Source organism: Nelumbo lutea, chromosome 3 (assembly GCF_056320005.1).
Source record: "Nelumbo lutea isolate HS-2025 chromosome 3, American lotus-T2T, whole genome shotgun sequence".
Taxonomy (NCBI): Eukaryota; Viridiplantae; Streptophyta; class Magnoliopsida; order Proteales; family Nelumbonaceae; genus Nelumbo; species Nelumbo lutea.
The window spans coordinates 55,356,015-55,428,103 of record NC_142686.1 but is presented as its reverse complement, the minus strand read 5'-3'; the positions used below and the strand labels follow the sequence as shown (position 1 = coordinate 55,428,103).

The following is a 72,089-nucleotide window of genomic DNA, read 5'->3' as shown; positions in this document are numbered from 1 at the left end:
GGGAATTCATTTGAATAGAGAGGAGATGGAGTCTATAGCAGCTTTGTTAGAATGCACTTGCTCTCAGTGGCCTCTATCCTACCTAGGACTTCCATTAGGTGCAAATTCAAAGGAAAGTAGGTTCTGGAACCCGGTGGTGGAAAAATTCGAAAAAAGATTGGCAGCTTGGAAGAGAAACTATATTTCCGTGGGGGGTAGAATTACTTTGATTAAAGCAACTTTAGCCAACTTGCCTTCATACTTCCTGTTAGTCTTTCAAATTCCTAAAAGGGAGGAAAATAGGTTGGAAAAACTGATGAGGGACTTCTTATGGGAACTTGGAGAAGAGAAAAAAGATCACTTGATTAGGTGGGAGGTGGTGAGTCGGAGCCAAAAAGGAGTCATAGGCATAGGGAATGTGGTGAGTAAGAATGAGGCTCTTTTAGGTAAAGTGGCTTTGGAGGTGGCCCCTGGAGAGGTAGAGGTTGTGGCATGAAGTAGTGAAAAGTATCTGGCATGAGGTAGAGGTTGGGATGTGGGGGTATCCCGAAGGGCTTTGCTCACAACACCTTGGAAGGCTATCTTTGGCATTCTCCCTAAATTCCTCAGTTTTGTAAGGTATGATGCTTGTTCTGGAAACTCCATTCTTTTTTGGGAAGATACTTGGGTGAGCACTCAACCCCTAAAAGACCGTTTCCCTTCTCTCTATTCCATCTCCCTCTTTAAAAGAAACCCATTTCATGGTTCCTTTCCCCCCTGGTTTGCCCTTTGGCTTTAAACTGAGATTTTGGGTTTCGAAGAGGGTTAAGAGATGAAGAATTCTTTAATGTTGCTTCTAGACTCGGTGTGTTTGGACCCCCCTAACTTGGATAAAAGAGTTTGGTCCCTAACCCTGGTTGGCTCCTTCACTTGTGCACCTTTCTTTAAAGTCCTTTGCTTCAACCCCTCCTCTCAGGTCTTCCCTGTTAAAGAGGTTTGGTCAAGGCTAATAGCCCCCAAAATAACAGTGTTCTGTTGGGAAGCCTATTATGGTAAGATCAATACTATGAAAAACTTGCAAAAGAAGAAACCTTTTATGTGTTTGTCCGCAAATTGGTGCTTTTTACTACTGTAACCATTTGCTGATATCGTGCTCCTTTGCTGGCAATATTTGGAATTGGGTTGTTTCCTTGTTTGGGTGCAGGTGGAACTTGCCCTCTGAAGTAAAGCTGCTTTTCACTCCGGCTGCTTTTGGGAGATTGAAGTCTTGCTGAAATCAAGGAATGCATATTGACAAGGACAATCTCATGGTTAAAATCTTCACATTTGTTGGCAGATTACACCTTTGATGACTTAAGGAGAAACTGGGCAGCAGTGGCTTCTACAGTCTCCACCAAGAACAAATCACAAGTTGAATGGAAACCCCCACCGGATGGAGTGGTAAAATTGAATTTTGATGGCAGCTGCCAAGGTAACCCAGGGCCATCCGGAATTGGTGGGATTCTGAGAGACAAAGACAGCAATATGTTGTGTTTATTTTCAGGACCAGTGGATGAAGGTGATTCTGCAAGGGCAGAGTTACTAGCAGCGGTACAAGGTATACAGATGGCTAGTCAAATTGGAGTGAACAATTTGTTAGTAGAAGGGGATTCCAAGGTACTAGTGGGCTGGCTGATAAGCCCAGAAACAGCTTGTTGGGGCTACAAGGATCTGTTAAAGAAAGTTAAATGGATGACAAGAAATATGACTGTCAGGTTTCAGTGCGTCAGCAGATCAGCAAATGCAATGGCTGATTCTCTGGCCAAGCAAGGGGTGTCAAGGGGAGATTTGTTTTGGGCTACTTTGTAATTGTGTTTCAGGCTTGGGCATGTTTAGTGTATATGGTTCAGTCCTTGAGGGAGGTAACATCTCGTGCCTCCTCCTAGGCTGATTGTATTTTCGTTATTTGAATTAATAAAACTTCTTTCATTTATAAAAAAAAAAGTTTCTTTCTATGAAGCAGCTCCTTGAGTGCTGATATGCTGAAGTTGTTAAACTAACTAGCCTTCCGAAAAAGAAATAATAGATAAATGTGGTGACTAGTGATCGATAATTACAATGCTTGTACTTTGGAAATTTCTCTATCATTATGTAAATAAAAAAATTGATTTTATAACTTAGTTCTAGATGAAGTGGTTTTCTTATTGGTTTCTCACTCTCTATTCCTTGAATGTTAAATTTAAAGTTGAGATGGTTAGTGGCTCTTGCTTAATTGATCAAAATAAAAAACAATTGATTTTACCAACCTTTAACACTACAATAAGATCAATTTGCGAATCCTTCAAGGTTAAATAAAGCTCGAGGACTGGAGTTTGATGTAGATTGGGTCAACATTGAACAACAGGAAATAGGAGACTCAACAAAAAGCTTGAGTATTGGAAATGTGGAAAGAAATTACAGAGATGACTTACTGCTTGACGAGGAGTTTGGAATACTTATAGGTGTACATGGGTTGGACATTGGTTCATAGTAGGTCCTTACAAAGGATATAAATGATGGCGTCCCATTAAAATTCATCCAAGGGTGAAGTGAAGCTAACGAGAATGCTTCTAGTAATAGCCCATTTCTTGGCACAGGACAATCTTTACTAGGCAATATAGAAAAACAAAGCACTCAAAACCAAGTTACACCTACCACTGTGTTGGATTTTGCAACTAATCTTGTCTATGGTCCTGTTGTCTTTTTGCCTATAGGTGAGACTAATTCCTAGTAGGTTTCCACCAATTCATCTACATTCATGGAACATATAAAGGTGGTGGAGATTAATGATAAGGAAAATGGGGAAGAACTGGAGGGAGAGAGGATTTGAGGGCTAGTAATGGATTTGTTTAGAGGACTAGTGGAGGTAAAGATGCAAATTAGCTTACTTGAGAACTTGGAGGGAGACATTCTAAACTTAGGTGGGGTAAGGATGGACGAAAGAAATCTCGATGTGGAGTAAGAAGAAAAAAGAGACCATAGACCCACATTTGACCATTGCCCTATTAGGCTTGCCCAGGAAAGGACTAGAGGTGGACCTTCCCCTTTTAGGTTTGAAAACATGTGGCTCCTTGGGCTTTGTTAAAAAAACGCAAGAATGGTGGCTTGAGGATGAAGTTGAGTATGGGTGGAAGGGTTACTAATTTTATAAAAAATGCAACTATTGAGAGCTAGAATTAAAGAATGGAACAACTAGGACTTTGGTAAGATGGAGGAGAGGAAAAATTGGATTGCCCATAGGAATTGGATGAAGCTGAGTCGAAGGGGAGGCTGGAGAGGGAAGGGAGAGAGGAAAGATGGAATTTAAAACTTGAGCTTGAAGAAAAAACTAAGAGAAGAAATTAGTTGGAGATAAAAATCAAGATATAGATGACTTAAGGAGGAGATGGAAATACCAGATTTTCTACACATTGGCAAATGGGAGGAAAAGGAAGAATTATGTTTCTAGGTTGGATTGGAATGAATCTACCCTAACGAGAGAGGAAGACATAACAAAGGTCTTCATGGATCATCTTAAATCCATATATGACAAACCTGATAGAGTGAGAGAAAGCTTACCTAGATTGGAGTGGCAAGAAGGAAACAAGGAGATGGTGATGGAATTGGAGAGACAATTTTAGATGCAAGAAGTGAACAAAGAAATCTTGTCCATGGAAAGATCAAAAGCTCTAGGTCCAAATGGTTTCTTGATTGCTTTCTATCAGGATTTTTTGGACATTTTAGGAAATGATCTAATGGAGGTATTTGAGGAATTTTATGGGAGAGGTAAAATCAATTCTGGTGCTAATGCCACTTTCTTGGCTCTGATCCCAAAAGGTGGATGCCTCTCACCCAAGAGATTTTAGACTTATTAGCCTGGTATGTAGCATGTATAAAATCATATCTAAGGTTTTGAAAAAAAGATTTATTATGTAAAATTGACTTGGAAAAGGCCTATGACATGGTGGATTGGAAGTTCTTATTGGAAGTATTGAGGATTCAAGGTTTTGGTGAGATGGTGGAAATGGGTAAAGGGTTATATTTTCTCTTGCACTACTGTATCTTGGTTAATGGTGTGGCCGGAGACTTTTTTATTTTATTTTTTCTAACTAAGAGAGGTCTTAGACAAGGAAATCCACTCTCCCCCTTGTTTACCTTGATTGTTGATGTTTTGTGATTTTTTTATCTTGGGGCTGATACAAGGAAATTAAAAGATGGAGAGTAGGGAGGTAGGAGGTGATCATCACACATCAACAATTTGCAAATAGTATACCGTTGTTCTGTGAAAAGGAGTTGGAGGAATTAAGAAACCTTAAGAATCTTGTTAATTGATAGAATTCAGGTCTTCCTTAGAGTTCGGCCTGACTGAGTTCAGTTATGTAGAAGAAGAAAAGGTGATAAAGAGAGAGAGAGAGAGAGAGAGAGAGAGAGAGAGAGAATTCTGGTTCGAACTGAAAGAGTCAACTCGACTTCTCCCAGTCGGCCAGTAAGTATTTATATTATTATTAAAACATGACTGAAAAGACCTATGGGCCCTTACTTAAGAGCACATGTTCCAACACAACATTACAGATCAGCAACATTAATCAAGGTATAAAGACAGAAATACCCCTACGCTAACACTCCCCCTCAAGCTGGTGAGTATATATCATATACTCCCAGCTTGTTACATATGTAGTCCACTCTTCCCCGACTCAAGCCTTTTGTAAATAAGTCAGCCCACTGATTTCCTGTATTAACATATGTAGTGTCTAGCTCTCCATTCAGCACCTTCTCCCTCACAAAGTGATAGTCAACCTCGATGTGCTTGGTTCTTTCATGAAACACTGGATTAGAGGAGATATGAAATGCAACCTGATTATCACAATAGAGCTTCATTGGAGTGTTAATGTTGTACCCTACTTCCTGTAGAAGGTTCCTTAGCCACACTAATTCACAAGCAGTGTGTGCCATAGCCCTATATTCTGCTTCTGCACCGCTTCTTGCCACAATCGTCTGCTTCTTACTTTTCCATGTCACCAGGTTACCTCCCAGAAACGTGCGATAGCCTGTAGTAGACCGCCTATCAGACATAGAACCGGCCCAATCAGCATCAGAATACCCTTCTATTTCAGGTTTTCCCCCACTCTTGTATATCAGACCGCAACCCGGAGCCCCTTTTAGATACTTAACAATTCTCAGAACTGCATTCCAATGAGGAATCAAAGGTTTTTGCATGAACTGGCTTAACACACTAACTGCAAATGAGATGTTTAGTCTGGTAATTGTTAGGTAGTTCAGTTTGCCCACAAGTTGTCGGTATCTGCCGGGGTCTTCAAACACTTCACCCATATCACTGCGTAGCTTGATATTTGTGTCCATGGGTGTTTCAGCTGGTTTGGCACCCAACAGGCCTGTTTCTTCCAGCAAATCAAGCACATGCTTCCTCTGGCATAGGTTAATCCCATACTTGGATCTCGCTACCTCTATCCCCAAGAAGTATTTCAGTTTACCTAGATCCTTTGTCTAAAAGTGATCCTGCAGATAAGTCTCTTCAGCCTGTCAATACCAATGTTATCATTCCCAGTAATAATAATATCATCTACATGCACCACCAACAGTATTTTTCCTCCTGGAGAGTCATGACTAAATACAGAATGGTCAACTTTGCACTGTTTCATACCAAACTTCTTTACCACCTCACTGAACCTACCAAACCATGCTCGAGGAGACTGTTTAAGCCTGTATATAGCCTTCCTTAGTCTGCACACCTTACCATCCTCCCCCTGAGCAACAAACCCTGGAGGTTGCTCCATGTAGACCTCCTCGAGTAAGTCACCATGCAAAAAGGCATTCTTGATATCAAGCTGATATAGTGGCCACTCTTACATGGCTGCAAGAGAGATCACAACACGAACTGACCCTATCTTAGCAACCGGTGAGAAGGTCTTTGTGTAGTCAATACCATATGTTTGGGAGTACCCTTTTGCAACTAATCGCGCTTTCGGGCGTTCAACACTACCATCAGGCAGATACTTAACCGTATAAACCCATTTACAACTAATAGTTTGCTTCCCAGGAGGAAGAGCAGTGAGGTCCCAAGTATGATTATGATGAAGGGCTGAGAGTTATTCTTCCAGGCACGACACCACCCTGGAGAGGCAAGGGCTTCCTGGACATCTTTAGGAACAATAACTGATGATAACAAGGTAACAAACTGGCGATGGGAAGCGGAAAGGTGAGTAAGAGAAACATAATTAGAAATGGGATGAAGGGTGCAAGTACCTTTACCTTTCCGTAAAGCAATGGGTAGATCAATCTCAGATGCTACGTGCGGGTCTGGTGCCGGATCCGTAGACGGAGATGTAGCCGGAGGAGTAGTAGTTGGTGCACGTGGGTGATGTGTATACACATGACGGATAGGTGGGCGTTCAGCAGGTGGTGGCACCAGAAGCAAGGATTTGGTCACGACTGGAACAAAGGGAGGAGGATTGACAACGGGAAGTGGAAGAGGAGGAGGTGATGAGGAGGAAGAAGCATCACCAGACCCCAAAAAGAATGGAGTAGACTCAAAGAAACTGACATCAGCACACACAAAGGACCGTCGAGAACCAGGATGGTAACACCTATACCCTTTCTGGGTCTGAGAATAGCCAAGGAAGATGCACTTGAGAGAACGGGCATCGAACTTGTCGTTCCCAGGACCCAGATTATGGACGAAGCAGACACACCCAAAAACTCTCGACATAAGAGGGAACGGAGACAAAGTGGGAAACAAGACCTGAAATGGAGAATGACCATCAAGGATGAACGTGGGCATCCGATTAATCAGAAAACAAGAGGTAAGCACTGCATCACTCCAAAAAGGTTTGGGAACATGCATGTGATGCATTAGGGATCTTGCTATTTCAAGGAGATGGTGATTCTTTCTCTCAACCACCCCGTTTTGTTGTAGGGTGTAGGTACACGAGGTCTGATGTATAATGCCGTATTGGTCCAGATATTCCTGAAATGATGAGGATAAATATTCGTGGTCATTATCAGAACGAAAAACTTTGATATGGGTACCAAATTGGTTATGAATCTCAGCATAAATTTTTTGAAAAATGGTAAACAATTCACTTATTTCTTTCATTAAATAGAGCCACGTCATCCTTGAAAAATCGTCCACAAAATTGACAAAATATCTATATCCATTATATGACATCACTTTATAAGGACCCCAAACATCTGAATGAACTAAAGAAAAAGGACTCGACACACGGTTATCAACCCTAGAACTAAAGGGAACACGATGGTGTTTCCCAAACTGACACGACTCACAATCCAAAACAGAAAGCTGACTCAAGGACGGAACCAAGGACTTCAAGACTTTTAACGACGGATGACCAAATCGACAGTGCCACTAGAGAGGAGAAAGAGATGACTGGAGAGATGTTGAAGTTCTACCACCACCACCGTTAAGATAATACAATCCACCTGCTTCATGCCCTCACCAATCTTCATCCCCGTCTTGAGATCCTGAAAGACACACATAGAAGGATAAAAGGTAATGGAGCAGTTAAGCGATATGGTCAGCTTACTAATAGATATAAGGTTAAAAGGCAATTTAGGAACATACAAAACTGATGAGAGGGATACAAGATCTAGGTCAACATTACCAACACCACAAATTGAGGATGTGGAACCATTAGCAAGGGTGACAGATTGTGATGTTGAGCAATGAGATAAGGAGGAAAACACACCTGGAGTTCCAGTCATGTGATCGGAGGCTCCAGAGTCAATGATCCAGGGATTGGGTGTAGATGCCAAACAAGCCATACCTGAGTGAGCAAAAGTCGCTGTGTTCTGCTGTGATTGGATAAACCTCTCATATTCACCACGGGAACACTCACCATCTCCTTCATGGGACCATCTGTGGATGTAGGAGGCATCTGGTCAGATGAATAATTCTCCTGTCTAAAGCTGGAACTTGAGTCACCGGTCGCAGCATGATTGGCCCAGGTTGAGGGAGGACCATGTAGACCATAACAATAGTTGATGGTATGTCCATCCTCTACCACGGGCTCCCCCTGAATCTCTGCTCCCAGTACGACCCCCATCACGATTATGAGTAGGCCCACCATTGCCACTTCGGCCATATGCAGAACCACTACCACCACCACGGGCAGACTAAGCTCCCCGAGCTCCACCTTTAACACCACGACCTCTCGATGTAGCAAAGGCAGATCTATCTGAGATATTAGAGTTCTCAGTAGATCCAATAGAAATCCTCCGAAGTCGAGCAAATACCTCTTATAGGGATAGAAGAGCTGATCCCCCTAATATCTGAGCCCGTACTGGTTCATATTCAGACTTTAGTCCCACCAAAAATCTAGTCACATCAAGCTGGTCTCTCTGTTGTTGCTGAATCTTGACATCAGAAGTGAGAGGATGATAGACATTCAACTCATTATGTATGTTCTTCATGTTGGCATAGTACTCCTCAAGACTCTGATTTCCCTGTTACAGGTTAAAGTACTCTTGATAAAGCTGATAAACTCTGGTTGTATTGTCCTGCCCCGAATACAATTTCTTCGCATGGTCCCACACATCTTTGGTAGTATCAAGGAACATGAAGTTCACACTAATCCTGGGTTCCATACTGTTCCACAACCATGTGATGATCTGAGCATCCTCTTGCTCCTAGTCTTCATACTCGTGAGAGTCAGAGGAGGGTTAGTCCTCTCTGATGTGTTTTACCTTCTTCTTTTCCTTCAAAAATACTTCAACGGATTTAGCCCAAGGCACATAATTCTCTCCATTTAACCTAGTGGAGGTCATCTAAACATTCAAGTAGTCTGTAGGCACCATCACACTAGGTTTATAATCATTATTGTCTCCCATTATGTTATCACCGATTCTGCACACTTGCTGAATTCTATTATCACTAAGATCTGCACACTACACACCACTAGGTCACACCTGTCACACTGATTGCAGCACTAATTGTTGCTGGAATGTGTGCTCTTTACACCACAAACCCTAGATCACACCTATCACATTGATTTCAGCACTTGTTGTTGCTGAAAAGTGTGCTCACACCACAAACCCTACTCCTACAACTACCTGAAATCTCACCACTATATGATCATATCTCTTCCTTCAAAATGCACAAAGAAACCAGCATAAACCCTAGCACTTACTGGCCGAAACCCTAGCATATGATCTGAAACACACCTCCTATTTAATCCATAACAGATATCATGCACTGAAATCTCTTTCCTTATCTCTGAAGTAACACCCATATAAGCAGGAGAGCAGTCCACACACAACAGCCACTGCACACACAACAGCCACTGCCCACACAGTTTGGCCCTCTATTCTTCCTCTACTAGGAGAGGGCGATCTCAGAAATCACAGCAATCGACCACATACGACCTGACTGGAGGCATAGAGATCTCCAAGGGAAGAGGGCGATCACTCCTTTTCAACTCTTTCCCTTATCTCCAATCGAACACAGAAAAAAAAAGAGGAAAACCCTAGATAGGGTGCACAGAGAATGAACCCTAGGCAAGCAGAAATCTAGGCAGATTTAACCTCGCTCTGATACCATGATAGAATTCAGGTCTGCCTTAGAGTTCGGCCTGACTGAGTTCAGTTATGTAGAAGAAGAAAAGGTGATAAAGAGAGAGAGAGAGAGAGAGAGAGAGAGAATTCTGGTTCGAATTGAAAGAGTCAACTCGACTTCTCCCAGTCGGCCAGTAAGTATTTATATTATTATTAAAAGATGACTGAAAAGACCTATGTGCCCTTACTTAAGTTAAGAGCACATGTTCCAACACAACATTACAGATCAGCAACATTAATCGAGGTATAAAGACAGAAATACCCCTATGCTAACATTAATCAATTTGAAAGGGTTTCCAATATGAAAGTGAATTAGGGAAAGAGCCATGTGGCAGGGATAAATAGGGAAGAGGAAGGAGTCACAAGACTAGCTAACATTTTGGGTTGTGGGCAAGTGATTGGCCTATGAGTTATTTGGGTCTACTTTTGGAAGGAAACCTGAATTCAAGACTTTTTGGTACCAGTCTTGAAGAGGTTCTCAAAAAAAGCTAATAGGTTGGAAAATTATTTCCTCTTTACTTTTCGTATCGCTGTTGCTAACAAATTAGAGAAAATCATGAAAGACTTTTTGTGGCAACCTAGTGAAACAAAAAATGATCACTTGGTGAAGTGGGAGGTGGTCTCCAAGAGTAAGGAGCAAGGGGAATTAGGGATTAGAAACATTAGGCAAAGAAGTTTAGCACTCTTAGGGAAGTGGCTTTGGAGATTGCCCCTTGAGCAAGATAGGTTGTGGCACAAGGTAATAGTCAGCATCCATGGATTTGTGGCAAATGGTTGGGACACGGGACTTGACCCAACCTAGAGTTATGCATTATTCCCCATGGAAATCTATTCTTGTAGGTCTACCCTCTTTCCTCCCCTCAGTGTTTCCAATCTGTCGTTGACTTGGAGGGTTGAATCATCTGAACCGTCACTTGGCCATGATTTTGGGTCCAATTTGGCTAAAACCCATTTACTTAGTCAAAAACCATCCAACCCAAGCGGTTAAACCGTTGACTTGTTTGACCGGGTCACTAGATTATGGGTTGCACACTCAATGTATGTGCAAACTTCTGGAGGCCATAACTTTGCACTCAAATGTCCAAGTAGGGTGATTTTTTGTTTTTATTTTAGGCAACTTCTTGAGATTATGCATCCTGAGGCGTTGTTGGCCCTCTATTTTTGCCAAAAAAACCTTTTTTGGCCTCAAATTGCAATTTTTAGCATTTTTTTACAAATAAAAAATAAAAAATATAAATTAAATATAAAATAATGCATATATTACATGTAGAATATAATTATATATTATTAATTGATAAAATGTGTTTATACTATCTATCTATCTATCTATCTATATATATATACATGTATGTATGTGTATATGTGTATATATATTTGCTAATGTGGCACGATCTGACTCATTCGACTCAAATAGTCAAACTGCTGTCCCATGACCCAGAGGCAAAAACGGTTCGGCCTTCGGGTCGGTTTTTAAAACATTGCCTCCCCTTCATGGGGTACGATGCTTGCTGTGGCGATAAAGTGCTTTGTGGGAAAAATATTTGGCTTGGGGACACCTCCATCATGGTTAAATTTCCTTTGCTTTAATCTTTTTCTTTGCATAAACAAAAACCTATCTTCAATTCATGGTAATGGGGACTCCTAGGATTTGGATCGCAAAAGAGGACTTAGGGAAGCTGAAATAGGGGCTATTGATGAAATTCTTTCTCTATTGAACTCTGTTTTCTTGAAATAGTCTTGCTAGGATAGCCAATTTTGGACGACCTCTCCTTCTGGAATGCTTTCTTACAACTCTTTCTTCACTTCCCTTCTCCAGTCACTCAAGCAGACTTCATCTTTTTGAGCCAAATAAATATGGTGTAAACCTGTGCCTCCAAAAAGTAGGGTTTTTGTTGGGAAGTAGTTCTTAATAAGCTTAACACTTGTGATGTCCTTCAGAAAAGAAGGTCTAATCGATGCCTTTCCTCTCATGTTTGTATCCTTCATCTGCACACCTATTAATCTCTTGTCCTTTTATTTCATATATTTGGGATTGGTTTTCCTCTCTCTTTGGTTGTAGTTGGTTGCCTCCACTTTCTATTAGAAGCCTTGTTTGATGTAGGCTTCCTTATACAACCAAAGGATGAGGGCATAGTTTTCAAGGCATCTGGGCAATTCTGGGCGACACTGGGGCGCCTGGTTTCCTAGGTGTCACCTAGGAAATAAAAATTTTATAATATAAAAACTAACTTTGGGCTGCTTCCCTAGTTTTATATACAAAATCTTTTATATATATTAATTTCATTATTTTCAAAAATAATACCACTGTAATAAGTATTTAATAGAGCAATTTCATATCAATTAGCGGCTAAAGAAGGTTATTAACTTTATATGATAAATATTCAAGATGGAAAGTAAGATGACTGTTTTATTTAATTAGAGTGAGAGACTAGAAAAAAAAGAAACTCTTTATAATTCTATTCTTTCTTTCTTTTTCTCTCCTCAAAATCCTTTCTTTTAAATTTCAATAATAAAACATTAAAACAAAGTATAATTGATATATATATATATAGCGAGAGAGAGAGAGAGAGAGAGAGAGAGAGAGAGAGAGAACCCTGAAACCTTTCCAAAAGGGTGTATTAGGGGGTCACTGATACGGTATGTGTCGACTGAGACGGGCTGATATGTTGCAATATTTTTTTTTTTTGATAAATGATATGCTGCAAAATTTCCACCCTTGCTTCTTGGGGTGGTTTGGGAAGAAAGGAGGAATCACATCTCCCAAGGATCAACTAAGTCAAAGGAGGAACTGATTTAAAGCATTACCATAATAGTTGTGCATTGGGTAAAAACAAGTGAACTATTCAAGGAGTTTTCAGTGTAGGATATAATTAGGGGGGGTGAAATGCAGTAGTAAATATTCTCTACCATCAAGGCTGTGCTGTTTTGGTCTAGGAGAGTTGGGTTCCCTCAGCACTCCAAAGAATTAAGCTTAATTTGACGTAATTTTGATGGGAGTTCGTTTGGCAACCCAGGACCTTTAGAAATGGGGAAGGAAAGGTAGTGGCTTTATATTTCGGTCCAATAGGGGTGGAAGATTCACTTAGAGCAGAACTATTGGCCCTCTTCCAAGGTCTGAAATTGGCTAAACAGTTAAGGTTCCAGCAGATAGAAGTGGAAGGTGATTCCAAGTTAGTGATAGGGTGGATGCAGAAAAGAAATCTGGGGGTGTAGACCCACAGGCAGATCATAAAGGAGATATCTTGCCTAGCAAGAGAGGTTGATGCCAGTTTCAGATGGATTAGAAGATCAGCTAATGAGATGGCTGATAGTTTAGCTAAACAAGGGACAAATAGGGGGGAGCCTTTTTGGGCCATGTTGTAATTCTGTTTAAGGAAGTTCTGGATGTTCAGACTGTTGTAATACTTTTAAATATTAATTGAAAGTAACCATTTCCAATAAAAAATAACCTTTCAAGGTTAAATCCTTCCTTTTTTTCTCGTTATAGAATCAGATTTGTTGTCATAACCTATTTATACATATTCCATATAGAAAAAAAGAACTTAGACCATGCATATTTAATGGCATGTCTGTGAATGTATTAAATTAGTTTGCATGCACATTTCAGCGTATTAGATTCGTCAGCAGAAATTTGTGTGACACCATTTATTTGTGTCTGGAACATTAGTTAAATGGTTATATCAGAGATAAAAGCAGCAAATTTGAAAAACCTAGCATTGATGAGTAACATAATCTCCTTGAGGTGTACTTAGCAAGCAAACCTTTTTTTTTTTTTTCATTACTCAACTAAATTGTTTCACAGGGCATTAACATTGTGAAGAAGTTAGGTTGTATTTTTCTGTTAAAACGATTATTTCATGTATGCTTAAGATGGTGAAAACTAATGACGTAATGCAAGTCCAATATGGTAAAAATCTTTAAGGCATAGCTGCTATCAGGCATTCCCATCAACATTGTCAAGAAGTTAGGTTGTATTTTTTTGTTAAAAATTATTATTTCATATGTGCTCAAGATAATGAAAACTAATGACATAACGCAAATCCAATATGGTACAAATCTTGAACTTGAAGGCATACCTGCTATCAGGCATGCCCATACAAGTGCAATTTAATCTAATTTATTTCTCCTGAAGGAATGACACTTTGGAATTTTCAACCATCTTTGACGGAATCGATCAAATCCATGAATCTTAATTGGGGAATGAATTCTCTTGAACTTCTTGGTGAAAGTGCCACATTTTCTTCTGAAATTTTTGGGTTTTGAGAGGCCTATCAGTTTCCTCATACACCTATAGCCTGCATCAAGCCATTTACTTTTGATTGAAAAAGTATATATGCTAAAATGCCACATCAGATAAACTAAATTGAACAATTGTTGGTTCACAGTTCTGCTAAGATTTCTTTTTGTCAGATCTCAGATCTTTGTCTAGGAAAAAAGAGTGGAAACACAAAATGCCAAAATGCTCCTAACAATTCATGTTACTTTGGAAAAAAATTTAAATTGCTGCATTGATGACCATGGTAATGTACCTTGTTCCTGGGGCTAAAAGGGGTTGCTAATGGTGTCAATAGCAGGCTAGCAACAAGCTATGGGTTATTTTGAATGTTTTGGTTAGACAAGCATATTCTGCAAGCCAGTACCCACCTTGGACCTCTGTATTAAGTTCATTTTCTCCTGTCTTTGATATCTGCAGCACCTGAGAATTGCAAAAAGAAAGAAAAGAGAAAAACAGAAGAAAAATCAATAAAAGTCTTATCAATCAATATATATATATATAATGGCAAGTGTAATTAGGGCCATCACCTCTGACAGGTTTTCTAAGCGCTTCCTCATCCTTCTTTGTATAAAACCTCTCGTACACTATTTATATAATCTTGTCAGAAAAACACATAAGAAGTAAAACCACTTAAAGATTCTTTAGACAACAATAGATCTACCTTCACATGATACTTCACATAGGCAGAGAAGTTCAGTAGACTCCATACAGTCTTATCAAGCTTTGTACCCTCTACATGTTGTGAAAAAATATCTGTAAATATGTCATATGAAAATGTATTAGAGAAAATTTTATCCAGCAGTCCTATGAGTATGTAGATAACTTGAAAAATCCATGCTGTGATTATACAATAGGAAAGGGCATCTGAGAAGTCTGATTGTTTCCTATCTTGTGTTTCCAAACATGAAGGAAAAGCACTCTCTTTTATGTTATTGACCTTTTTTCAGGTTTCTGAAATCTGGTTGTCTGAAAAGAAGAGATACAATCATATACATAGTGAGCCTTTCATTTAATGATAATCACTGATCTTTAAGTATATTTATCGTACCAACTACCCCTTTTGTCTATTTTCTGCTCCTCTTACATTGAAGGTCAAACTTTTTTTTTCAACCACTGGGAAATTCAAATCTAGTTCTTACCAAAAGAGACAAATCCTCCATTGGTACTTAAATCTTCAAAAGGTTCACCTCTCAATTCTGGAGGAGGAATAGGTGACCAGGTACAAGGGGGTGCTTTAGCACATGCTTCTGAACATCCAGCATCCATAAGCTCCTATAAGAGAAAGTTGAGTATTAAGAATCAACAATGGGCATAATACCATCCTTTTCATCAACCAGGAGCAACTGATTCTTTTGTAGTCAGAATTGGAATCCAAACCTGAAAAAATGCTGTTGCAATAATCACATCTGTACTGTCTCTAAAACGCATGGGAAAAACTGCAGTGATCTTCTGTGGCTATGGAACAAATAAATCAAATGTTCAATCGCAAGAAAGAATCTAATGTGGTTAGAAATTATAATAAAATCAGAATCAAAAGTATTTATGGGGTATAAAATTGAATTTAGAAGTAAAAGGAAGCCACCACCTTCGAAGTTTTACATCCGAACAAAGTAGCCCTGTAATTGCTTTTAAATATTTCCATCCATTTATATTTCATATTTGGAAAGTGGTCTATGCATTAACACAGGCATCTAGTGTCTTAAATGGAAACATGTTAACTCAGTAAAAATAATAATTGCAGTTGTAAATTTTATGTAGGGAACTGAACTCAAGAGTACTACTTAACTCTACAAGCTTCAGGCATAACTTGGTCTAATTTGATCAAATTTTACATGGAACAGTTTATCCTTGAAAAGGAAACTGGGTAGTTATTAATTATTGAAATTTTTTTGTTATTTCCTTCAATTTTTAGTGATTATGGTGCACTAAGAATCCAATAGATAGAAAATGTGTGTGAAACAGAAAGTACCAGTCTTATAACAAAGAAAGGCTCTCTTGGGTGATAAACAAGTTTGATGGGTTTGTATGTCCCCTGAGATATCTCCTGGGAACCAAGATTCCACAGCATTTCTTTCAGCTGTGAGCTCAGTATCAATGCTTGCACAGAGGAAATATTTGATATCACCTTGATGCACTCTGAAATAACCAAAAAATTTAAAAAGAAAATAAAGTCAAAACAGAACAGAACAAAGACAGTAAATTGTTGGTATCATATGCATTGTTTTTCACTTATCAAACTAAAATAATTTCATCCATCGAATGTTGCATTAATTTCTTGTAACGCAGGGGAGATATTCAAGAAACAGTACTGGATAAACTGTAAAGAGATATCCTTTTTGAACTAATTTCTTGAGATGTAACTAAGACATACATGCCCCCTTGTAATGAAAATATGACATGCTGAACCATAGATTCAATGTTATGTATATAAGTAGTTGCAACTGAATTAATTTGTTGTGCTGAATTCTACTTTATCTGTTAATTTTCTATTTGAAAGTAATTGTCATCATGCATCTGGTGGCATCTCATTTCAGTTGCTGCATGCATCTTTATCTCTTTTCACTCTTCTTGGAGGCTGTTATTCTCACATGTCTTATCTCATTAGTAGTAATTATATCTGAATATATAAAATATACATATAATATGGCAAGAAATACTTTCTACAACTATAAAGTTCCAAGTCAATTTTTATGCTAAGCCACTGTTGTTTGGTTAGAGCTTCTGTCTGGTGTACAAACTGACAAGTTTTAAGCCTCTCTGTCAACAGTGTCTTATCATTACTTTTAATTCAGTGTGCTTTGAAGAAAATAATTCTCTTTGTTTCTTTTTCTTACTGTCAATCGTCATTTTTTAACTTCGTGATGAAAAGGGAATCATCTTCATAGACCTCACTCTTCAAAGAAGACCTCCTAAAGCAATAATGCCATACATGATCAATAGGCTACTCTTTAAAGATAGGATAATAAGATACATACATCCCTCCCTTTTTTTGAAAGGTAAAAAGTAATTCATTAAAAAAAAAGAGAGTAAGTGAGAATGAATCTGAATCTTAGCATCCAAATTCATATGGAATGGAGTTCATGCAGGCATGTCAGTGGAGGAGATCCTTGAAGATAGAAGCAAAAAATTTCCTGTTCGAAGAGATGAGAATCAAGGGGAAGGTAAGCCTGAAGGTAAGGGAAGCGAAAAAGGGTACAATATTGCTGGAAGGATTAGAAGTGATCGAGTGGCTAAGAGAGTTCATAGTTGGAGCCTGTTCAAAAGGTAAGCAGATAAACTGGCAGGATTTTAGTACATTAGAAGGGAGAAGATATGTTGTTGAATGTAAGAGGAATAGAAAAGGCTTCTTCATAGCTTTGGCTGAATTTTTTGGTAAGGGACGAAGGTAACTGGTGTGTCTACCAGCAGGAAAACAGAGCCAAGGATGGGGGGAAGTTGACTGGTCGCTCAAAGAGTTTTTAGCTCAAAGAGTAGCAAATGATAAAAAAGCCTCCATAAGGGAGGAGAAGGCATATCTCAGCAACAGCAGGGTAAAACAAGGGCCAGTGGTCATGGAAAAAACAAAAGGCCAATGCATAATGGTGGGAGGTCTAGAGAGAGAACAGTGGGATAGTAAGTTTTTGATACAAGCCAAGGAAAAGGTTAATGATTGGAGGAGGGTAGCTGACTTATTGGCAACTGGGTTGAAGCTGAAGAGTGTCTTCATAGTAACCCCCTTCGATAACTGTAAAGCCCTCCTAGATCCAGTAGAGAATGAATTGGAAATATCAGCTATAAATATTCAGGCTGATTTCGGATCATTCACAGTCTTTAAATGGAATCCAACATCCAACTCCAAGGATTTATTTGTCGAAGACGGTGTGGTGGTGCATGTAATAGGCTTGCCATTTCATCTGTGGAAACAAGAAGTAGTAGAATCTATAGCAATATTGTGTGGAGGAATCTTGAAAGGAGCTTTTTGGGGTGATCTTTATTCAGTAGCAATCCTGCTAAGTGGTGTGAAGCAAGAAGACATTCCACGAAAGGTAGAGGTACAAACAGAGGGGAGTTTTGTCTCTGTGTGGCTAGCATCCTCCATTGAAGCAGGGCTGTGGAAGGAGGCTTGTATGATAGGAAAGGAGGAGGAAGAAGCATTACGTGGACTTATGAGATTGGTTAATTCAAATGGGAAGGAATGTTTCACTAAAAAAGGCCAACAAATTCTGGGAAGCCAAAAAGCTTTGGGGTTGATGGAAGGTCAAACCTATAGAAAGCAAGAAAAGGCTATGACAAATGGTAGATCTTTTGCGCAGGTGGTGTTAGGGGAAATAGACAAAAATATACCAATGTCTAAAGGGAGAAGGCTGAACCAGCAACCTCAGATAGGGAGGGTTGCTGGTTCGACCATTAAAACAGGGGGCATGATTTGTTAAGAGGTCACGTTGGAGGAAAAGACTTAGAAAATGGGCCCAATCGAGGGGATCCCTTTTCTGGTGGGCCGGAGAAGGCAACTCAAGTAAAGGTTTTAAAGCTGGGTTCTTATATTACAAGTTTTGAGCCCAAGGCCCATTACAAGATAGATGGGCCAAGGGACCCTTTAAGTAAGCACGTGATTGGGAGGAGGGATGAGCTGATAGACGAGATTAAGCGTTCTACCCTGAATCCCTCCTTTCAGTCTGTGATAGAACAAAAATTAGAAGAAATTGATGTCTTTCTATTGAGAAAGTAGTACATATATATACAACCTTGTAGATACTAAAAAGGAAGAAAATCATACAACCTTGCAGATACAAAAAAGGAAGAAAATCAAAAAAAGAATAATTCCTATAATCAAGCTATTCCTAATTGGGATAATACTACATATTTACAGCCTATAATTTCGTAACACCCCCCCTCAAGATGGAGCATAGATGTCAATCATGCCCAGTTTGTTACAAATATAAGAAATCCGAGCTCCATTAAGAGCTTTTGTAAAGATGTCTCCTAACTGCTCTCCAGCATTCACATATGCTATAGAGATCAAGTTTTGTTGAATTTTCTCACAAACGAAATGACAGTCTATCTCGATATCTTTAGTTCATTCATGAAAAACTGGATTCGAAGCAATATGAATCGCAACTTGATTATCGTACCATAGCTTCGTTGGAACTAAGACTTTAAGACCGACCTCAGTTAAGAGTTGAGAAACCCACATAACCTCACACGAAGCTTGTGCCATTGCTCTATACTCAGATTCTGCACTAGATCGTGACACCACATTTTGCTTCTTACTCTTCCACGAAACCAGATTACCACTAATGAAAACACAATAGCTAGTAGTGGACCTTCGATCAATCTTGGAACTTGCCTAGTTCGCATCAGAAAAACACTCAATGTTACTGTGACCATGATTCTGATACAGTATCCCCCGTCCAAGAGCTCCTTTCAAGTAACACAAAATTTGTTCTAAGGTTGCCCAATGATGCACTGTAGGAGAGGACATAAATTGACTTACAATACTAACTGAGTAAGCAATGTCTGGATGAGTCACTGTGAGATAGTTCAACTTTCCAACTAATCTTCTATATCGTTCAGGATCATCAAAAGCATCTCCATCCTTTGTGAGTTGCTGGTTAGGAAGCATTGGAGTACTGCATGGTTTGACTCCCAGTTTCCTAGTTTCTATTAACAGGTCCCAAAAATACTTCCTCTGAGACAGGAAAATGCCTCTTTTACTCCTTGCCACCTCAATCCCCAAGTATTTTAGGTGCCCCAAATCTTTAGTATTGAACTGGCTCTGCAAGAAGGATTTCAAGGATGAGATTCCCTTCGTGTCGCTCCCAGTGATAACAATATCGTCTACATATACAACAAGTAGAATGATGCCAAATGTGGACTGCTTATAGAAAGCAGTATGGTCAGATTTGCACTTCCTCATCCCAAACCTCTCTACTACCTGACTAAATTTTCCAAACCAAGCTCGAGGACTCTATTTTAGTCCATACAGTGATTTTTGAAGACGACAAACTTTCCCAGACTCCCCCTGAGCAACAAACCCAGGTGGTTGCTCCATATAAACCTCCTTCTGAAGAACTCCATACAGGAAAGCATTTTTAATATCAAGCTAGTAAAGTGGCCAATCATATGTAGCTGCCGGAGAAATAAATAATCGAACTGAAGTCAATTTTTCCACAGGGGAGAAAGTATCAGAATAGTCCACTCCATATGTCTGTGCATAGCCTTTGGCCACTAGGCGAGCCACTAATCCATCAGGATTAAATTTGACTGCAAAGACCCACTTGCATCCAACTGCTTTCTTACCAGCAGGTAAATCGATCAGATCCCAAGTACCATTCTCAGTCAAGGCATTCATTTCCTCAAGCATGGCATCACGCCACCCAGGATGGGATAAAGCCTGGTGAACAGTTTTGGGAATCCCTATAGAATCAAGAGAGGCAACAAACAAACAAGAAGTAGAGGACAAACAATCATAGGTAACATAAGAGGAAATTGGATAAGTACATTGACATTTACCTTTCCGAAGAGCAATAGGTAGATCAATATCACTGGGCATTGGATCTGATGACAAAGAAGAGACCGGTGCCGGACTTGTCACAGGAGGATTAGGTCGTCGAGAATAGACTTGAGTAATAGGTAGTTTTGGTTGAGAAGGTGGTGGTGGGGGTATTGGAACAACATTAGCGTCTGGACCGGTGACATGATACACTAGTAGATCATCATCCTCTTGTGGACACACAGGTGCAGATGGAGCAGTAAAGAAAGGAAGATGTTCATGGAATGTAACATCAGCTGACACAAGGTACCTACTTGTTCAAGAGAGTAGAAAAACACCTGTACCCTTTTTGGAGACGAGAGTATCCCAGGAAGACACATTTTAATGACTTGGTTTCCAATTTGGAAACCTGCGGACGAACATCACGAACAAAACAAGAACATCCAAAGATACGAGGTTCAACAGGAAACACAAATTAATTAGGAAACAAAATCTTATAAGGGATTTGATCATTTAGAACAGTGGAAGGCATGCGATTAATCAAAAAACATGCTGTAGAAACATCATCAGCCCAAAACTGTTTAGGAACATGTGTTTGAAATAAAAGAGCCCTGGCAGTTTCAAGAAGATGTCTATTTTTTCTCTCAGCCACTCCATTTTGAGATGGAGTATCAACACTAGATGATTGATGGATAATTCCATTCTGAGTCATGTAAGTCTGGAAGGAATCAGAGAAATATTCTTTGGCATTATCACTTCGCAATGTTTGTACAAACACATCAAACTGGGTTTTTATTTCAGCACAAAGGGTTTTAAAATGTGAAAGCAACTCAGAACGAGATTTCATTAAATAAAGCCAAGTCATACAAAAAAACCATCCACAAAGGTAACAAAATATCGAAATCCAGTCTTAGACATAATAGGACAAGGTCCCCAAACATCTGAATGTACTAACTCAAAAGCATGACTAGCCCTTTTATTAACTCGAGAAACAAACAATAGACGATGATGTTTTGCAAACTGACAAGACTCACAATCTAAAGAAGATACATCATGAAACTGAGGAGATAACTTCTTTAACAAAGGTAAAGATGGATGCCCCAACCGACAATGAGCTTCAAAAGGAGATAAAGTATTGGAACAGGCAATGGTCTGAGGTTCCTGGGTATCCAAAATGTACAGACCTCCTGATTCTCATCCTTTACCAATAATCCTCTTCGCCATAAGATCCTGAAACAGACAATGATCAGGAAAGAATGAGATACAATAGTTAAGAGTATGAGTAAGTTTGCTAGCAGATACCAAATTAAAAGAAAATTTTGGTAAACTCAATATAGATGACAAAGAAAGTGTTGGTGTGGGATTGATAGTGCCAGAACCAAGGACAGAAGAAATAGAACCATCTACTAAGGTGACTGAAGAAGGAAAAGTGTGTGATTGGAAAGTGGAAAAGAGACTAGGATTACCTGTCATATGATCTGTTGCACCAGAATCAATGACCCACTGAGAGGAAGAAGAAAGAAGACATGTATTGGTTTTACCTAACTCAGCAAGGGCAGTGATGGACTGAGCGGAGTTCTTTAATGCCTCTTGATACTGGGTAAATTTCGCATACTCATCTGCAAAAATTGTAATGGTCTGATTTGACGATGGATGAGGAGCATCACTCGTAGTTACAACATGAGCTGACTGAGACCCATAAGACTTTTGGTTTTTCTTTAGCAATTTCTGGCAAGTCCTTTTAGTGTGTCCCGATTCATGACAATAGTAGCAAACTACTCCCCCTGTGGCCTGAGTTCCAGCATTCCAACCACTATTATTGCCACCTCTACTACTATTCTAAGAACGAGACCGGCCAATTGATCCACTATTCTGACTGACAAGTGCACTAGGTTGTTGTATAGGTGAGGTATGAGAACTAGTATCTGTACGAAGGACCCTTGTAAAGACCTCTTTTAAAGAGGTAATCTCAATATTAGACAAAGTCTGTGACTTAGCACCATCAAATTGAGGATTAAGGCCAGCCAGAAAACTCATAATAGCCATCTGTTAACGTTGAGTCTGCTGAACTTTGATATCAGTACTGAAAGGTAACAAGGCGTTCAATTCTTCATAAGTGCGCTTGAAATTCATGAAATAGGTCTGAAGAGACTGATCCTATTGTTCAGCCCGATAAAATGTCTTGCAAACATAAAAAATACTGGAAATATTTTCTTTACCAGAGAACAGAAAAGCCAAATATTTCATTTGTTCTTTTACAAACTCACAGTGAGAGACATGACCGACGTACTCATTCTCAATAGAATTGCGGATTTGCAAAAACAATTGAGCATCAATTCTTAACCATTCAGTGCGGGTCTCATCAGTAGGAGGGTCCTTAGTCAGATGGTTGTCCTTAGAGATACTCCGTAAATACGAACGAACAGTCTTACTCCAGTCTAAATAATTAGTTCTGTTTAGTTTTTGTTCAGTGATCTTAGACAGAATGGGGATAACACTAGGCATAGCCATGTTCTTTTGTTCAACCGCCATCATAAACACATGAAAATAAACTTTTAACAACCAGCAAAGCCAATAAAACAGAATCGGCAACAGATGCAACACCCAAACAGCAAGAAACCACAACTGGCAGCACCGAAATATCAATTGTATAAAAAGAACAGAGAAGAAAGACTTTCTTGATGAGCAAACAAACACCACATGAGTAACACCGAGGCTGCTGTGCTACTCTCCGACCTGTTGTAGACTTGAAAGCCCTCTCCCTGTTGAAGTGAAGAAGAGATGGGTGAAGGTGGGTAGGCCGATCTGGGATTCCGCTTCCACTGGTAGGGGCGGTGAGATGCAGATGTCACTCGGAATGGGTGACCTAGAGATCGCAGCTGCTACTCACTTGGGCAACGTAAAGAATTCAAAGCCAAGCCGCTCACTTGGGCAGCAAAGGGAAGAAAAAACTAGAAATTAGTTTCAGGCTGGAATTGGTGTCTCCAGCTCTGATACCATGTGATAGAACATGAATTACAAGAAATTGATGTCTTTCTATTGAGAAAGTAGTACATATATATACAACCTTGTAGATACTAAAAAGGAAGAAAATCATATAGCCTTGTAGATACAAAAAAGGAAGAAAACCATACAGCTTTGCAGATACAAAAAAGGAAGAAAATTTCGTAACTGGGCTAATACTACATATTTACTGCCTATAATTTCGTAACACAGTCGAACAGTTCAGGCGCAAAACTCAAGACTCTCAGTTTCGAGGCTCTCTACAGTGGGTCCCATCCAACCTACCTGAAGCCTAGTGATTTGAACAGAACAGGGTTTGAAGATTGGTTGAGTGAACAAAACAGCAGTGACGATTCTGATAGAGACGAAACTGTAAGTTTGGGAAGTCTGTCTCCGAAAAGCAACAACGATTTACTTGAAAAAGAAAATTTGCATACAGAGCTGTTGTTTTTAGAGGAAGAGATTGAAGAGCTGTTGTTTTTAGAGGAAGAGATTGAAGAGGCAGGTGGCGGGAAGACTAGAAATGGCGAAGAAAATGGTCCTAAAGTTGTGAAAACTCCTCTTCCCTTCGTCGAGGGAGCTGACCCTGAGTCTAAGGAATTACAGGATGTTAGTGGAGAGGGACAAGAATCGGCCATGAGGATGGATGTGGGAATTCCAGTGTCAGAAACACAGTAAAAGGATTTCCAAGTGGGTAGGTCATCAGGAAGTGATTCTTTCACTATGTCTACTTCACAATTTTGTCCAAAAAGGGGAAAGGCCTTAAAACCATTCTTTCACTCTGTTCTCGCTTCAAAACAACGCTTGCTTCCACCTTACTATTGAAGGTAAAGAGAAAAAAACAGCATTCCACTTTCTAACCTGAAAAGGATTCTTTGGGCACCATTAAGCAACAGCCCAGTCCCCTACAGCTTCCACATCTAGATCAGAATTGATAAGTCGACCTACCAAACTCCTCTCCAACAGCGTAAGACGATCGTAAATATCTCCTAATGAATTCACAATCACCTCCATCATGTTTATTCACATAGATTCTTGTGAATGGCTCCGCACCAATACCATTGGTTAATACCTCCTATGCCATAAGCACATCTTCAATGTAGGCAAAATATACAGTAACTACAGCTTTCACATCTTGCCCTTTTCTTTTGAATGAAATTTACCTTTTCTCAAAAACAAAAAAGATATATACATGCATACACATACATACACACAGTGCATCTGTTGATTCATTCTCTTCTTTAGCACTTTTAAGCAACCCATTCTATCACTAAAAGGAGAAAAAGCTAGTACTACCATATGACAGGGAATTGAAAATTCAAGAAATCATAAATCAATAGTTGATCATCACTAAAAGCCACCAGAATTTTACCAGACCTTTGCCACGTGGAAGCTTGTCAAAGTTAAGTCGTAGAGTAAGTTGGTATCCTCCCCTTTGTGGTTCAAGAACCTCCACAATATCAGAGTAAAACCTCTTTACAGTCTCTAAGGTAGAATGTGGAAGGCTATCCACTGCCACGGTTCCTTGGGACAGTAATGGGGTTGATACTGACAAGTAGACATGATAAGGATCGGATGCAGAAGCCTGTCACATTATATCATCATCATCAGATACTGAGTATAACATCTACTTATCCTAATCAGGGATAACCAACAAGGCAACATTCTACAGTCGCCTATAAGGAGAAAAAGGTATTAAGTGTTAAGTTGTTCTTTAAGTTAGTAGAGAGAAATTTTCATTCCCCCGTAAATTGTCTAAGGGAATTGTGTTGTACAAAGATCAGCTGAGGACCTCTTTTTTTGGTTTGCCAACTGGTTGGAACAAAGCAGAAAATGAAAGGAGTTTATGAGTAGTACCTCATTCCTCAAATCCTGCCATGATAATTATGTGCAAGTATATTCTAATGTTTCTGTTGTATTAAATGCTAAAAAGTATACAAACAAATATGAGGGAAGCCTTAAATAGTTGTATTAGGACATATCCATTAACCAATTTTGTTGTGCAAAGATCTTTTGGTGCTACCTGAATATGATATTTAACAGATCCAAATTCATATATGTGGTGATCAATCTCCCTTGGTATTTCAGCACTGCCAGAAAATAAATGACATGGATCATCAAGAAGATCTGAATCTACTCATCAGTATAGTTGAAAAGGTCATGTGGTAGAAGTACCCAGTCATGGGAACATAACTTCTTGGAATAGGATCGGTAAATATTTGATACAAAGGTTGGAACTGCAATTATTAAGTTCAAAGAAAGTAATATGCTTATCATCTTGAGGTTATGAATCACATTGCAATTTACATAGTGGAAGGAAAAAATGATATATCCTTTTCTGAAATGCAGTCAAGAGGAAGTAAAACAGCTGCGCACCTGAGATTAATTCTACCAGTTGAAGTTCAAGTCCATAAGGAGATTGAAGAACAAACAAAGCCAGCAATGGTTGTGTCAGAATAGCAAGAGGAAATTATGATATGGATCAATCTGTCAACTATGAGGGTGGAAGGTAATGAGATGGGAATTTTAAATGTGAACTTGCTTTGTATTCAAGTTACCATTGCATTCCTTATTTCAGAGAACCACTCAAGGACTTAGCTACAAGTTTAGATTGATTCATATGGCATTCCATTCTTTTACTTGGCATCTCTAATAGTTTTCTCAGAGAGGAGAATGAAGATTATGCTAGCAGTGAGACTATTTTCAAATAGGGTTCAGGAACATCGCATACATGACATTGTGTATAGACTTTGTCTTAGATGTGATGTATCATCCTGATAACGAATTTGTGATTAAGAATTTTAAAGAATATTCTTTGATGCCTTAACCTGAAAAAAACAATATTAGATTAGCTGCAGATCGTCTTAACTTTTCAAATGCGAATGCTTGTAATAATTTTTTTTTGGGAGAATGACTGTTCAGTCCACCCCCAGAATTCTTTGCCCTACTGTACTGTTGGGGTAGGTCATAGGTGCCAGCTCGGAATTGATGCCAATACATGGGTGGGTATTGGTGTTTAGGGTGGGGATGTTTGACATTTTGAATTGTTGTAGGTCTGCAGTTGAATTCAGAATTCTGCAGTGTGGTGCAATGTACTTATTTGTTTGTTTGTTTGTTTTTTTTTTTTTTTTTTTGCTTAAGTAGAGAAACTTGTGGATCATAATGTGGTGCAGTGTGGTGCAGTGTACTTATTTGTTTGTTTGTTTGTTTTTGAATTGCTTAATGTCTAAATATTCATTGGAAGACTACTTGAGCTTTAATACACTGTGCAGTGGTTATGTGTTGGAGTATTAATATTTCCAGTACTTTAAATCACTTTATTATTCTTTGTTCATTTATGATCCCAGTAATATAAGACGTACACCAAATTCCTAATTTAAGAGAAAGAAACTTAGAAACTTGTGGATCATAATGTGCTAAGCTTTATTTTCATCATTATCTCTATGTTTGTTTTCTTTCTTCAGTTTCACTAATAATTCGTGTTTCATTTTGCTACTACTTTTTGACGAAAATTGTTACTTTCAATTATCAACCGCTGCCTTTCTAAAATCAAATGCCTACTTCCTTACCAATCTGAGAGTGCATTATCAACCGGAGCATCAGGAATATCAGAACCAGGTAATGCCCACTGATATAATGGACTCTTACTGGATTTACAGATTCTGATCTTTCAGGCATTATACTTCTAGACCCACGATCTGGTCACTGCAACCTCTGCCTGGAAATATGAAGTATGAAATACTCAACAAGTAAGACTATGTTCTGATTTGTAGTTTTTGTGGACCTTACATAACCATGACAGACAAGCTTGAAGTCCTCTAAAATCTAAAGTAGTCTATGTTTGTTTTGTAGATGGTGCTGTCTACAAGGCCTCATTCACAGGAAAGACTTGTTTTGCAAACTGGCAATGAAGGATTGAAGGGTAGAAGTTTGAACAGCTATTTTCCCATATGCTAGAGCTGAAAGGGTTGGTAAACCCAAGCATTAACCACTGTTCTGCAACCAATAGAACTGAATGAGAAGCTACCTAACTACATTAATTTCTGCAGAGGTTGCAATAATTTTGCAATATGTTTGCATCTCATCATATGACTTTATATGAGTAATTGAATGAAGAAGTCAACTGACTCAACTGGTTGCTCTGCATCCTATCTGGTGGAGAATGCAGGTATCACTAAAAAGAATAATACGGCATCCTGCCAAGGTGGGTGCCAGGTAGTTCACTACTTGGTGGTTGTCTACGCAGTATCAATATTAGTCAAGAAGAAGGGGCTGTTTGGAAATAAGAAAAATGTTAAGCCCTTTCTGACTTTCATAGTATTTGAGCACAATGCAGCCAACTTTACCGCGTATAATCCTGACACGGGATCATTCACACATTAAAAAGTGTTTCTCGTTGAGCAAACTTGCTGAGAAAATAAGAATAGTTTGGTCCACATAGCAAAAGAACATGGTCATTTAAACTTTAAAGCTTGGGATCTTTTTGTCATCTTTTCTATATTAGGAGGCCAATTCTCCACATGTTGGGTAATATAAATCTCAGATATGTCAGCAACTGAGGATACATTTAGTTTGCAGTTGGAACTGGAATCAAAATCCCTTGAAATCAGAATCGAAATGGTATATTTCCCTCATCTGTCTTGTTCAGATGGAAATTGGAATCAGAATTGGAATGGGCTCGAATGAAATTTTCATTCCCAAGGGAGAGTGGGAATGGTCATTCCCTCAAATGGGGGATGCCATTCCACTAGGAGTAGGAATCAGATTCTGATTCTGCCCAACCAAACGGTCAGAATTTCATACCCCTATTCCCGTAAACCAAATGGACCCTGAGCACTACTATCAGAATTGAAAGTCCAATCTTGCATTCCCCTCTCTCAGAAAACCATTGGAGAAACAGAAAAGTAGCTCCTCTTGATGGATCCACAAAAGGATATCACTTGATACAGAGCTCTGCATGTCAAGAGCCACTGGTGCTAGAAAACAAAATGAAGCAACATTTGCACTGAAAGCATTATTAAAATGTCAAAGGTGCAAGGCTTACCGGTGCAGTTTGAGCAGGACTTCCTTCAGTGCTGGCGACGCCCTCTCAAGGCAAGCCATCCTTGTGATCTTCTTACCAGCAAATCAAGTTTGGACCACTGAGTAAGTGAAAACAGAGATCCTACTACTGAGAGATATCTAGGAAATAATACTGGGAAGAGTAAAAGGAAAAAGCAAAAATCTTTTGAGTAAAATGCACGTTCAACTGTCCAAGGTGTGACAATTATGTTAGCACACTTTTGAAGCAAGACGCATACTTCTCTTTTAGTCCATTACTTGATTCGAATGCACGCCAAAATGATAGCCCATCTTTCTGCCTCTGCCTCTTGTTCAAGTCAACTAGTTATTCGTTCGACCCTGTTTATTTGTAGTGCAATTTCATTTTCACTAATACGAATGTATGAGTGCAATTCTGCAAATGAGAATAACAGAAATTCTCGTTAAATTTACTTTTGGTTTTACTCATGGTTCAAAGTATTAATACGTATCATACCATATCATACTAAATGTATCCATTTTTAGAGTTACCGAAACACTATATACTTTCCACCAAAAAAAAAAAAGGAAAGGAGAAACACTATATAGTAGGATTTAAAGGGTTTCTAATGTTTAAACATTAGAACCCCTCCTAACAGATTTGCTGTAGGTTTTATTTTACTTTTTATTCAATAGAAAAAAAAGGCCCGATAAAAATGCTGAAACAATAAGCACTAATGGAAAAATAAAAATGAAAAAATCTTTCTGATCAAAGATAGTACTCCCATGATGATTGTAAATAAGATCCAAAATTCCATCAAGGAATTTGTTGAAGCAAATTCAACTCTTGAAATACAGGTCCCTAACCTGGATTCGACCAGAGCCACCCACCTGAAATGTTATTTAATTAAATTTTCATGCCTCAACCAAAGAGAATGGAATGTGTGCCTATGGGTGTATTCTAAGAAATCACAATTGAGAAGTCTTACAAGCCAAAATGGACCAATACCAACAGAGTGTACAATAATCACAGTAACGGAAATGTGGGCTGTCCTAGAAACCCACAAGCTTTCAGCTCAATTCCTAGATTATTATTTCATTATAGAAAGAGATTCCCTCATCACAATCGAATTGCTGAAAGGAGAAGCTCAACCACCATGGAGATGCACCTCTATCATCCAAGAATGTAGAAGTATTGCACGTGTTCTTCCTCAGTCGATCGAGTACAATCATACCTTCTGGGAAGGTAATTGTGCAGCGGATTGGCTAGCCAACAATGGTCTGGAACATAAAACGGTTTTCACTCACTTAATCCATTCAGATCTTAGGTTCATTGTTTTTCTTATTTTTTTGTGCGAGTTTTGTGTCTCTTGTGATTGTTCCTTTTATTAAAAAAACAAGAAAGAAAGAAGGCTGAAACAAAAATATATCAGAATCTGTAGTTATGTACTCAAAATCTCAAATCACTTGCATTCCTGCACTCTTATACTAGTGCAAATGAAACTGCAATGCAAACAAACCAGGCCTAGAGAAAAAGAAAGAAAAATATAAAATCACTAAATTAGACCATTTTAGCATACACTACTAACAGTATGAATACTTCTTTTCCTTTTTATTTACAATTATTTAGGTGTGAGCAAATGGGTAGATTCTATTTGAAATTGAGCAAATGGGTAGGTTCTACCTGAAATTGATTGCAACGATCTTGAACCAGCTTCAAGTTGACCCTACCCAATTTTTGTCAGGTAGGGTTTGGTTCCAAATTCTTGGAACCGACCCCACCTAGGGATGGTGATTTCTAACCTACCTGGTAGGTAACCTTCTCCTTGGGATGGGTTTTATTTTCTTTAAAAATAGATTCTGGGGTGGAGATGGGTTTTGGGATTTTACAACCCATGTGTGTATGGGCAAGGTACAACATTAGGCTAAACCTGACCCATATATTGTTGGAAGGCATATGAACTTTGTATTAGGTGTTAAATTTAATAATATTCTAAATTTTATGTGAAAGATAATTGATAGTTTATGTATTTTTATATGTTTTAATCATATAATTGAAAATTTTGATGTCTGTTCATGTTATTTTACTTGCTTGTTGCTTATATATAATAAGAAATTAGCGTGGATTTTGGGCCCAAACTGCCAACCTGACCCACCCCACCAATCCACCATCAAATGTGGAAGGGTATGGTCAGGGAGGATTTTGCATTTTTCATGTGGAGGGAGGGTTCTAACAGGGATGAGCTTTTTGTTAAAAAAAAAAAAAAACAAACTGAAATTTTGGTTTTGGTTTTTTCGGTTTGGTTATTTCAACTATCAGTTTAGTTTCTGTTTTTTATCTTGCTTTTTTCTTATATTTCGTTTCAATTTCAGTGCTCAAGTTTGGAAAATTGATTAACCGAAAAAAACCAATTTTAAGTTTTGATTTTCTCAAAATATTATTGGTGGGGACATGATTATATCATAGTCCCCCCTACATATTATTATGTTTTATATTTCAGTTTTGGGTTTTCTCTAAATCGATGCAGTTGGTGGTTCATATTAATGTTGTTTACCTAGATTTTCCAGAGGAAAAGAAGATGGATGTTAGACGACCTCTACTATATTGATGGTTTAGGTTTACTGTTCTGTTCACGGTAATATGCCTAGCTTAAGTTTAGATTGGGTTCTGTTTGGGTATTTCTAAAACCAACAAGAGTTGGGTTTTCATGCCAAATCTACATAAAATTTATACAGATATATTTGCAACAGGATCAATTCAAACCCCTTCACATTTGGACCTAGGTAAACATAAGAAACCTAGGGCCCAGTTTGTCTAATTAGAATGATCTTTCCCCTATACTGTAAACTCCCACAATTAAATTCGGTTATAATCAAAATAATCACAAAAAATTCGGTTTGATTATTTTGGTTTTAACCTAGTTCAGCTTCAGTTTGGTTTTCCCAATTAGAGTTTGGTCAAATGCTCCCTAGGGTCTAGAGTTTACAAAACCCTCTCGCCATCCCTATCTTCAACTTAGGCCAATTCCAGGGTCTAAGGGTTTGTCCTATCCAAACCAACCCAGGGAATTGGTTTGATGGACCTGGATCTAACCCCTATAGAGTAAGTTCTAGATAGACTTGTCAATGGGTTGAGTCTGATGGACCTGGACTGATTGGACAAGTTCTAGTTCTATAATTCCTCCTAACAAATTGTCCTGATTATTATCAGTTCGGAACTGGGTCCACCATGTCCCAAACCCACTTGGGCTCGGTCCGACCTTATATAATATTATATATAATATAATATTAAATGTATAATATATATAATAGTTAATAAATTATATATTATGTAATATTTAATAATTTAAATGGTCATTTTGGTAGGATTTCGTTCAAAGCCCTACCAAAATGAGTCATTTTGTTTTCTTCACCATTGGAAAGGCAAAAACGAAGCTGGAGTCTTCTTCACCATTCAAAAGGCAAAAGGAAAAGGGGCTGCAGTTGAGACAACCTAACCTTCTCTCTCACCATTCGTTCGTCTCTCCTCTCCCACTATCAGTATATTTTCTTGCCGGTCTCTTCTTTGTCGCCATCAGTCTCCTCTCTCGCTGGTTTCTTCTTTCTCTATGGTCTCTTCTTTCTCCACCATTACTCTATTTCTAATGTTTTAGTTTTTACCAGTTGATTTCTTCTTTTTTTAATAGTTGATGTTCAGTTCTTTACTATTGAACTTAGCTATTGGGGTTAAGCCATTGAGGGTTTTGTTTGAAATCAATCCCCACTATTGAACTTGGTTGTTGGGATTAAGCCATTAAGGGTTTTGTTTGAAATCAAACATTGTTGAATTCAGCTGTTGGGGTTAAGCCATCAAGAGTTTTTGTTTTAAATCGATCTCCATTATTGAGCTCATATGTTGTCTTTTTCTTTTCACAGGTTTATTATTATCGGGTCCATTGGGTTAGACCTGATTATCCTGAGAACCAATCAGTTCGGTTTTGGAGGGTCTGGTTCGGTTCTGGGTCCATGATATTTTTTGTTGGTTCAGGACTAGTTCTACCATGTTCCGAACCAGAGCCAATCCATTGACAGCCCTAGTTCTAGGTTCTACCTTGAAACCCAGCTGAACTGACCCATGCTCACTCCTAACAGTAACATCTTGTCTTACACACAGGAAGACCTGTTCATGGGCCAGCCTGCCCTAGCCTGTTCTAAGTTAGGCTTGGACATTATTTTAGGACCACGGACTTGGGCTCAGGCTTTCTTAAAAAAGTCAGGCCCGAGCCCAAGCCCAACTTGATAATATATATTATATAATAAAAAAATATATTTTATTTAATAATATATATACAATGTTTTTTTTTGTTTCTCTTCTCCGTCTTCAAGTAATAGTGAGATTTTTTATTATTTTTGAGTTTTGAGGGCTTTTAATACAAATAAAGCATTTTTTTTATTGAATAAAAAGAAAAAAAATCTATTTTCAATTTTTTGGTCGGACTCGGGCTGAAGACCTAGGCCCAATGGTTGGGCCTGAATGTTTTCTATTGATACATAGGCAAATCCCGACCCAGCCTGGACCGAGCCATGAACATGTCTACACACAGATAAGCCACAACCAAATTTAGCGTTCATTTGAGAGAGTTGAATCACAATAGCTTTTGGATTTTTTAGGTGGGCCCCACATAGACAGCTTATATAAGTTATGCTTGGTGAAAAAATCTAGACAGCCCAAATTGGCTGTGAACCAGTCATTTGAATGGTTGTCTGCTTCAACCTCTTTTAATAGCTATCAAGAACGTTCAACTCAACCCTCCCAAACAGGCCCTTAGGCCTCTAACTTTTTAATTTTTTTTCCCTTTTTTAACAAAAATCCCTTTCTAAAAATTCCAAAAGAACAAAGTTTTAGAAACTATCCCATGTCCTTAATTTGTTGATCCCTCTTATATTTGACAAAAAAAGAAAATCATTTTCATGATATCAGATATCCTATACCAATAAATTTTTACTTTTGAGCTTTAAGATGTGAAAAATAGAAGTGAGCAAAAAAGCGTATTGAACAATTGGTAAGAGTTAGTCTTGAACAGATTATAATCTTAAATCAAAACACTTTTAAGCCCCAAATCACAAAACTTAAAATTGGGCCTTTGTGCTTTTGAGCTTTAAAAATACAAAATATTGAAATCAATCCAAACACAACCTTGGTAATTATGTGTAAATGAAATGCTCCACCCAAACAACTGAAAATAGACTGGAGTTTCCTGTTAACCTTCGATGTGGTTTTGGGTAAGCAATCTGAAAACCAATACCATTTAACAAAATGAAAGTTACGATACATGCACATAAAACTACAAACTGGTTTTTCAAATCCGCCCAAAAACCTTCCACTAGGCCATGGTTTTGAAAACCAGACTGCACTGGACAGTAAGATTGGTTGACCTGACAACCGGTCAGGCAACTGGTTTCATTTTGCCCAAAAACTGTTGATTTGGTCAGCGACCTGTTGATTCATTCAATTGAATTTGATAATGGTTTTGGCCATTTATTTATTTATTTTTATTTTTTAAATCAGATCAGGCGGTCCATTCAAATTGGATGATCAGACCATTTGACCTGAGAACCAGTGGCCAAAATGGTTCTGTGTCTGTTCTGGTTTTTAAAACCTTGCACTAGCCTCTCTTTTGGGATTTGGCCAATTATGAGCTTGAAGGCTAGGGCTGTAACTTTGGTCAACCCAACCTAAGTCCGAATTGACCTAACCTGTAATTTTACTTGGATTGGGCTTGAATTTTTGGTTATTAAGCTGGGTTTGGGCCCAAGGTTTTGGGCTTCTTTACTATTTGGGTTAGACCCAGGCCTAGCCCTAAGGTAGCCTATATATCCTTATCTGAGCCAGTCTTGATTTTGTCCTAGTCCAAGCCCAATCTCAGCCCAACTGAACTACAAATTCATGCATACATATATAGATATATATTTACATGTGTATATACATAGGGGTGAAATCGAGTTGTGTATCAAGCTTGAGCATAACTCAAAAACTCAAAGCTCAAAACTCAAATCTAGCTGGAATTCAACTTGAGTTAATACTTGCAAGTTACTCAAGCTCGGCTTGAGCCAATTATAAATAAATTAGTATTAAAAATTATAAACAAGCTAATATTAAACACACTAAAAATAAAAATATATTAGGAAACTTTAGTATATATTAAAAATTATTGATAAATTAATATTATAAATACTATAAATAAAAATATATTATGAAAAGAAATTATAAAATTATTTATTTATATTATAAATAAGTTAATGTCAAAAAATTATATCTATTTATATTATAAATACAAATATATTAAAAAATAGTATTTTATTATAAGCTCGATTAGGCTTCCAAGCCACTCAAGTGGAGTATTGCAAATAGGGGTGCAACTTGGGTGGGTCCAACTTGAAACCGAGTTGACCCAACTCGAGTTTTTGCACAGGTTGGCTTGAGTTTTGGGCCTAACCTAAGCTTGGGTTGGGCTTGAGCTGATGCCTCAAATAGCCCAAGTTTGACCAGAGCCCGAGCCAACCCGTATAACACATATATGTATATTATATTTATATAAAATTATCTTTTTAATTATTTATACATGTGTATATGTACATTTGGACCATAAAAGCCCATCAAATGAAATTTTTATATATTTCCAATCAATTATACTCTTAAATTGGACCATAAAAGCCCATCAAAAGATAAATATGTAAAAATGTACACATAAATTATTTCAAACCGAACCAACCTGCCGAAGCACAACCTACGCTTGAGGTTTGTACCTTTAGGGTTGGGCCTAGGTTGACTTTCAACCCAACCCAATCCACCTAAGTTGCAACTCTAACTATGAAGTTTGAACTCGACTCGAACTCAATTACTACGAGCCGAGTTCAAGTATTTAAGTATGCAATGCTAATAGGCTTGGCTTGCTTACAGCCATATACACACATACATACATGCACTCATATTTTAGGGTGGGATCATTGACAAACCCAAGCTAGAAAACTGCTCCTAAATGGTGAATCAGCCCTATTAAACATATTTTCATGACTGAAATGCCCTTAAGCGCCCAACTTCGTATTTTTTGCTCTCTTTGTGAACAAAAGATCCCTAACCAGTATCTAAGCTTCCATTTTTATTTAGTTTTGCTCTAAAATGCACACTCGTTTTTCATTTTCTCTTCATCTATATTATACTCATAAATGGTGTTGTTTTCCAAATGCACTCATCATGTTCGTTTTTTCTTCAGCTTATCATTCATTTAATCATCATGCAACCTAGTACTCCTACAAGCATGCATCATGCTGACTAGGATATGAAGCAGAGTTTCCATAGTTAACTATGTTGATAATGATAAGAGTACTGCCAATCCCATTCAGAGTTAGTTGCATATCTATGGTGACTCAGAAGCAGTTGATTTTGTGTTTGCATCTGGAGCAAATATTCTTGTTGTTAGCATAAATATTACCACCCAAGTGAAGCTAATTAGCAGGTGCAATTCATACCTTTCACTTCATTCTTTATACTTTTAACACTGCTATGTTATACCTATACTGCTTAATTTGGCATGTTAACCTAATCATGAAAACTATTTGTTTATTTCAGATGCAGACCTCTCCCAGTTGAGGGACTCAAGAGGAAGATGTGCTAAATTATTAAGTGATATGTGCAAATTTTACAGAGATTATCATGTGAAATCTGATGGTCTCCATGGTATCTTTCCCTTAATAAGCTTAATGATTCTAAAATATTTTCTTTTTCTTCTGTCACCTCAATGGAATAACTCATTCAGTTGCTAAATTCAGGTAGTTTCCTTCATGATCCTATGAGTTTTGTGGCACTGGTCAAGCATGATCTCTTTACTTACAGGAAGGGGTTGTAAGGGTTGAGACACAAGGCATCTGTTTAGGACATATGCTAATGGATCAGGGACTGAAATGGTATATCCAAACTATTAATGTGGACGAAGTTGTTATTGCATGTAAAAGAATTGTTGATGAAACCATGAAGTCTTAGAAGCAGTGATATTCAAGCCTGAAAACTGTAAAAGAAGAAGGTTGGGTCACCTACCATTCATGTCCCATTTGTCATTTCTTTTCTTGTCTTTGGTTGGTCTCTCATGTGAATGGCTACAAATTTATTCATCAATGTCGCTCAATTTATGATCCATGTTTTTTTTTACAGTGTAATACATTATTAGAAAGTTTTTTTTTTTTTTGCTATAAATTTAATACATCATTAGAAAGTTGAGGAGTTTACTGTGATATTTGGAACTGCTAATTGGATGGAAAAAATTGATAAAAAAACAGCTGCCCCTTGCACACTCTTCACCCAGCAAGCTAGCAAGGATAAGATAGAAAGAAACATCATCACTCTAAAATCTTCCCTACTCATTTTGCAAATATCCACAAGTCATGGTTGTCCATGATACCACATTGTGAGCACCATACATTAATTTTAGAGAATAAATCTAATGCACCATTCATTTCACCACACTTATTACAGTGATCAACCATAAGTGTTGTTGTAATGTTAAGATCATATCCGAACCCATTCTTTAGAACCCGATAGTGAAGTTGTTTTGCAAAACCAATTTCTTTAATGTTAGAATCCATTCAAACGCATTCAACACAAACCCCGAAATCATACCATTCCAAGAAAAAATTGCATCACGGTTCTTCATGAGCCCAGATTTCCTACTCACTTTTCCTACCCACTCTCTACCCACTGTGAATTGCAGCCACACATCTCTCAATTCATTCTAAGTGCTCAAACATTGCATTAGCATCTCTAATTTGTCCAGACTTGGAATACATACTTATCAAAAAATTCTCATAAATGCTGTTGAGTCGAAACCAAGTTTTATGACCTGCCTTTGAACTTGAATTCCATGCGCTTAGCTGTGGAAGCTGCAAGAACACTAGCAAAAGTGAATAGATTGGGCTTAATTCCCTCAGTTAATTTGCATCTGACAGAAAGAGTACCATGGCAAGGTCAGCCAACTCCTTCTATGTATAATCAGCCTCAAGTCTTGATTTCACATAGTGAGAGTGTATTTGCTTACCAAGAATTTAATCCAATTTTCAAAAAATGAAGTTATAACAATTATCTTTCCAAACTCTATAAACAACAATATATATGTTTAAACTTTATAGATGGCCATTTGGCTAGGGCAACAGAGTTATCATTTTCTATGTAAAATAACACTTGGGTAAAATAAAACACGAATATCACAAAAAGTGAGCCAAAGTGTCTTGGGGAATTTGATTGGCATTCCTTACGATTTGACAAAAAAAACCACTTAATTTAATTTCAAAAGGATCACTCACTTCCCCATGGGACCACTTGCCACTCAAGAGAAAACATATGTCATAATAGTACAATCTAATTGGGGTAGGTTCATGGTGGAACTAAAAACGTCAGAGCATTCTCATAAGCACAAAAACTTATAAATTACCATATATATATACTCAAAAATTAGTTTGGGTCTTAATCGGGTAGAAATATGCAAGAACCATAACAAATCCAATTATTAATCGGAACAAATCACAAAATCAAGATTGATTTAATCAGTTTGAGTTGTTGATCAAACTCATTGGATTCAACTGCTTCTGTAATACCTCTTTACTTACTTTACTCCACATCCTCCTCAGATTTATTTTTTTCCTTTTCTAACTTTATTACAATATGAATTTCAACCTATGAATTGATGCTAGTGACAGGAACAAATGGATGCCTTCTCATTAGATAGCCTAATCAGCAAACCTACTCTCACGATTTGACTAAGGATCATTCTCCAGCATGAATTGTTTATCTTGTTGTAACTTGTAATTAAGTTTCAACCCAATCCTCCTTGTTGCATATATCCTCTAAGCCACTAATTCATTTTCTTCACTAATTAGAATTCAAAATAAACCTAAAGATATTTTAATTCTTAGACCTTCCAAATCAGTATTAAAGCTACTAAACAAATTTCAAACTAAGTTAGATGGTTAGTGATGAGGGGTATTTTGGTCAACCCACTTGGTGAAGGACACATGGACGTTGTCAGTAATACAACGTCCAAATCAACAAGACAGTTCGCCTGTTCAACCCGTGGCAATTTATAATAGGTGCGTGGCCTAGCTGAAGCGAGCTTGGCCCACCAACAACAACAGCTCGCCCGAAACCATCTTACACGCCATATTCAGTTTAGCACCATTATCGAAACTGCAGGGGATAACTCGTCAAACTACGTGCCACAAGACCTGCAGGCGACCTATAATAGTCGCACGAATTTAGCAACTAACCTCTCAGCACTCCCTCAGACTACAGAAACAGCTCCGTAGAAAACTCAAAGGCGTTGATCAGTGACACCTAGACACCTAATAACTATAAAAAGAACCCAAGGACACTCTGAAAGGTATGCACACATAAGCTCTCACACTCTCTTAATTTCTCTAAGAGAACTCGAGACTAACTTAAGCATCGAAGTGTCCTCCTGGGTAAAAGTTACCCAAGCACTCTAACCTCTCTTTCATTTCAGCAACTCTTAACTTGGACCCTCAGCTTGGTTTCACAACTCGGCTTACCGTAGATTGAACCCAATCCGAGCCACATCATTAGACACGAGAGAGTGAATAGATTATGTGTTTTATCTATTGGTGGGCATATTTTGTGCTTCATTAATTGGCGCCGTCTGTGGGATACACAACAAAAAGCCTGTGTTTCTTTTCATTCATCTCTTTATCTCTCTCATTTTCCTCAAAGAAACCTTTCAATGGCATCTTCCAACAACCCGTTTGCTAACAACGTCAATGGCCAAATGCCAACAATCACAATAGGCCAAATCAATGTTCCTTTACCACCGGTCGATGCTCAGAACAATATGAACATGCCACCCCACCTCTAATGGCACCTCCCGCAGCTATGGACGTACAACATCTTATTGATTTGGTTCGATGCGTACACAACATTACAAAACAAATGTGAATGTGGAAAAACAGATTTGTATTCATTTCTAGGCAACAACAGCACCGGCAATAGCAGTATCGACAACCGCACCCTGCGGTACCAAATCAACCAGTTCAACAAGACAATCAATAAATATCGTGAGGAAGTTAACCTCGCAACAGCCAACAACCTCCTTGTCATAACTCCTATCGTGAAAACCCACCCCCTCAGCGAGTGTGAAGCCAAATTCAGGTCCTAGACAAAGAAGTAGTGGTTCGAAATGAACAAGTCCCAGTAGAGAGTCAAGTAGATGCACCGGCCGGGTCTAATGCAACTAGTTCCACCGAGTATACCAAGAAGAAAAAATGAGCACACCGAGTGGGAAAGAAAGTATAGCTCGGCCAGGCCAAAAGTATGATACCACCTGGAGAATGCAGCATTGCAACCGGTAAATTGGTCTCCCTCTTAGAAAGTACAACATAGCTTGACCCGCGAGACTCCCTTGGCACCCAAAATCCTCAAAGTACCACGGCCCAAAAACTTCCAGCCCCTGCCCTTGAATCCTACCAAGAAAAAACAGACCTCGTAGAACATGCAAATAGCTTTCAAGCCCTTATGCTCCTTTATTGAGTGAATGACGCCAGTATGTGCATTGTGTTTTCCACCACTTTGAAGGATGAAGCATGGCTATGGTATTCAGGGCTGGCCCCAGGGTCTATAAAGAGCTGGGACCAGTTTTCTAGACTCTATTAATCCGTTTGTCACCAGCAAGCGGCATTCAAAATCAATTACATGTCTATTCAACATTGTACAAAAGCCCAATGAGACTCAGGGACTACATTTGGCGGTTCAACATGGAACGACTGCAAATTCTGAAGTGGGAAATTGAATTGCGTCCCCCGACTATCATGGAGAAATTCCTTGAAGTAGCCAATGATTTTATTAGAGCAGAATAAGTAGTTGGCACAGAGTCTGAGACAACCAAAAGGAAGCGAGCTAATAAAGAAAGCACCAGCAGAACCAGGTGAAGGAGCAAGTCACCTAGAAAGAGCAAGTCCCCAAGGAGAAGACATAGCAACTCGCCACGCCGAAAAAGCAGGTCGCTGGTTAGGAGGGTAGCACAACGAGTAGTAATACCACCGACATACATGAGGGTGTTTACCCGGCTGAACACCAGGAGGGAGGAGATCCTAATGCAAATTCAGTCCAATGATTATGTAAAGTGGCCTCCCAAGCTGAGGGGAGACCCCAACACCCAGAACTCAAATAAATATTGCCATTTTCACAAGGATTTCGGACATGACATTGAGTATTGTTGGAATTTAAAGAATGAGATAGAAGACCTCATCAAATGAGGTTACCTGAAATGATCCGTCAAGGATGAACGACAATCAAAGCAGAAACTAGCAAGGAGGTATCTTAGGACACCAGGTAGCAGGATCAAGCTATGCAAAGTAAGCAAATATAAGAAAGGCAAGTCTGAGGGACCATAAGTGTAATTGTTGGGGGCTCAACAATAGCAAGTTGCACCACATCAGCTAGGAAGAACGTAGGGTGAGAATTGAAGCAAGAAGATACCTAGCCATGTAAGTGCCCACAGAAGGAGGAAGTCATTTATTTTACAAAAGATGATATGTATGGGGTCCAGTACCCTCATGATGACGCCCTAGTGGTGAAACTGATAATCAATGATTTCAAGGTGAAGAGGATTCTGGTGGACTCAGGCAGCTCGGCAAACGTTTTGTTTGTAAAAGCTTTTAACATGGTGGAACTTAGAAAAGGCGACCTGTAGCCCGCCGATGTACCCTTAGTAGGATTTAGTGGCTAGGTAGTTCGCTTGATTGGCAGGATCAAGCTGCTTGTTGAGGCGGGCTCACCACCCCACATGATACGTTTTGAACATGATTTTCTGGTAGTGGCTTCCACATCACCGTACAACACAATCCTGGGACGACCAATGCTACATGCACTACTAGATGTGGTCTCAACATACCACCTCGCACTAAAATTTTTGACAGATACGGGGATAGGAGTGTTACAAGGTGACCAACTGGAATCCCAAAAATATTTTGTGGCTTCATTAAAAGCCAAAGGTAAAGCGACAATTGATATAGACTTGGACCCACCACTGGAGAAGACGGAAGAAAGAGCTCACCCAATTGAAGAAATGACAATAGTACAGGTCTCCAAAGCCAAACATGAAAAATTACTCCAGATAGGAGTCCACCTAAAGGAACCATTGTGATCTGAATTGGTAAGTTTTCTATTAATAATTTAGACATTTTCGCCTGGTCAACTGCTGAAATGCCTGGTATAGACCCTAGTTTGATAACTCATAAGCTTAATGTGAACCCTATAGTCAGACTAGTCTGGCAGAGGAAGAGAAACCTTGCCCTAGAAAGGTAGAACATAGTAAACGAGGAGATGGGGAAGCTATTAGCAGTAGACTTCATTGAGGAAGTCCAATACCCGAGTTGGGTAGCCAATCTAGTTTTAGTAAAGAAAGCAAGTGACAAATGATAGATGTGCATAGATTTTATAGACTTGAACTGAGCCTGCCCAAAAAATTGGTTTCCCCTTCTCAGTATAGATCGTCTGGTAGATGCGACCTCAAGCTTTGAACTGCTCGGTTTCATAGATGCCTATTCAGGTTACAATCAAATTCTAATGGACCCCGAAGACCACGAGAAGTCCTCTTTCATCACCGAAATAGGCCTGTATTGCTACAAGGTCATGCCATTCGGTTTAAAAATGTTGGGGCGACCTATCAGCGTTTAGTAAACTTTGTTTTTTCTGAGTTGATTGGCAATAAAGTTGAATATTATGTTGATGACATGGTTGTAAAAACACTTTTTTCAAAGGATCTCGTTTCTAATTTAAAACTTGTGTTTGATGTTCTGCGCAAACATAACTTAAAACTAAATCCGAACAAGTGCGCTTTTGGTGTAACCTCTAGCAAGTTCATAGGTTACATCATCAGTAACGAGGTATAGAGGTCAACCCAAAAAATATTCAAGCTATCCTAGATATGAGACCATCTAGGTCAATTAAAGAAACCCAGAGACTAACAGGATGAGTAGCAGCCTTGAACCGATTTATGTCTAAATCAGTTGGGAAGTGCCTTCCCTTTTTTAAGTCCATAAAAAAGAACAAGGCCTTTGAGTGAATTGAAGAATGTCAGCTCATCTTCGATGAACTGAAGCGATACCTTAACTTGCCCCCCTATTGACCAGGCCAGAGAAAGGAAATTAGCTCAATTTCTACCTCTTTGCAAGTGATGAGGTGATAAGCTCAGTCCTTGTGAGGGAGGTAGACAAAGTACAATGACTTTTGTATTATGTCAGCAGGGTTCTCCACGTTGCCGAGACAAGGTACCCCAACATAGAGAAGCTCACCTTTGCATTGGTATTAGCTGCGTGAAAGTTGATGCCCTATTTCCAAGCCCACACCATAGTGGTGTAAACTGACCAACCCATGAAGCAAGCCCACACCATAAATGCCAATGACACACGAACATCCTACATCAGCCCGCTGCCGACCTAAGATACCTAACCAGCCCGTGGCCATTTGCACAGTGGGGCATAGACTTATTGAGACCCTTTCCACCAGCTAAAGGACAGAAGAAGTTTCTGGTAAGTAGCTGTGGGTTACTTCACCAAATGGGTGGAAGCGGAACCTTTAGTAACAATAACAGCTCGCATCATTCAAATTTTTTTCTAGCGAAGCATAGAGTGCAGATCTAGTTTAGCAAGAGTACTAGTCTTCGATAATGGAAAATAGTTTGAAGATACCAAATTTCAAGATTTGTGCGATTAAATGGGAATAAGGCAGAAATTCACATCGGTAGCACATCCCCAAGGCAATGGGCAAGTTGAAGTCACTAATAGAGCAATATTATGAAGACTTAAAGCTCGACTATCTCGAGCCAAAGGATTGTGGGTGGACAAGCTACCTAGTGTGCTATCGGCCTATAGGACTACTGTCAAAACAGTAACTGGTGAAACGCCATTCAATCTAACCTATGGAACCGAAGTTGTGATACCGACAGAAATAGAAATTCCAACCCCGTGATCTGAGGTATACACCAAAGAATCAAATGAAGAAGAGCTACGAGCTAACATCGACCTACTAGAAGAGACTAGAGAACTCGCTCACATTCAAATGTAGCATACAACAGTGTGTTACGCAATACTATAATGCTAAATTCAAAAAACATAATTTCAGAGTTGGCGACCTAGTACTTAGGAAAATCATAATGCATGAGCTTGGAGTAGGGAAGCTCGGACCAAACTGGGAAGGTCCCTATAGAGTCTCTAAAATTTTCGGTGGGAATGCATATGAACTTGAGACACTTGAAGGAAAATGGTTCCCCGAGCATGGAACATAGACAACCTACATCGGTATTATGCCAAAAAAAGGGAGTCGAATACCTCATCAGCACTAGAAATTAGCTCGCTCGACAGTAGGCAATAGGTAAGCCCACAAAAACACAACGCAACTAAGTCACGCAAAATAAACAAGCATGGAACATTGGGAGAAACAAAACTCCTTTACTGAAGAAAGAAAAAAGGGGAACCAGAACCCTCCCCCTATAAGAGGCAGGCCAAATGGTCGCCTAAAAAACATGGTTTCATGAGTTCGGACAATATAGGGCACGCAAGCCCCAAGATCTTAACAGGAGCATAAAAGGCCCCAAAACAACTGAGAAGCACCACCAAAGACCACCATGGAATCCTCAGCCAAGTTGAGAAGCGGGCTACTCATCACCACCAGCATCATCCTAAGCCCTCCTTGCCATCTTCCCCTTCAAACGCCTCTTCATCGTCTTCCTCTTTCTCTAACGGGGTCAGCGGCTCCTTGTCCACCTGGCTGATGAGCTCAAGCGGTACCTTCTGAGAAGTTACAAAACTGATGTCGAGGTTGGGAAAAAGAGACTTAAGATAGTGGTAGCAGAGCTTGAAACCCCTTTTCATCGAAGGGATACCATCCACTACTCGATAGTTCTCATACGCGGGGGATTTCAAGTAAGAAGCAATCGCCGCCGCCCTATGTTGAAAATGTTGATGCTCCACATGCTCCCCTTCCGAGTCCAACCTGAGCTTCTACACTTCGGCATTAAGCAAACCTACATTGGTTTGTAGGCTAGCTCGCTCCTTTTGGCTAGAATAGGCACGATCCAGTAAGGCCTGGTCGTAAGATTTTTCCTATAAAAGGAAAGGACAAGAATAAAGTACCCCAAAAAAAGAAGAAGAAAGAGAAGGCACCTGTACAATGATCTAAGTCAGCCGAGCCCTAGTCTCCACAAGATCCATCTTGGCGATCCGTTGCATGTCTACCGGAAGAAGAATGCCCCTATCGATTTGAAGTGCCACCTGGGCATCACTGGACCAATCAATCACCCTCACATCAAGAATACAGGGAACAAAAGGAGGGATGCTGGAGAGATAAGGGTCTGCCTCTCACGCAGGTTGAAGGTCAAAAGAATCCTGCTCTATAAGCATTAGATCCCCCTCCCCTTCCAGGTCAACAATGGAAGGAGTCCTAGAAGAAGAAGCTACAACTCTCGACAGCCTACATTCAGCTTGGCACTTCTTGCGGGTGAACCTTCGCTCAGCATTAGTAGATATCATGGAAGCCAAGCTCGCCATACCTGGTAAAAGCAAAAAGTATATTAGTTACCAAATCAAACGGAAGAAAATAAATAGACAAGTGACCTGAACTGAATGATGTGTAATAAGTAGCCAAACATCTGACCCACTTATCTGGCTCAGGCCTGCCTGCACAAGGATCAGCTCGGTCAGAAAATCCTTAATCCTAACACGTTCTCGGACGAGCTACTAAACAACAGCCTGCAGCTTGTCATCTTTGCACTCAAGAACCTTTTGAGGACTGTTGTACTAGGCAGTACTACAACCCCAACCACGCCTTCTCAAGGAAAAAGAATTGCTACCTCCAATTCCTAACCTTATTTGGTAAATTAAAAAATTTTCTCCCACTACGGAAGGGAAGATAGAAACAAAAGGGACCCGAAACCCGTTCCATATGCATTAAAGCTGAGAAGGCCTCAATGCTTACAAGAAAACCCCGACGATGGAACAATCTGATTAACCCAATCAATGTCCTAACCCCATTAAGGGTGAATTGGCCCAAAGACACCCAGTAATGCATCAAGACTGCAATAATGAAAGGATGAAGGGGAAAACAAAGACCAGCCACTAAAGACTCTTTGTAGAAACACAGCCCCTTTGGGCCATGCTCCCAAGGATAGCTACCAGGACTAGGTGCGATCCGCTAGTAGTTGTCTGATATCCCATACCTATGGCATAGTTCTACTATCTCATCCCCTGACAGCTCGGTCCCCCCAAATGAAATTGTCATAGCCTCAACCTCTTCCCTTTTGCCTACCAAAGCCCCACCATAGAAGACCTCGAAAGACTCTTCATCAAAGGAGCTAGACTCCTCCCCTGGCCCACTACAACAAACTCTATTCTCAGTGGAATTGTGAAGCATGTCGAGAATGAAGTACTCACCAGGAAAAAGCTAGGAGGGACTTAGAACGACAACCGTCGAACTTGGCAAAGGAAGGAAAAACAGCTCACCCATGAAAAATAGAGTTTGCCTCGCGAGAAAAGAGTAAAATGGCCCAGATTTGGTAGCAATATGATAGGAGCACATCTCCCACGATCGAGCGATGCCTGCGCCTGACAGGCTGCTGACAACTACAAGCTGACGCGCGTGCTGAAACTGTCAACGTGCCAATTGGGAAGTTTGAAAAAATGGCACACATTTTCGAAATTTAAAAAAGCATGCAATCCTGCGGCAGCAGACCTCATCAACTGCGCCAAACCAGATGAGCTGAACTGACCAAGTAGAACTGACAACCGCGAGATGAACCAAACCGATTGGAAAGGCGAACCGAACCTGAGAACAAAAGCAGGGTGAACCCAAAATGCCCCAGGAACTTCTACTCTCTTTGCATACTAGGTAGTGACTTGAGAGTGGGGGACAATTGATGAGGGGCATTTTGGTCAACCCACTTAATGAAGGACACATGGACGTTGTCAGCAACACAACGTCCAAATCAACAAGACAACTCACCAGTTCAACACGTGGCAGTTTATAATAGGTGCGCAATTGAGCTGAAGCGAGCTCAGCCTGCCAACAACGACAACTGACCCTAAACCATCTCACGCACCATATCCAATTTAGCACTATTATCGAAATTGTAGGGACAGCTCACCGAATCGTGTGCCACAAGACCCGTAGGTGACTTGTAATAACCACACGAATTTAGCAACTAACGGCTCAACACTCCCTCAAACTGCGGAAATAGTTCCGCAGCAAACTCAAAAACGTTGATCAATGACACCTAGACACCTAATAACTATAAAAAGAACCCAGGGACACTCTGAATGGTATGCACACATAATCTCTCACTCTCTCTCAATTTCTCTAAGAGAACTATTTACTAACTTAAGCATCGGAGTGTCCTCCTGGGTAAAATTTACCCAGGAAATCTAACATCTCTTTCATTTCAACAACTCTCAACTCGGCACAATAGATCGGCTTACCGCAAATTGAACCTAGTTTAAGCCACATCACCAGACACGAGCGAGTGAATAGATTATGTGCTTTATCTATTGGTGGGCATATTTTGTGCTTCATTAATTAGGAATTTGGATAGTTCAGCCTGTTGCAATTTTTGTAGAAAGATAAAGCACCAAAATGGTGGTCCGAAGTCCAATTATTTGTATCATTTGAATTTGCATCCTTATAGTTTAATTATTTTCTTTATAAACTGTGAGAGTCTTTTATTATTATAACGCAGAAAAAGAGGCAAAACCTAGAAAGTACACACAAGCAAAATATTTTCAGCAAAATCCTCAAATATCCATTGGAGCATGAGCAATAGAATCTAGTATAATTGAGCAAGCTTGAATACAGCCTTTCTATATCTAGAAGCATTTAAAACCGCTAAGCAGTGCTTCAAAAACTGACCTAAATGAAATCTGGGATAAGAAAAAGTCTCTTAGGAATGCTTCAAAAAACTGACTTGAGCTCTAGTTTAGTTAATTTTTTTATTTATTTTTATTATTATGATTTTTTATTCCCTTGTGCCACAGGTGGCATTCTTGTATTTTTACTCCTTTTTTATTATTAGTTGGGACACTCTAATATAAATACCAATGACTAGTGCCGCTAGCCATTGATTTTGGATCCTAGAACTTTTCTTCTGCTCTGTTTCTTTGACACCTTTAACCCAAAAAGCATGGTATCAAAGCAAGCGTGCAATAAAGCCCTCTCAGTTTCTCCTCTACTATGGATCGAATCTAATCAAGGAGTGGATCAGATTGATCTGAAGGGGTTTCTTCTAGTTTTTCTTCCCCTTCTTTGTTGATCGTTTGCCAAGAAACCCTTAAAGCCAGGGAACTCTGATGCTATGAAGGTAGGTCTGCTTACTTTTGTGGATCGTGTGATCCTTACTTGTACCCTGGTAAGTATGTTCTGGAGGTCTGGATGACCTACAACTACTATGTTTTTTTTGTACCAAGACAATTGGGTGGTATAGGTCTAAATGACCTGTGACTGTGGGGCAGTGGTTTGCTTCGAAAGTGATGAAAGGGTACATATAAAGGTATCCTAGCTTTGGAATTACCGTTTTTATCTCTGAAATGTTTTTCAGCGGTGTGCAATTAATTTCTTCTTATATGTGCCATGATCTTTTTTGACTAAACTGTGGTTAAACTGTGACTGAATTGAACTGAACTGTAATTGAATTGTCGCTGAACTATGACTGAATTGAACTGAACTGAACTGTGAAATCAGACCTTATATCATATCATCCGAGAATTTTATTGTGTCTAGGTGGAATGAGTGGAGGCTCTGGCATGAGCTTTTCCATGGTTACGATACTTAAGGGTGAGCATAATTCGGTTAAAACTAAAAAATCAAACCGAAATTTTGATTTCCGTTTAAATTATTCGACTTAATCGATTTTTCGATCGGGTTCGGTTTTTTTTTTTTGGTTTTTGGTTTCGGTTATCAAACTTCATAAATCGATTAATCAAGAAAACCGATTTAATATTATAATTTATAATTTAATTTTATATTGATATTTAATAAAGTAAGAATCACGACAAAGTTAGGCTGCCAAACGTGCTAAGTGAAAAAAAGCGAAAAGTTAACGTACGGGTGTGCAAGAGTCAGAGAGAGACTCAGAGAGTCAGAGACTAAAGACTCTAAGCGTCTTGCCGTCGTAGGACTCTCGTCTTCTTCTTCCACTCTTCCCCTTCCAATCTTCTAGACCAAGTCGAGAGTCCCGTCTCTTCGACTACTGCGGCTGCCGAACGTCACCGATTCACCCAGCTCCAACAGGAGCACCGAACATGAAGTCACGAATGGCGTTGACTCATTGCCGAGTGCTGTGGCTTTCGACTACCGCTGCTAGGCTGCATCTTCCTCAATTCGTCTCTTCGACTGTCGCGGCTGTCGGACGTCATCGACTCACCCAGCACCAGCAGTAACACCGAATACGAAGTCATGAACGCCGTTGACTCGTTGCCGAGTGTCGCGGCTGCCGACTGCCACTGCTGCTAAATCTTAGTTCAGCTCCTTCATGCTCTGCTCATCTTCTTCTTCTTCCTGCACTCTAGGCTCCGAAGACGAACGGCGTTGAATCGTTGTTGAGTGCCATTGGCCACCTGCATCTTCCTACGCTGTGTTGCATTTTCAGGTTAAATAATTTCGGTTTTAACCGAAATATCCAAAATAACTGAAAAAAAATTTGGTTCGGTTTATTCAGTTTGCACGTATTTCGGTTTCGTTCGGTCTTTTATATAGTTAAATCGATTTTTAAATTTTCAGTTTTTTTGTTACTCACCCTAATGATACAGTTTCATTTCATGGTTGAGTTAAACTATACATAACTCATGCGGGTTGAAACAACTAGGGAGTAAATAAAATCTATTTATTTAGAGCAACACAAAAATGCCAAAATATACTAGTTGCAAGTTGCCTCCTCTACGGGGGAGAGGAGTCTCCTGGCCTATAATTCAAATTTAACCCCAATTTGGAAAGAAGAACATAGACCGGAAGCCTAATGCAGATGTTATGTCTTTGTATTGCAATAGCAATGCTGCTATCAACATTGTAACCAACCAAGTTCTTATTGAGATCAACAACCATTTTATGAGGAAAAAATTATTAACGAGGAAGCGTGCATTTCATATGTCAGTTCTATAGATCAACTTCTCTATGACAATGATTTATCTGATAAATTGGACATGATTGACATCTATGTCCCAACTTGAGGGGGTATTAAAATCAATTAATTTAGTTAATTATTTGACGCCAACTTATTGACATGGGGTTCTTTGGATGTTTTGAAAAGTTATGATGACCTTAAGGCCCTATTTGTTCAACAATAAATATGAGGGGGGAAGTTGGTCAATGAGCATCTCTTTTCCATTGATCAACTCTACAGTTTCTTTTTGTATTAAGCACTAAAAAGAGTTTCATTTACCCGGTAAAATTTATCTATCTCTTAGATGAATAAGCAACTTTTCCACATAGGAGAAAAGTTTATAAAACATGATGGGACAAATTTTCCCTTTTTAACATAAGCTTTTTATGGGTAAAAAATCATTATATTACTTACTCGAAATCAAAAGAATATGGATAAGTGAACTTATCCAAATAAGTGTTACCGAGAAAATATTTACCTAAATAAGCACACTGACCCAGGTAAGTGAGAAATTTATAAACGAATGCGGCCTAAGAGAAATGATTAAAAGTCATGGTGAGTTTTAAACAAATTCTCTATATAAATAATATAAAATATATGAAAAACATATATATATATATATATATATATATATATAATATCTATAATTATACATCTATCACTATCAATTTAGCATTCGACTAACCACCGATTTTTTTTTTATATTGGTTAACTGAAACTGAATCGATACCTTCGGTTTTCAAAAATAAACCGGTCCTATTAATCGGAATTTTTTTATTCAAATATTTGATTATTGGTTTTTATGATCACCCCAACTTTAGGGGTGATCATGGGCTGGGTTGGGTCGAGTTTAGCACTAATTATAAGTGCTTTAACCTAGGCTTGGGCCTTGCCTAGACCGCACTCCGGGTTTGATTTGCAAGCCCTTAGCCCAACCTTACACAAGATCGGGCTAGGATTATGGGCTTTCTAGGCCTAATGAATAATGAGTTTAGACCTATGAAATCTAATAATAAAAATTTAATTATTTAAATTTTTAATTTTAATTCTAAATTAAATAAAATATAATACATGCATAAAAAAATGACACAAGTCCAAGGTAAATTTGACTTGGCTTGGCTAAGCTTTGGGCCTATGCACAAAATAGGCATGGGCCTCATTTAATTCTTAGAGTTGGTTTGACTTGGCTTACCCATCCTTTTATAGATGAAAGCTAGACCTCCACTCTTAGAGCTGTGGAAGTTGACACAACACTACATAATGACTGCTATACCATTGAATATTTTTTCAAGTCCCACATTGCTTAGGCAATGAAAATGAAGGCCATATCTAAGACGAAAATTTACATGCTTGAATTGGCTCAAGTATTCACACGTGTATTGACATGTGTCAACTAATTAATATTTAAATTAGTTATATGTTAAAAATTAAAATTCTTATATCTTATATAAAATAATAAACATTTAGTATAAAATAAAATAAATAAAATATACTTGTATATATAGCATATATAATATTAATTATATTATATATTTAAAAATGCATACTTATAATATATTGGGAGCCAGACTGGGCTTAAAGTGTTGGATCCAACCCCGAACGAAAATTATGCAGGTCCAAGCCGGGCTGGGCTTACACACAAAAACCTGGGCCCAGGCCCAGAAATTTGCGGGCTGGGCCGGGCCAAGAATGATAACCCCTACACAGCTTCCTCTTCTCTTCTTCAGTTCTTTTTCTGTATTGTTCAGTTTCAGCTTCGTCGCTCATCAGTCAAACTGGCGATCATATCTCTCGCCCGATCTCCATCAGGAAAAGCCTGCATTGAATTGCGGACGTGCTGAAGTATCTCGCTACAAGCCTACAAAGGAAGGTATTAACGAAATTAACTAACATACTCAAAGTGAGGTCCCATACGTTGATAACGTGAACCGTAAGATCTGGATCATCAGGTCTCCAAGAAAATTTCCACTAACTTAATGGGACCCACCTTTTCTGTGTTCCCTGTTCCCAGTTCCCACTCAAACAAGGCGTCAAGGCCTCTACAGTAGTCTCTACTACCTTTGACTTTGAGTCTGAACCATCAGATCAGATGTCATCATCACCCTGTCAATGGCGTACTGTATAGTCATTCATGCCTAACTTCATCTTTCCTTTTATCGTCTTTCTTGGATATGATAATATCCATTATTTTTATTTTTATTTATATATTTTATTTGTTTTTGTCTGAACTCTGAAGCTTCCTGTGAATTTCTTATCCATCATTTTAGTTATTTGTTAGAGACTCCTCTGAGTCAATCGAAAACCCTCTCCTTTGAATGATTTGCTTTCTGCATCCTTTGCTTAGATTCTTGAGTAAGTTCTGGAAAAAACGCAGATTTTTGTCTAGGAGGTTTCGTGTTCTACTAACTGTATCTCTCACTATGGATCCTTGAAGGTCTGCTGGGTTGGGGTTTGTTTTAGGTTGGGAACCTGAATTGAATTTGCAGCCTTGTTGGAAGACGCATTGCAGTTATAAGATGACTCAGGAGAGCTGTTGTGAAATTGGCGGAACCTATGGGAGAATTTGGGGTTAGGGTTCCTGAATTCTGGGTTTTCTTTAATTGGGTGGGCTTGACGAATTACCGAAGGTGGTGATTAATTACTTCTGTATTGATCGCCTGATCCTATTCTCGAGGTGATGGTTCAACTCAGCTTCCATTGTTGGGTTCTTCAGTGATCAATGGATAAGGAAGTTGCAAACCCTAATAGCTGCAAAAATAAGCTATCAGCAAAGATTGAGTCTCAAAAGTTTGCCATTCGTTCTGATAGGGACGAGGACAATGAATCAAGCTCTTTGTTGTCGCCTCGAAGAGGTGGAATGTCAAAAAAGCCGAGGAAGGCACGGCGGAAAGTCCAGTGGAATGATAGAAATGGTAATAATCTTGTGGAAGTTTTGGAATTCCAACCAAGGTGATTGATGCCTTCAGCCTCAGTGTTTTTGTCGTTTTTGATAGAACATTAATTTAACTCCATTACAAAATGGTAATGATGATGTTTCTGTTTCAGGTTTTAATTTTTAGCTATGACAAATTGGATTTGTTTATGTGTCTTTGAAAATTTATTATATTTTATCGACTGTTTAGAAATAGACCATCTCTTCTGATTCTATGTTCTAACATAACTGGGTTTTGCGTAAGCAGTTGATAAATGTGGAATTGGTTTTGGTTCAAAAATGCTTTTGTTGGTAGCCTTTCAAGAATAAAATGTTCTTCAAAAGCTGTGGCATTGAAACTTTAATTGAATCAAGTATTACAATTATCAAGCTTTGAGAGAATAACAATGTAATGGTGCTAGTAATGTTAAATTGCTATCTCATTATCCTCGTAGTTGTTATTATTACCATAGTACAATCTGACTGCACTGTTTTCTGCCATGTAAGTTATATGTCCTTGAAGAATCGTTTTGTACGTCCAACAATGATACCACACAGCTATAAACCTGCTCACTTGATATCAAGTATCTGGTTGTTAGTGAAAGTGGGAAACGAGATGCTGCATGGATAATTATATGAAGATGATGAATGGATGAGATGAATTTTCCACCAAAGTTTCCCTAAGAGATTCTCTATTCTTGTAAATGGTGTCTTAAACCTGATGTTGGAGTTGATGTATTGGGGACCTCCAAAAGTTCCTTTTATTAAGCACTGCCATTTTATTGTCTGGTGGTGCTACCTTGATGTTACTGTTCCAAAACATCTCTTTAGTGGAAGTACCAGAAACTAATTACCCACTATGTCAGTGCCTCTATCGATGTGATATGTTTTGACTTTTGTCCATTATAATCTCTTGGTAAAATCTGAACAAGAAGGTTTCTTGTATTTTATGCTTTGATTTTTACCTCATAAATTATGCATTTTCGTCTTCTTACTGATAAAAACAAAAGGTTTATTATCCAAATTCACCATGGTTTATTGGTGTCAATTATTATCAAAATCCTGAGGTTAAATGGATAGGTAACTGGAACCATGTATGGATCTTCTGTAATGCTTTCCAGTGTTTTGCATCTTTCTTTGGTTTCTTGAAGGCTTTGGTTAACTGCTTGTAGAAAAGATTATTCAAAACTTTGGTTCCTTCAAAAGTTCTCTCCCTCGGATGCAGCTTTTTTTCCCAATCCCTCTTGAGAAAGCAAGCATTTCCATGACATTGTTGCTAGCAAGTGGCACATTGCAGAGTTTTCTTAGTACTATTGATGCATTGACCATATTATATAGAAACATCAAAAGAGTTTGGATCAATGGTAGATTTGAGTTCAGATCTACTGTGCTTACCAATAAACAATGAATATCTGTCTGTCCCATGTGATAATGTTCTGTAGCTGGTTGCTATCCACAACAGCCGTCCACACTAATTGATATGTAGAACAATGTCCACAGATTGTACATACAGAAGTTCCAAACATCAGTTACAACCATAGAATCTCCTTGGTTATCTATAGTAATGTAGATGTGCACATCCGTCTCAAGTTCTTTTCTCATATTATTTGGGAGCTCAATTCTTGCTGATGTGTTCATGCATTTTTCAGCCAAACAGGGAGAAAGAAGGTTCTTTCTTCTTGGAAACTATCAACAAAAAATGCTTTTTCTTCTTGGTATTTGTTCTCATAGTGAAATAAAAGAGAGCACCTGATGTTGTTTTCTTTATCTTTTGTTTTCCTTTTCTTCTTTACATGTACTTCCCCAAAGAGGTAAAATTTTCTGTCTTGCTGCTTGGTGTCACCATTGCCATATGACTGTCTTTCATTCTTTTTGGTGAAGTAATGGGGTACATTCTCAATCCTTAGAACTGAAGATGGGATTTGGTCCAAGGTTTGGCGGGGGGTATAGACCCTTATAGACTTTACCACCTTTCTAACAGCACCTTCATATACAACCAAACACACCTAATAGGAAAGGGAACATTTTCATAAATGCAGGGTTAACCAGTTTCCAGGAAGGTTCCTTTCTTTGGAACCAATTCCCTGCTAACCATCTATATCCAAACCTTTATCCCTTTCAAGTTTCACTTTGTTTCTGGTCTATTTCTTTTTTTTAAATATAGAATGGGGATTACCAGGGCTAGGTTTCAATTTGCAATACTTCAAAGCTTTTTATGAATTAGATTTGTATTTCATTTGTATTCTCTTGGCCTGCTGCCCACTTTTTGGGGCAGTTAGGTGTTGATTTTAATGAATGAAACTGTTATTCATAAACAACAAAAAGGCATGTAAGATTACTCAAAATGAGTTATGCCAAATATCAGTTTTAATGGCAAATCTCATTTAGACTGAAGGTGCACATCTCTTCCTTGTGGTACATTAAATTCCTTAGAAGTATCCAGTATTCCTTCCTCCTTTCCAAATTCTTATGCCTTGCGCTATGATGTTTGATGGCTGTTTTAAACATCTGGATACTGTTAATTTCCAGCTTTGTTTGGCTCAATGTGGAGGACTTAAATGTATATCTTTTGTATATTATTACAAGGTTGTGATCCAGATAATGGCCTAGATTATGCAATAATCTTATGATGATGATTAGATTTTGTAAAAGTGATTGTTATTCTGCTTCATTTTGTTGCACTGTTTCAGATGGATGTCCAAACTCTACTCTTTTATTCCTGGGAACTGGAACATCTTAAATGCCAAAATCCATAAATAGTCTTCTGGCTTGATTTTAGGCAGTTGGCAACACATCTTGGGGCTCTTATGAACAAATAAAGGAAAGATATATCTTTAGTTTTTGTTGTTTTTCATTTTATTGGCAGGAAGTTGCAAAATTGCCTATCCTACAATGTAACTAAAAAAAGAGATTAAACTCCCCTGAGACCTTTATCTGATTGTAAAGCTACAGCTTTAGCATCACTTTTTCCTTTTTCTTTCCTTTATTTAACTGTTCTCCCTAAGCACAGATGTACTTCATACCCCTCTACTTTTGAGGTCTTGCCAGTAGCCACATCTGCAATCTTCCAGCAGTATTCAACTGTTAGCATTTTCCAAGTATTATGTTAAGAGGTATATTGTCTATTGCTTTATATGTTTAACCCCTTAGGGGATGATAAAGCTTTCAAAAATGATTTGTCTTTTATGTGTTGGAAAAGTTTGTGGACCTAACATATAACACACTTCTGGAAATAGTCCATTGTTACTAGTTCAGTAAACTTTCACTTATGTCTCAAGAAAAAGAAGTGCATGCATCTTTTAAAATCTTGTTTTCTTGTGTAATGAGAGTCAGATCTATAATGAAAAAGAACTAATATTTCATGCTTCATGAACATAACATTTCTACTTGAACATGTAAAAGAAAAGGTTCCAGTGGAGAATATAATCTTGCATGTGTGATGATAGATATAGAAAGAATAGTTGTTGATAGAATGCTAATCGCTTGATCATTAATCTTCAATCCTCGTTTTTTTATGTATTATCTTAATTTCATTCATGATCTCATGTTTGTAATTGTAGCGATACAAGTGACATTGATGATGAGGGCTCAGATTCTTGCATCTGTACCATAATGTAGATCACATCCAATAAACCAATTTATCAGGATTTATATGTTTGATAGAACTGATATCAACTCACTCCAATTGGAGTTGCTGCCCTGATATAAAAGAAAGTCTCTGTTTCTCCTGCAATCGTTTGAGTCACTCCTGTAGTCACGTACTAGTCATAATCTAACATGTTTATTATAAACTGAAGGTTGAGTTAAAACATTATCAACTTTAGTTTGTCACTATTACATATGTGAAACTGTTACGGAGTTTCCTTATAAAATGATTACATACCTATCCTCATTTTCTCTCAATTTCCCATCAAAGAGGTGACCTACTAATTGAAACATACGAGTAATGCACTTTTAGATCCATCAGATAGCATGTGGTGAAGTATCATGAAGTTTCTTCGCTTGATAGCAAACCGAGGTGTCTGGCAATAGTCACTTGACCAACCAAACAAAGTAATAAAAAAAAAAAAATGAAAATACAAGTCACTTGACCTGGGGGTGGGACAACCAAAAACAGACCAAAGCAAACCAAAATAAAAGTACCAGTAAACATTATTACTGCTGAGTTCTACAATAATCACCCTAAATTGGATGGGTGTTGGAGAATTGTTCGGGGTGTAAAGCTTGCGGTTTTGGCCAGGTTATTTAAAGACATCAGGTCTGAAAACCCAAGTCTCAATAGATATCAGGTTTTCTGGGTTGGATCTTGTCCTCAGTTGGCATGTTGACAGAGCAAAATTTGAGCCATTCACATTCTCCAAATGTCCATACTCTATCTCATAATGATCTTTTGCCTAGATGATCATGTGCCATCTTCATCCCTCTGCTCAAATCTTAGATCCAGGTTCAGACCCGCATAGCATCAGGTTCCTTTATGTCATTGAGAATCATAGATAAACCCATATCACAAGATTCACAACTTTTGGCAACGACAATCAGTTCAAACAACAATTATCAGGTAAAATCTCCATTGGCTAGCAAGGTTCTTCTGATTCTGGAAAATTCAAGCCTATCCTACTAATACCAATTAACATCAAGAATGTGCAGATAAGATTCTCCTTTCACATCAACAATGCAGCAGAAAACTAATCTTCATTTCTGAATATGTAGCACTGGGTCCAACCATGGGAATATAAGCAGAGGCGTAACAAGTAATGTATTTAACTATTTTTATTTGCAGCTTAAACAATGTTGGCCCACATGAAATCAAGCCCCAACCTTTGTGTTTCACTGTTGCTGCAATTCAAGTGAAGATAGTTTTTGGTATTGTGGTGTTTATCTGCTTGGTTGCCATGAAGCAAATTGTTTCATTAGCATTTCTGTATAAATGGAAAAAGTTCATGTTTGGTTGTACCCATTAATGTAAAAATATAAAAAATGTCGCATTCGGGAGTTTATTTAGTTTTTTTTTTTAATATTTCCTCTTGTGATTTGTGATTGATGTAGCTAAACTCAATGACATATAACTTTGTCTTTAGGTTCCTAGGAAATAATTACTAGTTAAGCACATTTACCCATGTTATTTTATTTCCCAGGTAAATAAGAAAATGATTGTTTTAGATTTTTAGCCATAAAAGGCCATTATTAAAAGGGGCAATTTTATCCCATCCAAGTTTTGGCAACTTCAGATAAGTGATTCCAGTAAAAATAAATTTTCCATGGACCCCATATAATATGAAAAAAGAACATGGGTATTTTTTGGTTCCCATTGACCAACTTTTCCCCTCTTAAAACCAAAAGAAGAAAAAGAATGGACCTTTAATGGATAAGATAATTAAGTAATAAAATATTTGATAATCTGGGGCTAGTCTCACTTTAGTACTCGAATTTCAAAAAGTGCCAATGTAATCCTAGAACTTTCAAAAACTGTCAATTTAGTACCTATCATTAGTAGAATGAAGAGCTATTTTCATTCAAGTTTAGTCGTTGAATGAAGAGAACACTACCAACATGATCTCAAATCCACAAAGCGAACTTATTGAAGACTAAGGTCCTGTTTGGGTAGACTTCTATTTTTATACTTTTAAAAATGTCAAAGTACAAAGTACATAAAATACTTTTACTTTGGTATTTTTGCTTTGAAAACCATTTAAATAAAAAAAAAAAGTATGCTTTCCAAAATAGAAGTACCATTTTTTGTTTGGCAAAAGTACATCCATTTGTGCTTTTGGTGATTGTTTTCAGTGGTTTCACAATCTGAGACCTGCGATGGTGGTCCGACTCTAGTAGTGGTCTAGTAGCGGCAAGCAGATGTAGGATTGAGAGTTTTATCGAAGGGTGGTCACATGCGATCCACTGTTCGCACAAAATGGAGGCACTATTTTGCCAAAAGCATGAAGTATGAAAAGCTGACTTCGTGCTTTTGGTGCTTTCCAAACTTTTGCTTTCATAAAAACACCATATAGCATACTTTTATAAAAGTACCAAAAACACCAAAAGCTCAAAGGCAGCTTTTCATACTTCATGCTTTTGGTGAAATAGTGCTTTTGTTTTGTGCGAACGTCGAGTCATGTGTGACCACCCTTCGATAAAAATCTTGACTCTACACCTCTACCTTTGCTCGCCATTGTTAGAGTCGGATTGTCACCACTGGTCTCAAACCGTCAAATCACCAGAAACCATCACCGGAAGAACGAATGGATGTGCTTTTTCCAAATAGAAAATGGTACTTATGTTTTGAAAAGCATACTTTTCAAAATTTTTTTACCCAAATGGTTTTCAAACAAAAAGACCAAAGTATTTTATATACTTTATACTTGGGTATATTTTAAAAGTACAAAAGTAGAAGTATATCCAAACATGGCCTAATTCTTCTTAATCTCTGATATGAGACCTAAGAGTGAGGCATTTTGTAGTCTGAAAAACGATCAACCACATCCAAATCAAAGCTACTTGATATTAACAAATATTGATGTCAAACGATCCAAAATAACCAAATATTGAGATGAGTCAAATGATTCAAAATAACCAAATCATGGGGGCCCACATTATGTATTATGCATATGTTGAAATGTATGTGGGGCCCACAATTATGCATTGCACATTTAAACATGTATATGGGCCCCACATGTGTTAAATGAAAGGTTTTACTAGCTTACAAATAAGGCATTCACATATATATAACACATATTTTCCTCACATTACCAAACAGTCTTCTAGATGTTAGGGTCTTTTCGGAGATCTATAAAAAATATTTCAACCAGTCTTTGGTCTTCCAAGACCTATTTGGAAAACCTCACCATGTCTTTTAACTCTAAGATCTTGCAACAGATCTTCTGAAAAAGACTTGTCAAATGGACACTTAATAAGGTAACCAAGAAGTACAAGGTAGTAATCTCCCCATGAATGTAACATGTAAATACGGGAGATGTTCTCAAATATGAATAGTCAATTATTCTACAATCAAGTTGAGGTGGAAAACTTATTCTAGTGTGTTCCTGACTATGCCTCAAATGCAACTACAAATAAAGGCCACAGTACCAAACACTGGAATCAAACCACTGATAAAAAGTTAGGTAAACTCCATATATCTCCTTATGCTATGGTTTCACTTAACTATCTTAAATTTCATTTTGTGCTACATTAACCCCTAAACTAATCACAAGTTATGCAAATACACACTTTCACCACTACACCACTACCATCATTATCATCAGTAAAACGGATGGAAAATGCTCCGTTGCATATCATATGTATTAGACATTTTCAAATACCCAAATTACCCTTTAGATAAAATTTTTCATTAATTAGGATGGATAATTTTGTCCAACTAAGTTTAACAATGTTGTAACTTGTACTACCTAAAAATGAGATGAAAAATGAGAAAAGTCATGGAGAAGGGTAGTTTGGGCATTTAAAAAGTGTTGTCTATTTAATAAATTGTTAGCAATTTATTATTAATTATTAATAAGTAATGAATTGATTAATTATTAATTATCAATACATTATAAAATTAATTAATTAATTAATTAATTATTATTGATCATTGTTATTTAATTAATTTATATGATTAATTAATCATAATTAATTGTTAACAATTATCTATTTATAATTAATTAATTAAAATATAAATTATTTAATTATTTTTTAAATATATTATTTAGTTAATGCTTAATATTTTAAAATAATTAGGTAATATTTATAAAAAAAATTATTAATAGCTATAATAAAAATTAATTAATTAGTTAATTAATTAATACTTGTGTAATTATTTATTTTAAATATTTATTAATTAATTAATAATTACTCAAATTTTAAACTATTTAATTATATATTATTTTTATAAATTCCATTATTTAAAGTTTTTATATTCATTTTTTAATTGTTAATTAGTTTGTTAAATAATTAAATAAGCTTTCTATTATCCAAGGTTAATATGGTCAATTATCATTTTTCAGAACTCAACATTCAGATTTCAGAACAACATTCTCTACATTTAGACTTCAGAGCCAAGAAAAGTTCACCAACTCCAATACACCTTTAAAAGTAATTATTAAAGTTTTAGAAGCATTTAGAGTTCAGAATTCAATATAAACGAATAGGCCATGAGGCCTCAATATGTGTTTGGTAGAGCTTCGATTTATTAACTAAACGTTTGTACTTGATTTGTCTTCAAAATTGAGAAAAATAATAATGTCAACGATTTATGACAAGTAGGTGCCATTAGGTGCCACATCAACAAAACAGTGAATAAACGCCACAACCATTGGGAGAAGCATTAAAATGAAGCTTCCCCCAATGATAGGCATGCACATAAATCAATGCCAGGTTTTGTGAGTATCTATAGGGGTGCAAATGGATCAGACCATGACCTGATCCTATTTGGTTAAATTCGGATCACCCCTATTCACATCTTTGGATTGGATAATAGGATCCAATAAAAAATCGGATTGGATTCGGATCACCCCTATCCAATCCGATATATATTATGTATTTATGTATTTATAAATATAAATATATCTAAATATATATAATACATATATATATATATATATGTGTTATTTATTTATTTATAAATATATTTTTATAAATTTTTTATATTATTTATTTTTTTATAAAAAACATGTATATGTATGATGAAAATAATTAAAAATACTTGTATTTTTTGTTTTTATTTTATTTAAATTAGTATATTTTAATTTTCTTTTAACAATTTATTAATTTTTAAAGAAAACAAGTTGGATCAGATCAAATCCGAATATCCAACTTACCGGTAGGGTTTGACTTCAAATCGAGCCCTATCAAATCAGATCCGACATAAATAGGGATCCATTTGCATCCCTAAGTATCTATGCATATGGATCACCAATGAAGTAAATGCTGATTTTGCGATAACATGATGACATTTTGATAAATGACTATCACGAACCTGACGCGGAACAAGACATACGAATACATTACCCCCAAACTTAAAAGCCCATATTTTTATAAAATTTTGTAAATTCCACACATAGAATTTGCCTCCCTGGCCCTCCCTGAATCAGCATTCGACAAACCACCACCACCACCTTCTCCCCCACAGTTCAGCCCAAAATCAATTTGAATCCCCAATTAAGTTTCTCAAAATCTATCTCCTACGTGAGAGAACAGAGGATTTTTTTTTCTTTTAATGGGTTATTGGCTTATAAACAGCTGATTTGGTAGAGTTGCATAATCGGAGCTCTCATCGTCGGTGCAGGCCCTTTGGGTCAAGCTGTCACTGTCAGCAGTCAGCACTGGCTCATCCTAACTTCTCTTTGGGAGTACAGAACAGAATGTCTGTGATTAAATTAATGCTTCACCTCCACAAGGGCTAAGACCCAAGCAGTTCTGAAGCTTCCCTTATTCGGGAAATAATTCGTCTCTTACACCGAGTCATAGGCTGCCAAATTCTTTGTTAAGCCGAGGTTTCGACAGTGGGTAAAAACAGGTTAGTTCGACTAGAGAACACTACTAAGCCTTGAAGAAGTTGCAGTTCTTCACGGTTGTTGGATGTGGCATTTCTGGCATGGAAGTGAGTTTAGATGTAGCGTTGGTTACAATGCAATTCCTCTCTAAAGCTTGCAACTTCACCGGTCCTTTGAACGCTCTAAGCTAGGGTTCTCCATTGTCTTCACAACCATGACAAAATCAATCAGCAATCTCATTTGATCTTAACCTCGAATACTAGCTAGAACAGTAAGCAAAATTAATCTTTGTATTCCTTACCAGATATCCTTTGAAAAGCCGTTTGAGTGACAATAGCAGCATGGTTCTAACGAGATTGGAAGGCCTAGCTAGTGAGTCCTGAGTCGAACAACTTCCACAGCTGCTTGGGCTAGATGCCATAGCCGTCTCTGCAATTGCTGCAATGGCTTGTCTTTGCTCTTACAAAGTTGGGGTCTTGAGGGAAATGCTGAACCTTGAGCTCCTTCCCCATTACCCTTCCCGCGATCCTTCGTAGGGCCTGTTACTGTTAGTTACTCAACCAAAGAAAAGCAATATTTAAATTGGACGTGCCATCTTTCTCCCCCACCCCTTTTTCTAATTTCTCAAATTTTTGAATTTTTTTTTTTTTAAATCCATGTAATAACAATGAAGTCCAATGACGCGCAAGAGGCGTTTGGACTTACGAAGCATCTCCCGCCAGCGGCCAGGGTATTCCAAACGTCTCTCTCACTCAGTTTGGTCTCGAGTTATCATCGTTTCCCATTCTATCGTCTTGTTCCAGCGATCAAAATCCACAATAAACTCGGTTTGCTCTCAAGCTATCATCCCATTCTATTATGTTCCTACAATCAAGCCCCACTCCGTCTTCTCTTTCAAATCTTTGTTTGGGTTTTTCAACAATCAAGCTAGCTCTACGGGGGGACTAGTTCTCTAACAAGTCAACTGATGTGACTTACACACAATATTTTCATTGTCATTTTGGACGTCAAAACAGGGGCTCTGCCCTTCTTCTTCTGGATGTCAAAATAGTTTGGTTTTGTAGTTAAAATTGTATATTCAGTTTAGGTTCTGTAACAGGTTTAACTGAGGTGGGTTACAGTCTTATAGATAGAATTTTCATTGTCGGATGTTAAAATAGGGCCTCCGCCCTTCTTCTTTCGCCCCGTTCTATTTATCTCCATATAAATTTATTTAATTTAATTTGGTTTTGTAGGTAAACTATCGTAGAATGGTATTCTCTGAAATTCATGATGTATATTGTATGGGGCGACTCCTACCTTGAAGCCTCCCTCCATCAAAAACAATGCCATCATTGCCTTGCTTGAAGTAGAAATGAAAGAAAATGGTAAAACACTAGGATCTACTTAATATTTGCTTCTTTTAATGGACTTGGGGTTTCAGGTATTCATTAGAAAGATGTAGGCCAACTTATCAAGATTTCCACATAAAAAAGGATGAGCAGCAAGGCTTGAATTAAATCTTGACCTGTAAATATTAAATAAGATTGATTGCTATCATTGGATTTTTCCTTTGTCCAGGGTGTTATTAATTAGAACCAGAACCTAACTTAGTAGATCAGCATTCTCACCTTAATGGTGTTTTGGAAATTTGCATACTTAAAATGCAACTTTGCCATCAACACAGCTCATAGCTTCAAACTCCATAAGATGGGATACCTCTTCTAATTTTTACAAGTCAATAACTACCTAGTTTAAATTTTGTATATGTAGTTGGTGGGCATAAGCATCTTTGGATCCAAGCGGCAACGAAAAAATGGTAAAACACTAGGATTTCTTAAGATTTGCTTCTTTTAGCAATTTTTTATTTGTTTATATTTTGAATTCTCTTCCTTCTTTCCTCCCCCTCTTTCTATGCTTCCTTAATGGGATCTTTACTAACATTCAATGTTTTATAGAATAACATCTTTCCTTCTTTCCCTCTTTCCTCCCTCTCTTTTCAGTTTCAAAAATTTTATGAGATGGGTTACGTCTCTAATGTAGCTTTATTATTATTCTTTTATACATAAAGAAATTGCAAAAATTCAACAGTTATTTTTTATCTAATGAATTAATTCAGGTTGTGTTTAAACAAGAAGTTATGGCAGAAAAGAAAAAAGGAAAGTAGTAGATCTTGAATTTAAAAAACTTCTCAGGCTGAGAGATGATCAATTTGGGTTTCTGGTTGAGCATCCTGGGTATTTCTCAAAATTTCTCATAATCTACAATGTTTTTGGTCAATTAATTCATAACAGTGAATAAAAGATGATAATCTGAATACAAAACTTCAAACCCTTTTAGTCTAATCTCTGTTTTCAAGTTTAACATATTGTTAAGTTGTTAACATGTAATTGACAATTTACTATTTTTAGGAGAAGACCATTAACCATCCAAATTTTGAAGAAAAACACTTTATTTAGCAGTAATTACAAAGATTAGAGCCATAGTGATAAGAAGCATAATAGTAATGAATTTTATTAAATAATAAAGTGGAATAAAAAACATCTAATTCATCACCATTATCAGAGGGACATCCATCTCTTGCTTTTTTAGACATCTCTTCATAAACCCCCTTTCTCTTTCTGTCTCTATCTTTCTCCTCACCGAACCGAAGTAAACACACTAAGAAAGAGAATGAAAGTAAAGCAAGGAGATAAGAGAGAAAAAATAGTAGAACACACTCACCACCACACAACATCACCCAAATAATTATTTATAAATAAATTATAAATGGGAAAACCTCCAAAGCAAGCTTTCATATCTCTCTTCTCTTCTTTAACCTGTATGCCTACCGTTGTAATTGGATTTTAATTTCTTTGAATATTTAAATGCTTTGAGGTTTAATATTTTTCTTTTTAAATGAACAAGTGCCTTTTTCCCTTGGAGATTAGTTGGAGACTTCTTGCCAATAATGTTTATTTAAGTAGAGCAAAATATCATTCAGTTTTCTACTATTTTTTTAGGCAAGAAGGGTTTTGTGCTCATTTTTTTAAAACTATTTATTAGAATAAATCTTCTGGTTATTTATTTCTTACCTGAGATTTGTTGAAAGTCTAAACTTTAGCTAACTACCAAAAAAAAAAAAAGTCTAAACTTTAGCAATATTCAAGTTTTCTAGAAAGTTTCCACATTGTTTTCTTATAATTTTAATTGAACCGAAAGCATGAAGCATAAAGTGAAAAGCAACATTTGTTTTAGTTTTTTATATCTAAGAACAACTTATACCTTTTTTATATTAAATAAGGGCTATTGGCACCAACCCGTGCACCGAGGGTCATCTCTGCTTACTCATTTTCGGAAAATTGTCCTGACCATATAGACCTAATCCGATACATGGGTTGGATTGAAAGATATTTATTTTGATAATAATAGTAATAATAATAATAATTATAATAATAGTAGTAGTAGTAGTAATAATAATAATAATGCAAAAATAATATAATAAAAATATAATTCAGATATTTATTAAAAATGTTCTACAATATCAATTTATTTTAATATATCCAGTAATTAATTATCTATTTTCATTAATTAGTTATTTTAATATTTATTATTGCCTTTAAAATTAACAAAAATGAAAAAATAAATTAATTATTTTTCTACTAAAAATACTGAAAATTAATTATAGAACTAATATTTTTAAAATGTTAAAAATGAAATTTTCAGTAATCTTTGAAAATAATTTTGAGATACGTATTAAAAATATGTAGTAATATCAAATTATTTAAGTATTCTCGGAAATAATTCAAAACAATTTTAAGATGCTTATTAAACAATATTCAATTTGTTGATATTTTCATTAATTAGTTATTTTAATATTTATTATTTATTTTAACATTTCCATTAATTATTTATTAATTTTAAAATTACTGAAAATGCAAAAATAATAATTTTCACTAAAACCATTTTCCCACTAAATCTTAGTGAAAGAGTTTTAGTAATACTAAAAATTGATATTTTTCAAAACGTAAAAAATTAATTTCAGTAATTTTTGAAAATTTTCAGCAATTTATTAAAACCTTTCAACAATGATTGAGATTAATTTTCAGATGCTTGTTAATGTTTCAGTAATTATTGAAAATTTTCAATAATTTTTTGTGGAAATTAATTTCAGTAAAAATCAATTACATATAATAATTTTTGAAACTTAGTTATTGAGTTTTAGTGATTTGATTTATGTATTTTTATGAAATGATCAATCAATATTTGTCAAGGATTAATTAATTATTTGGATCAATAATTACTGAAAATTAATAATTAAAATTTATTGAAAATTTACTGATTGTGGTCCATTTATCTATTTAGTGATATCAACTGATTATGGTGCTTAAATTATGGTGAAATTATCTCTTGATTTTGAATTATTTGTATTTTTTCTTGTGCATTGCACGGGTCCCCACTAGTAACAATAATAGAATCTAATAGAAACAAACCGCCGGGGCTGTGAGGCGGGGAGATTCATATGCACCCTAAAACCCTAGAATCCAATAGCAACAACAAGGCCTCCCCCTTGGGTTTCTAACAAATGCTTTAACCTCCCCTCAACTTTGACCTCTCCAAAAACGAGATTGAATAAGCTCCTCAGACGAAGTGACACACACTGACCTCACAACCACATCCCACCATGCATTAGGAACATCTCCTATACATATACGTTATTATTTATGGGAGATGTTCCTAATGCATGGTGAAATGTGCTTATGAGGTTGGTATGAAGCTCCCTATGTGAGGAGCAAATCCCAATTCTCCAAAAACCTCCCTCCATATTTTGGATAAATTATAGGAAAAATTCCCGTTTAGTATCCTGTACTTTGGGCCTAGTGTCACTTTGGTCCCAAAACTTTAAAGTGCGACAATTCAATACCCAAACTTTCAAAATGTGACAATCCAATACCTGCTGTTAATTAGTTGTTAACCAGTCGTTAAGTGGCATTTAAAAAAGACACAAGTTCCCTTAGAATGTCATCTAATTTTTTTTATCAACCATCCAAACATTGACAAAATATTAATAGCCTCAAATCCTTGTCTCTTCTATTCAATCATCCAACCATCCAAACATGACTCCAACTTTCTTGAATTAAAAAGGCAAGGATTTAAGACTGTTAATTTTTTTGTCAACATTTAGATGGTTGATAAAAAAAATTAAATAACATTTGAAGGGCATTTATGTCTTTTTCAAATGCTACTTAACAATTGATTAACAGCTAATTAACGGCAGGTACTGAATTATTATAAAATTTGGGAACCAAAGTGGCACGGGCCCAAATTATAAGATAGTAATCGGGAATTTTCCTAAAACTATACAAAAAACTCTCACGTACACACTTTAAAAAGCAGCAGGGGCATCCAATTGCTGGGATCGTCTCCCAGGAGATATTCCTCATGTGTGGTTGAGTGCCTTGGTGACTTGCTGTGCGGTGTTTTTGCTTGCACGAGAACAGGAGATCCGGACTCATGTTATTTGAAGTCATGCTCTTTTTTGATAGAAGATGATGTTATGCTTTTAAATTCCAATTTTACCCAAGGAAAAGAATATTGAAAACATCCATTGACCGAAAAAGCACAAAAATATTAATGAAATAAAAATTAAAAACAATTAATTAAAGAAAACCTCTTCGAACCAAACCCCTTTCTCTCCTTTCCCTCCCTTCCTTGTTCCAAAATTTGCCATGGGAATATTCTGTGTGAGCAAAGACTCAATATACACTCCAAAAGCATGGGAACCCAACTGCACAATCGGAACATCTCCCCATGAATTTATGGAAGATATTCCTAACGTGCGGCTTAATGCTATATATGCACAAAGTCTTTGCTTGCAAGAGGTCCGGGCTCACCAAACCTCTAAATGGAGGTATAAGGATTCAGTTTGTAGAATTTGTTGAAATTTGGAGGGAGGTTTTTTTGAGAAGTTCAGCTCAGGGAAGTAAAGCAGTTGTTGGAAATTTAGGTAATTTATCCTATATATACCCTAAAAAAATAATAGAGCAAAGGAACAATTCGGAAATCATCACTAAAGAATGAAGTACAGAAAAGTAGTTCATATGTTCTCTTTTATTACCTATTTTAAAACCAATATAGTAATCGATAACAACACAACCAAACTATAATTCCTTTGCAGTAACAAGTACAAACAACAGCTTGACACTCTCTCCCATGAACCCAAATTATCTCCACACAAGCTTCAATAAAGAATCAACAATTTGCAAGTAAAAAACACATAACACATCACTGATCACTTAGACCCATCTTTTTATAGCCTACTTTAGGAGGATAGCTGGACTAAGCTTCAGCTGAGCCTCTGCGGCCCTGCTCAAGGTGTCCTTTCCAACCTTGTTTCAGATGGAGTAGAGTGCCAATTCACTCTTTTATCCTGCAATAAGCAAAACAGTTAATTAGTAACAATCATTCATTAATGTGAAAAGCACTCTTATATACCTCTCTGTACACTGGTTATGTTTGGTATTCCATTGCAAGAAGAGCCTGAGCTGGAATCCATGGCCTGGTCTGTATGATTCCAGTAACTACCCTAGGTTCCCAAGATGAATATTTCATCAGGGCTCCGACTTGGCACCCTTTTGAGCTCTTCCATGGTCAATGCACCTAAAATTGGCCGATCTTCACGACTTGGTGAATGCTACAAGATTCTCTCAGGAGATGATTCAATGGGGGACATTGACGGTGCTGGTTTTGGTGATGGGCGTTGTGGTTTCGGATGACCCCAACCAGTTTGAAAGGCTGGCATCGACTGCGGTTTCTTTCTTGGGAGGCTTAGGATGATTGAAACTGAAGCTTCGCTTGTTGGGTGATTGCTTGAATGTTGGTTTTGTACTGAAGGGTATTTGTGGTTCGCTGTCGAAATTGATATTCTCCTTCGTCTGGTGCTTCGATGGTGGGGTTGTCCTTGTCTTGACAGATTTCCACTGCGTGAGATTTTCAACTGGGTTCAATACAGAATGAACATACTGACTCCTGTCTCGAGCGTTTTGGTTCGATCGAATTGTCTTCTCGAACAGAGGAGTTGAGAAAGTACTTCTCCCTGATTCCATCGGCAAAGAGAAAAACGACTTAGAAGACTCTTCTTCAGGCACCCTTCGAACATCCTCTTCCTCCTCCTCCTCCTCATCGTCATCATCGTTATAGTCTTCGTCTTCGAGGTCGCTTATATCAGATTCGATTCCATCATCTTCATCGTCACTATTTCTGCAATTTCCGTATCTGTGGTTTGGAGGAAAAGATACCGTGCTCGAAGTGATGGAATCATCCTCAGAGAGGGAAAACGATTGCTTGTTTTCCCCTGTTTCTTCTCCTTTTCCTCTTTCTTTCTCTTCATCGCTCTCCGCTGAATAATTTGTGGGTTCATGTGTTGAGACTTCCTCATAGGTTTTCACGTTCAAATCGAAGGTAACTCTCTTTCTGGGGATGAAGCTCGGTTGCTTCTCAGCCTTATCTCTACGCAGTGAAGGAGAAATGCTGTAAGACGTCTATAGAACAAGAACCAAGAAAATTCAAGAAACTAAAGTGAAATGAGGAGCGGACTGACCTCAGTTCTGAAACAGGGCTAATGGGTTTTACTGTGACGTACTGCTTTGAAGAGAAAGTTGGTTGCAAGGGTTCGGAACAGCCATGTCTCTGCAACAAAATTCAAAACCCCATACTTTGTTTAACCGAAAAGATCAATGATTTAATAAGAAAACCCATAAATCATACAACAGAGAGGGCTTACTTGGTCTCCAGGGAGAACTCTACTCGCCAGCTTGTGGCGTTTCCAATTCTTTGAAGTACCAAAACAAGCAAGAAAACACCCCATTAGAGATCTGAGATCCCTCGCTTGATTTCGAAAACGTTTAGTTTCCAAGGGAGGTAGATCAGTTGAAGGCTCTTCAACGAGATAGAGAGAGAAAGAGAAAGAGGGTTTTTTGGTTGCCTTTGCTGGGAAAGAGAGAAGAAAAGTAAAAGAAGAGGAGGACAAAACGGTCAAGAACATAACCAGTTAGGTCAGTCAGTTTTGAAAATGTGACCGTTAGGATAGAACAAGGTCATGGCCTCGTGGGCGAACGGTATAGCGAAGCGGACGCCAGTGAGCCAGCCTGTAATTTTATTCGGACTGGACTGGACGAGAAGAGCGGAACATTTTAGGGCCCAGCTGATCTTTCAGTCTTTGTGATTGTAACTGTAAATGGGTCGGGTCTACCCGTCAATTAATAATTGGGTTGGGATCGGTTCTCATTGTTCCAAACCAATTATACCCCACCCGATTTATGGTTCATAGACAGTATACACATGTTTTATTTATTATTTAATAAAGTTACAAGTTATAGGTAATTACAATATTAATCAAGCAGACATGATTATCTTGAGTCTGTCTTATAGAACCGATTGATAATTGGTTTGTGATTATTCCACCCTGTTCGGTTGTTCCAAGGCTTTGTTTGCTTACAATGCAATTTTATTTGTACGAGTACAAATGCAACAGAGTGCAAATGAAAAAATGCAAATTCTCTTTTAATTTTGTTTTGGGCTTTATTTTATTCGGCTTCATATCTTGATTTACTTCATTTGCATTTCAATTAAATAAAATAAGCTAAATTTTGAAATAAAAATAGGTCATAATTTACATTTAAATTATTTGCACTGCCATAGTTTTGCATCAGTGCAAATTTATTTGCATTGTAACCAAAAACAGCCTAAGGTTCGGTTCACAAAGAGTACAAATTCAAATATGCACAGTATAAATACATACAAAATACAAGGTTTTGGACTCTACATATTTGCATTTGTACTCCTAAATTGAGCCTAACCATGTCAAATTTATTAATTACTTCCAAGGTACAAAAAATAGGAATTAAGATAAAAATATATGTTATAGAAGGGTATAATTATATATTTTGAATATATTATAATTTAATATATAACCAATGGGGACCCCTGCGACGCACAGGCTTTGTTAAGCAAAAACTAAATCATAGAAATGCATAAGAGTATACAATCGTTTTATATTTAACTTTTTAAATAATTAATAATTATTTATATTTTATATAGTACTTTTAATAATTTTTTTTACAATACAAAAATAACAATAATTAATTTTATCTAGTTGTTCATCAAACCGATGAAACTGACCAACCTAGCATTACTCGACCTGAGTTGGTCAATTTCTAGTACTTCTGATTGGCTTTAATTCAACAATTACCTAACCTAACCAAGTTGGATCAGTTTTGGTTTGGTTATTGGCTGGTTTTCATTGATGATCAATCAATTTCGGGTGACCAAATCCCCAACCAGACTAGGTAGATTTGGTTGGCCAAACAAGTTATAACAAAACCGAACCAACCTATGAACACTCCTAATTTAAGCTAAATTAATAGTCTAATATTTAGTACATAAAAATTGTTTAGTCTCCAATATTTATTGAAAACTTATAGTGAAAATATATAATTATTAAAAATAAATTTATAATGAAAATAGAATAAATACAATAATTACTAAAATACAATAAATATTGAAAATATATTAAATTATTCAATAAATAGTGTAATCTCAAAAAATAGTTTAATCTCCAATAAATATTAATAAATATATTATAACAAAAATACAATAAGTATAATAAATTAAACTTAAGTTAAATAGTAGTAGTTTAATATCCAATAATTATTGAAAGTTTTCTATTAAATAATAAAACAAAATAGATTTATACATAATTATTGAAAATATATTTATCATAGAAAAGGCAATAAATAATTATTGAAAATACAATAAATATTAATTTTAGTATATATAAATATATAATAAACATACATTAAGATTTTAAAATTATTATTAATAAATATTATTTTTTTGAAAGTTATTTTCTATAATTATTAATATATATAAGTGAAATTAGTTTACAATATTATTTAGTTATTTAAATGATATCATTATTTAAAATTTTATAATATTAATTATTTATTGAATTTAATAATCCATAAAATTATAATTTAAACTATAATTACATAATTTCGTTATTAATTTTGTAAAATATTAAATTATTATTAATTCGAATGTCATAAAATCTGTTATAATTATTTTTGTAACTTTAAGAGTTTTTTAAATTTATTACATAATTTCGTTATTTTGACACTTAAAATTTAGTTATGTTAAATATTTCATGATTTAAAATATTCAGTTATTTAAATATTTAAATAAT

General features: G+C 37.3%; 2 protein-coding genes and 1 long non-coding RNA gene across 11 annotated transcripts; 1 reads left to right on the top strand and 2 right to left on the bottom strand.

Annotated features, from left to right (window-relative positions):
- Positions 1–13,453: 13,453 nt before the first annotated feature.
- On the bottom strand, positions 13,454–28,746 carry ARPC2B (actin-related protein C2B). 8 transcript variants are annotated; one of them, XM_088981693.1, is made up of 11 exons: positions 28,595–28,744; positions 28,339–28,435; positions 25,318–25,384; positions 24,672–24,879; positions 15,789–15,955; positions 15,197–15,274; positions 14,959–15,091; positions 14,481–14,572; positions 14,347–14,403; positions 14,188–14,239; positions 13,454–13,838 (listed from the first exon to the last, which is right to left on the bottom strand). In XM_088981693.1, exons 2-11 carry the CDS (start codon positions 28,395–28,397, stop codon positions 13,651–13,653), a joined length of 1,101 nt encoding a protein of 366 aa, XP_088837819.1. In that variant the 5' UTR covers positions 28,398–28,435; positions 28,595–28,744; the 3' UTR covers positions 13,454–13,650. The 8 variants fall into 8 exon arrangements, with proteins under 8 accessions (XP_088837819.1, XP_088837823.1, XP_088837824.1 ...); XM_088981697.1 differs by lacking the exon at positions 28,595–28,744 and adding an exon at positions 25,470–25,531 and having other exon boundaries at positions 28,339–28,437; XM_088981698.1 differs by lacking the exons at positions 28,339–28,435; positions 28,595–28,744 and adding exons at positions 25,470–25,531; positions 25,671–25,779.
- Positions 24,673–27,849, top strand: LOC148865072 (uncharacterized). Its single transcript, XR_016110935.1, has 4 exons — positions 24,673–25,505; positions 25,644–25,803; positions 26,969–27,043; positions 27,147–27,849. It is a non-coding gene; the product is annotated as an uncharacterized LOC148865072 (long non-coding RNA).
- Positions 28,747–67,929: 39,183 nt separating the features above from the next.
- Positions 67,930–69,867, bottom strand: LOC148865070 (uncharacterized). Of its 2 annotated transcripts, XR_016109353.1 has the most exons (4): positions 69,630–69,867; positions 69,447–69,535; positions 68,342–69,355; positions 67,930–68,276 (listed from the first exon to the last, which is right to left on the bottom strand). XR_016109353.1 is itself a non-coding variant. In XM_088975544.1 (3 exons), exons 1-3 carry the CDS (start codon positions 69,711–69,713, stop codon positions 68,566–68,568), a joined length of 963 nt encoding a protein of 320 aa, XP_088831670.1. In that variant the 5' UTR covers positions 69,714–69,867; the 3' UTR covers positions 67,930–68,565. The 2 variants fall into 2 exon arrangements, 1 of the variants encoding a protein (XP_088831670.1); XM_088975544.1 differs by having other exon boundaries at positions 67,930–69,355.
- Positions 69,868–72,089: the final 2,222 nt, after the last annotated feature.

What these genes read in the sequence shown, in the direction of transcription:
- LOC148865070 (XM_088975544.1), bottom strand. Translation starts at nt 69,713, where the DNA reads ATGGGGTGTTTTCTTGCTTGTTTTGGTACTTCAAAGAATTGGAAACGC. An exon ending in GAGTTCTCCCTGGAGACCAA is followed by an intron (nt 69,536 to 69,629) that starts GTAAGCCCTCTC and finishes ATTTTGTTGCAG; the next exon opens with AGACATGGCTGTTCCGAACC. An exon ending in AGCCCTGTTTCAGAACTGAG is followed by an intron (nt 69,356 to 69,446) that starts GTCAGTCCGCTC and finishes TTCACTGCGTAG; the next exon opens with AGATAAGGCTGAGAAGCAAC.
- ARPC2B (XM_088981693.1), bottom strand. Translation starts at nt 28,397, where the DNA reads ATGGCTTGCCTTGAGAGGGCGTCGCCAGCACTGAAGGAAGTCCTGCTC. An exon ending in GTCCTGCTCAAACTGCACCG is followed by an intron (nt 25,385 to 28,338) that starts GTAAGCCTTGCA and finishes ATTTTCTGGCAG; the next exon opens with TGCTGAAATACCAAGGGAGA. An exon ending in ATGTGAAGTATCATGTGAAG is followed by an intron (nt 14,404 to 14,480) that starts GTAGATCTATTG and finishes TTATATAAATAG; the next exon opens with TGTACGAGAGGTTTTATACA.